Genomic DNA, 72,089 nt, shown 5'->3' on the forward strand with positions numbered 1-72,089 from the left:
GGCCAGAAGGTTGAGGGTTCGCCGACCACCACGGACGAGCTCGTTCTCCCTGCCTGTTTCATTTACACATTTACACAGCCGCTCAGATTGGAGAGGAGGCAGAACAGAGCGCTTATCCGGGATATTTATGTGATATTTAAAAAGCTGCTAAACCTTTAAATTGAATGACTTAGGAATGAGTGTGTATTTTGACTGTATATAGTTCAATCATTTTGGTGACTACATTATGCCAATCAGATGGTGAACAGTGACACAAGCAAAATACATTGCCATCTGGGTCTCACATCGTGTCATACATTTTGTCCTGTTGGGTCTCAGATGAGCCCACAGTGTAACATAGAGCTTGGAATGAGATCCTCAAGGCCCTATCACCAGGGAATTAACGTTTTCATTTTCATTAGGATGCCTCTCAACTGCTCTTTTGAACTGGAAACTTCCTGTTGCGATCACAGTGATTAGGGTGTCATGCAGACTGAGAATCAATCATGTTTATTTGAAGGGACTGGCTCTTGAATAAAACACATTTCCCATTGACATCTGTAGCCAGTGGTTCTCTGTCTCTGTCCCAAATTACCCTATGTTCCCTATATAGTGCACTACTTTTGACCAGGGCCCATAGGGCCCTCTATATAGGTTACCTCTACAGTATATAGGCACTGGGGTGCCATTTGGGACGTAGTCATGGAAACCTGCTGCACTCCTCTCATAGTTCTCGTAAGGAAAAACCGAAGCAATGGTATGTCTTCCAAATGATTTCACAAGGCAGGCCAACACTCCATCCCACCAAAACAGGCGGAAATTTCAGGCAGCCTTTTCAAACACAGGAAAACCACGTTGTTGGCTACACCAGGTCTTTAACTTCCAAATGTTTTCTGCAGAAATCTGAATATGTGAAAATGCTGAGAAAACCATAAAAGGAAACCATTTGTTGATCTGGTGTATCCATAAATAGCAGCAATACAACCATGGTCTGTTTCTGATTATTCAGCCCCCCTTCCATGTTCAGTTCCTGACAAATTACTGTTTCTCCAATCCTGTGATTAATCAAACATCCCTTTCTCCTAGAACATTGGTTCCCAAACTTTTTATAGTCCCGTACCCCTTCAAACATTCAACCTCCAGCTGCGTACCCCCTCCAGCACCAGGGTTAGCCACTCTCAAATGTTGTTTTTTGCCATCATTGTAAGCCTGCCACGATACATTTATTAAACATAAGAATGAGTGTGAGTTTTGTCACAACCCGGCTCGTGGGAAGTGACAAAGATCTCTTATAGGACCAGGCACAAATAATAATATAATAATAATTAATAATTTTGCTCTTTATTTAACCATCTTACATATAAAACCTTATTTGTTGTGAAAATTGTGAATAACTCACCACAGGTTCATGAGAAGGGTGTGCTTGAAAGGATTCACATAACTCTGCAGTGTTGGGTTGTATTGGGGAGAGACTCAGTCTTAAGTCATTTTCCACACGGTTATAGCTTTGTCCCGCACATTGAATATAGTTTCAGAGAGTCCCTGTAATCCTAGATTCAGATTATTCAGGCGAGAAAAAACATCACCCAGATAGGCCAGTTGTGTGAGAAATTCATTATCATGCAAGCAGTCAGACAAATGAAAATGATGGTCAGAAAAGAAAACTTTAAGCTCGTCTCTCAATTTAAAAAAACGTGTCAATACTTTGCCCCTTGGTAACCAGCGCACTTCTGTATGTTGTAAAAGCGCTACATGGTCGCTGCCCATATCATTGCATGGTGCAGAAAATACACGAGAGTTCAGGGGCCTTGCTTTAACAAAGTTAACCATTTTCACTGTAGTGTCCAAAACGACTTTCAAGCTGCCAGGCATTCCCTTGGCAGCAAGAGCCTTTTGGTGGATGCTGCACTGTACACAAGTGGCATCAGGAGCAAATGCTTGCACGCGCGTGACCACTCCAATATGTCTCCCTGTCATGGCTTTTAGGCCATCAGTACAAAAGCTGTCCAGTACTTTAAAAATATCCTCTCCTGTTGTCCTGGTTTCCAGTGGTTTGCAGAAGAGGATTTCTTCCTTAATTGACCCCCCATAAACGTAACGGACATATACCAGGAGCTGTGCCAGGCCCGCCACCTCTGTTGAATCATCCAGCAGTAATGCATAGAATTCACTGGCTTGTATGCGAAGCAGTAATTGTTTCAAAAATGATCCTGCCATGTCACTGATGCATCGTGAAACAGTGTTGTTTGATGAAGGCATTGTCTGTATTGGGCCTTTTCCCCGAGCATTGTCCCAGCCATATCAGCGGCAGCAGGAAGAATTAAGTCCTTCACAATAGTATGGGGCTTGCATGTCCTAGCCACTCGGTAGCTCACCATATAAGATGCTACTAGCTCCTTCTAATTAATGGTATCTGTAGCTTTTATACATGTCTTACTACTCGAAAGTCGTCTTAATTCTCGCTCAAAAAACTCCCGTGGCTTATTTTTCAAATTGGCATATTTTGTTTCTAAATGTTTGCGTAAGAGTGAAGGTTTCATTGAGTTGTGAGATAGTACTTTTGCACATATAACACAATGTGGCTGAGGAAAGGCACTACTCCCAATATACAGTAAGTGAACCCCAAATCAATGTAGTTCTCATCATATTTGTGCCTCTTCGATGGTCCAACGTCCCTGCCTGTTGGTCGGTGCTTTCTCGGTTGAGGGAGCAGTAGCTCCCTCAACAAATGTAGAACAACAAATGTAGAATTACTGATGCTAGCACATCAGTACTACCAGTAGAGCTGGTATGTGTCTCCATGGATGCGGGCCTTACTCAATGGACTGTTGAAAATGTGAAGATTTTAAAAAAGTCAAATTGGCGTACCCCCGACGGCATTGCGTGTTCCCCTGAAGGAATACCTGCGTTAAATAACTTGAGTATTTTCAAACAATTGTATAAGGATGCAAGTAACCTGCAATATCTCCCATGTCACCTGCCAGTGCATTTCAGATGTATATGTTTGTGTCCGGAAGAATTTCATGGTACAGTGCGATGACATATCATGTATCTTTTATTTGCATGCTGCAGCCTGGCTGCTTTTCTGACGTAATGTTTCGTGGTAGTCATTTATCAATGTGGGCACTCTCCTTAGCCCTCATTCCCTTTTTTGACAAGGTTGTGTTTTATGTTTCAAAATCTGGCAGCAAAGGACATCAATCGTTGAAAATGTATCATGTTTCAACTAGTGAAATATCCCACAGTCTACAACTCAAATGGATTCTGAGCAAAACATTCAGGGTGGTGAAAGTGAAGTACTGGGAAATCAGCATTAGTTTATCCTGCAGTATCCTCTGTAAATGTATATGAAATGCAATAAAGTCATGGTTTCTCAGATGAGTGAGCACATAATGTAAACGGATGATACTGCATTTCCAAACATCTCCACAAGCGTAATTTGTAAACTTTTATTAATGAATTTTCAGTCAGAGTGACAAATGTGGTCATTTCAAGATTCCACGTTGCATTGACAAGTGAATATCACAGATAGATACAGTATACAGTCGGAAGCTTACATACACCTTAGTTAAGTACATTTAAACTCAGTTTATCACAATTCCTGACATTTAATCCTAGTAAAAACGCCTTGTCTTAGGTCCGTTAGGATCACCACTGTCACATTCTGACCTTAGTTCTTTTGTTGTCTTTGTTTTAGTTGGTCAGGGCGTGAGTTGGGTGGGTAGTCTATGTTCCTTTTTCTATGTTGTGGTATTGTGTTTGGCCTGGTATGGTTCTCAATCAGAGGCAGGTGTCGTTCGTTGTCTCTGATTGAGAATCATACTTAGGTAGCCTTTTCCCACCTGTGTGGTGTGGGTGATTGTTTTCTGTTGAGTGTTTGTATCTGCACCAGACAGAACTGTTTCGTTCGTTCGTTCGTTTGTTCGTTCGTTCGTTCGTTCGTTCACTTTGTTGTTTTTGTTCAGTGTTCTATTACTTTATAAAAAATATGGACACTTACCACGCTGCGCATTGGTTCTCACCTTCCTTCACCGCCAACGGCCGTTACAACCACTTTATTTTAAGAATGTGAAATGTCAGAATACTAGTAGAGAGAACGATTTGTTTCAGCTTTTATTTCTTTCATCACATTCCCAGTGGGTCAGACGTTTACATACACTCAAATAGTATTTGGTAGCATTGCCTTTAAATTGTTTAACTTGGGTCAAACGTTTTGGGTAGCCTTCCACAAGCTTCCCACAATAAGTTGGGTGAATTTTGGCCCATTCCTCCTGACAGAGCTGGTGTAACGGAGTCAGGTTTGTAGGCCTCCTTGCTCGTACACGCTTTTTCAGTTCTGACCACAAATATTCTGTGGGATTGAGGTCAGGGCTTTGTGATGGTCACTCCAATACCTTGACTTTGTTGTCCTTAAGTCATTTTGCCACAACTTTGGAAGTATGCTTGGGGTCATTGTCCATTTGTAAGACCCATTTGCGACCAAGCTTTAACTGACTGATGTCTTGAGATGCTGCTTCAATATATCCACATAATTTCCGTTCCTCATGATGCCATCTATTTTGTGAAGTGCACCAGACCCTCCTGCAGCAAAGCACCCCCACAACATGATGCTGCCACCCCGTGCTTCACGGTTGAGATGGTGTTCTTTGGCTTGCAAGCTCCCCCTTTTTCCTCCAAACATAACGAACAGTTCTATTTTTGTTTCATCAGACCAGAGGACATTTCTACAAAAAGTATGATCTTCGTCCCCATGTGCAGTTGCAAACCTTAGTCTGGCTTTTATGGCGGTTTTGGAGCAGTGGCTTCTTCCTTACTGAGCGGCCTTTCAGGTTATGTCGATATAGGACTCGTTTACTGTGGATATAGATACTTTTGTACCTGTTTCCTCCAGCATCTTCACAAGGTGCTTTGCTCTTGTTCTGGGATTTATTTGCACTTTTCGCACCAAAGTACGTTCATCTCTAGGAGACAGAATGCGTCTCCTTCCTGAGCGGTATGACGGCTGTGTGGTCCCATGGTGTTTATACTTGCGTACTATTGTTTGTACAGATGAATGTGGTACCTTCAGGCGTTTGGAAATTGCTCCCAAGGATGAACCAGACTTGTGGAGGTCTACAATTATTTTTTTCTGAGGTCTTGGCTGATTTCTTTTGATTTTCCCATGATGTCAAGCAAAGAGGCACTGAGTTTGAAGGTAGTCCTTGAAATAAATCCCCAGCTACACCTCCAATTGACTCAAATTATGTCAAGTAGCCTATCAGAAGCTTCTAAAGCCATGACATAATTTTCTGGAATTTTCCAAGCTGTTTAAAGGCACAGCCAACTTAGTGTATGTAAACTTCTGACCCACTTGAATTGTGATACAGTGAATTATAAGTGAAATAATCTGTCTGTAAACAATTGTTGGAAAAATTACTTGTGCCATGCACAAAGTAGACGTCCTAACCAACTTGCCAAAACTATAGTTTGTTAACAAGAAATTTGTGGAGTGGTTGAAAAATGAGTTTTAATGACTCTAAGCTAAGTGTATGTAAACTTCCGACTTCAACTGTATATTTTAAACCAAAATTCAACACCACAAAAAGCCAAAATTAAGTTATGTCAGTTGTTTACGCAAATGATCTGCCAATATAAAATTCAGCCATTAATGGTTAGATACAGGAAACCAACAAGTAAAAAGTGTCTTTACTTGTACACGTGGATCAACTGATTAGTTTAAAATGCAATGTTGACAGTATAGGTATGAAGATTCATTGCATTCCTCAATCTATGTCCTTTCTTCTCATGCCAGAAATGTCCCACCAGAAGAAGAGAGTATTGCCATATGACTAACAGCAGCAGTGGAGGTGTGGAGATGTCCCAGGCAGACAGAGGCCTAGTCCCAAATGGCATCCTCTTCGCTATATAGTGCACAGTAATGGCACCCTATTTCCTATATAGTGCACTGCTGTGTACTATAAAGGGAATAGAATGGCATTTGGGACGGATCCAGAGAGTGAACCTGCCTGGGCGCAGTGCCTTAGATCTGAACTGAGGAGCTTATATGGACTCATGGCTATGTGAGCTCCCATCTGTCTCCTCAGCCACCACCAAGCAGGAGAGACACTAGTGACAGCCAGCCAGCACACCTTTTCCTTCCTCGCTCCACATGTCCACAACATACACTACGAGTGGAGGCTGCTGAGGGGAGGACGGCTCATCTAATGGCTGGAATGGAGTTAATGGAATGGCATCTAACCATGGGTTTGATGTATTTGATACTATTCCACCTATTCTGCTCCAGACATTACCATGAGCCCGTCCTTCCCAATTAATGTGCCACCAACCTCCTGTGTACACTATATATACAAAAGTATGTGGACACCCCTTCAAATGAGTGAATTCAGCTATTTCAGCCACACCTGTTGCTACGAGGTGTATACAATCAAGCACACTGCCATGCAATCTCCATAGAGAAACATTGGCAGTAGAATGACTCATACTGAAGAGCTCAGTGACTTTCAACGTGGTACCGTCATAGGATGCCACCTTTCCAACAAGTCAGTTAGTCAAATTTCTGCCCTGCTAGAGCTGCTCCAGTCAACTGCAAGTGCTGTTATTTTGAAGTGGAAACGTCTAGGAGCAACAACGGCTCGGCCACGAAGTGGTATATTAATGCTCATGATTTTGGAATGAGATGTTCGACAAGCAGGTGTCCAAATGCTTTTGGTCATGTAGTGTATCTGTGTACACACCAACCACTTCACTCCACAGAGCTTACCCAACCAACTGCCTTGGAAATGTTGTTGGCATGACAACCACAGAGGATTAAAATGACTGGTTACATGACCCACACAAGGATGAAACACATTAAAGAGCTGTATCTTTTTCACAGTGAAGTGCCGAAAACAAGAGAGCCGAAAACAAGACAACCTTATGTCAGAAATCTGAAATACTTCCAAAATGTTCAAGGCAGCCCATCCTCACTTTTAGGTCGAGAGAGTGATTGCGTTCCAAATGGCACCCTATTTCCTATGTAATAAACTACTTTTGACCACTTATTAACAGTGTCGTAGAGCAGAGGAAGACTGATGCACCAAGGCTCCTTCACCAAAGAACATCAACATCCACTGCATGAACTAGACCCATCTCTGGTGTCATGGCAACCCGATCAATACCAATGAGGTGTTGATGTTCTTCCATCACATACAATGATAGAGAGATTCTGGGAAGACATGGGAGAGGAGCAGTGGTCCCAGCTAGACAGGGACAGGAGCGTTCCTCTTCCAGATTTTACACTTATTATGTTGTCTCAGAAATCCCAGACCAAGGGTGTATGCTGGAACGTTGTTAATGTGAGAGGCAACCTGTCTGCCTACGGTGACTACTCGTCATGAGGAGCGTACAGCATAAAGGCTCAGACCCATGAGCTCGATGTGACAGGATTGATGGTGCAGAAGTGATGAGACTCAGAAATCTATGATTGAAATAAAAAATGTCATATGCGGTAAATGTCACACGGCACATAAAGCCCCCTGTAGCAATCTTGAGGAAATGTCTGAATGGCAGTTTACACTGTCATAAAAGCTTAGTCAAAGACATCTTTGATCTATATGAATAGTGGTATTTAGGATGCAGAAATGACAGCCTGTAAGGTTTGTGGTCCGTATATACACTCTTCCAAAAGAGTTTGATGTCCTGAGCTTCGCCATTCCCAGAGAGAAACAACTCTTGTCTGAGCGTATAATAAACATGAAGTAGAGGTCAGGGTTGGTTCTTCAAACAGGAAGTAGCGGTTAGGGTTGGTTCTTCTGCTCTACGTGGTTTGAATGCTTTCCTTGAAATTAGGTGTCTGGAAAGACAAATTGTGAATACTACTTTTACATTATTCTCAGACTGCATTCTCTTCCCCCTTTGCTGATCTTCTTTTAGCTCAAATCCCTAGGTGATAGCATTGTGTTCGCTTAGCCCTCAGAAAACCAACCCCCAATTTCCTTTCATTTCCCCGATCATTTGTTTTTTAGGGAGGTGTTGCTGCTCTCCCATGATAGCCCATGACCAGGGGACATTTATTAGTGCATGGCATTAAATATTAAACCAGCACCACTACAGGGTGCTCTTTGATGTGGCTAGGGGCAATATAGCAGGGCATTTTAGGTCCAATTTCTTATTATAGCATAATGCCGTAACTCAGACCCACAGTGCTTGATACCGCCTCTGCTCAGAATTACACAAAAGCACAGTGCAATGGCTTTACAATGCCTCTTTCTCTCCAAATCCATTTATGTCCTGTGCACCCCAAGAACCTCCTCCCTTCCAATTCAAACACCCCCACACTCAAAGAGGACTGGAAATTCCCCATAGCCTTGAATCTCAATACTTGCTAATTACAAATATGTCAGAGTCAGAGGGCAATTTCCAACATCTCTCCCTGCCTCTGCAATTTCAAAACATATGTTTCTTCACTCTCTCCCTCAGCATTTTATATCTCTTAGACTTACAGTATACTTTACAGATCACTGAGGGCATTACCTGTTCAATATTTATTTCACATGACTATCATTCCCTTTATGCATTGATTCAAAGTTGGATATTGTTCTAATTCTGCCCATGGCCTTTGAAATTCGTGTCGAGATTGCAAAAGGCTTTGAAAACCATACCAGCTTTGAAAAAAAAGGAAAGAAAAACATTGTTGGACAAATGTAACTTGGTGTTGTCTCTCAAAGTGTGTGATCCTTGGGGATCAGATAAACCAACGTCTCGCCACATGAAATGGCTGCTAACAGAAGAGAGGTGGGGGTCCTAGGCTCAGACAAATGGATCTCTATATTAACACTTAGCCGATACTCCCATGGACAGACGATCGTACAGAAAAAACAGATATCTAGTGTCTGACTGTGGGAGGGCTGAGCTCAGTGTAAACATCCCCCAAACCTTCTAAGACAGTGCTCCTATCGTCACCCCATGGGTGTGTTATTGGGTTACAGAGTAACGAGCCTCAGACAACCAGGTTTCACTCACCGAAGGTGGAAAGCCTGTGACAGAGACTGCAGAGTAACCTGAAACCTGGAGAAAATAGATGTCTTATGTAACATCCCCCAGAATGTCAAGGTGGGAATATTTGTACTTCACCTGCTGTTTTGCATGGAGGACATGGGGATTGGCTCACAGTGTAAGTAAGGTTTGTGTACAGAGTCGGCTGTCTCTGCTGTGGAGACAGAGAAAATTGACCCTATCACACCGTATCTGTCACAGTAACAGCATCAGTCTGAGACAGGCAGCTTTTCCTGAACATCATTAAGAAAAGACACAAAGCCAAATGTGAGTCATAGGTTTTGTGTGCTATCACATTCCAATAAATCTACAGTACCAGTCAAAAGTTTGGACACACCTACTCATTCAAGGGTTTTTATTTATTTTTAGTATTTTCTATATTGCAGAATAATAGTGAAGACATCAACACTATGAAATAACACATATGGAATGATGTGGTAACCAAAAAAGTGTTAAACAAATCAAAATAGATTTTAGATTTTGGATTGTTCAAAGTAGCCACCCTTTGCCTTGATGACAGCTTTGCACACTCTTGGCATTCTCTCAGCCAGCTTCACCTGGAATGCTTTTCCAACAGTCTTGAAGGAGTTCCCACATATGCTGAGCACGTGTTGGCTGCTTTTCCTTCACTCTGAGGTCCAACTCATCCCAAACCATCTCAATTGGTTTGAGGTTGGGTGATTGTGGAGGCCACATTGTGCAGCACTCCATCACTCTCCTTCTTGGTCAAATAGCCCTTACACAACCTGGAGGTGTGTTGGGTCATTTTCTGGTTGAAAAACAAATGATAGTCCCACTAAGCGAAAACCAGATGGGATGGCATATCGCTGCAGAATGCTGTGGTAGCCATGCTAGTTAAGTCTGCCTTGAATTCTAAATAAATCACTGACAGTGTCACCAGCAAAGCACCCCCACACCTTCCCACCTCCTCCCCCATGCTTCATGGTGAGAACCACACATGCAGAGATCATCCGTTCACCTATTCTGAGTCTCACAAAGACACAGCGGTTAGAACCAAAAATCTCAAATTTGGACTCATCAGACCAGAGGACAGATTTCCACCTGTCTAATGTCCACTGCTTGTATGTCTTAGCCCAAGCAAGTCTCTTCTTCTTATTTGGGTCCTTTAGTAGTGGTTTGTTTGCAGCAATTCAACCATGAAGGCCTGATTCATGCAGTCTCCTCTGAACAGTTGATGTTGAGATGTGTCTCTTATTTGAACTCTGTAAAGCATTTATTTGGGCTGCAATTTCTGAGGCTGGTAACTGTAATTAACTTATCCTCTGTCTGCAGCAGAGGTAACTCTGGATCTTCCATTCCTGTGGCGGTCCTCATGAGAGCCAGATTCATCATAGCGCTTGATGGTTTTTGCGACTGCACTTGAAGAAGCTTTCAAAGTTCTTGAAATGTTCGTATTGACTGACCTTCATGTCTTGATAATGTAATGATGGACTGTCATTTCTCTTTGCTTATTTGAGCTGTTCTTGCCATAATATGGACTTGGTCTTTTACCAAATAGGGCAATCTTCTGTATACCACCCCTACCTTGTCACAACACAACCATTTGTCTCAAACGCATTTAGGAAAGAAAAAACACAAATTAACTTTTCAGATGGCACACCTGTTAATTTAAATGCATTCCAGGTGACTACCCCATGAAGCTGGTTGAGAGAATGCCAAGAGTGTGCAAAGCTGTCATCAAGGCAAGGGGTGGCTACTTTGAAGAATCTCAAATATAAAATACATTTTGATTTGTTTAACTCTCTTTTTGGTTACAACATGATTCCATATGTGTTATTTCATAGTTTTTATTTCTTCACTATTATTCTACAATGTAGAAAATAGTAAAATAAAGAAAAACTGTTGAATGAGTAGGTGTGTCCAAACTTTTGACTGGTACTATATGAGTTATGCTTGTTTGCTGTAGCCCTCGGCTCAGAGGCCGGAGTGGAGGAGGAGGAGAAGAAGAGATGGGTATGAGTCTGGTCACTATGGCCTCCTGTCGGAGCCTGTGACTTGCATCCCAAATGGCACCCTAATCCCCATATACTGGCCATAGGGCTCTGGTCAAAAGTAGTGCACTATTAGAGGAAATAGGGTGCGATTTGGGATGCACATTTACAGTGCCTTGCAAAAGTATTGGCGTTTTCCTATTTTGTTGCATTACACCCTGTAATTTAAATGGATTTTTAGTTTGATTTCATGTAATGGACATACACAAAATAGTCCAAATTGGTGAAGTGAAATGAAAAAAATTACTTGTTTCAAAAAATACAATTAAAAAACGGAAAAGTGGTGCGTGCATTTGTATTCACCCCCTTTGCTATGAAGCCCCTAAATAACATCTGGTGCAACCAATTACCTCCAGAATTCACATAATTAGTTAAATAAAGTCCATCTGTGTGCAATCTAAATTTCAAATGATCTCAGTATATATACACCTGTTATGAAAGGCCCCAGTGTCTGCAACACCACTAAGCAAGGGGCACCACTAAGCAAGGGGCACCACTAAGCAAGTGGCACCATGAAGACCAAGGAGCTCTCCAAACAGGTCAGGGACAAAGTTGTGGAGAAGTACAGATGAGGGCTGGGTTCTAAAAAAATATTAGAAACTTTGAACATCCCACAGAACACAATTAAATCCTTTATAAAATAAATTGAAAGAATATGGCACCACAACAAACCTACCAAGAGAGGGCCACCCACCAAAATTCACGGACCAGGCAAGGAGGGCATTATTCAGAGAGGCAACAAAGATATCAAAGACAACCCTGAAGGAGCTGCAAAGCTCCACAGCGGAGATTGGAGTATCTGTCCATAGGACCATTTTATGCCGTACACTCCACAGAGCTGGGCTTTACGGAAGAGTGGCCAGAAAAAAGCCATTGCTTAAAGAAAACAATAAGCGAACACGTATGGTGTTAGCCGAAAGGCATGTGGGAGACTCCCCAAACATATGGAAGAAGGTACTCTGGTTAGATGAGACTAAAATGCAGCTTTTTGGCCGTCAAGGAAAATGCTATGTCTGGCGCAAACCAAACACATCTCATCACCCCGAGAACAGCATCCCAGTGAAGCATTGTGGTGGCAGCATCATGCTGTGGGGATGTTTTTCATCGGCAGGGACTGGGAAACTGGTCAGAATTGAAGGAATGATGGATGGCGTTAAATACAGGGAAATTCTTGAGGGAAACATGTTTGTCTTCCAAAGATTTAAGCTGAGATGAAGGTTCACATTCCAGTAGGACAATGACCCTAAGCATACTGCTAAAGTAACACTTGAGTGTTTTAAGGGGAAACATTTAAATGTCTTAGAATGGCCTAGTCAAAGCCCAGACCTCAATCCAATTGAGAATCTGTGTTATGACTTAAAAATAGCTGTACCTGCAGAACCCATCCAACTTGAAGGAACTGGAGCAATTTTGCCTTGAAGAATGGGCAAAAATCACAGTGGCTAGATGTGCCAAGCTTATAGAGACATACCCCAAGAGACTTGCAGCTGTAATTGTTGCAAAAGGTGGCTCTACAAAGTATTGAATTTGGGGGGTGAATAGTTATGCACGCACAAGTTGTTTTTGTTTTTGTGTTATTTATTGTTTGTTTCACAAAAAAAAATATTTTGCTTCATCAAAGGGGTAGGCATGTCGTGTAAATCAAATGATACAAACCCTGCCCCCCAAAAATCTATTTTAATTCCAGGTTGTAAGGCAACAACATAGGAAAAATACCAAGAGGGGTGAATACTTTCGCGAGCCAATGTATCTCTAAGAATGCTTAACAGTGATAAGATAACTATTACTCTGCTTTTGTAGCATCTCATTCATACCCGCTCTCTTCTTACAGAGCAGTAGACAAGCCCTCTAATTAATGATACATGATATTAATAAATAGATTTTCTAAAACTCAAAGCTACAATACAGGACAGGAAAATAAAAAAGCTGATAAAAAAGTACATTATTGATAAACAGATGCAAGTAATAGGTTGATAATTCAAGACACAAATGAAAGTGGTAGAAGATTAGAAAGATAATTTGAATCCATCGGTATTAGCTTCTGGATTGACGAAGTGATGCCCTGTTATAAGTGTATGTTGTCTTCATGCAGGTGAATTTCTCCACCTGATTTCTGGGCCCTATATGCTATTGTGCCAGGCTATAACGTTTTAAATAATTGAATCCTTTCAAATTGGCTGGTCTTTGACATTAGCACACAGATTAGATATCTCTGCAGAGTCCCATTACAGATCTCATCCCCTTTATTATTCCTGCTCTGGAAGCAGTTCCATTGCAACCCCACTGCAATGAGCTCCAATAATGTCAATTTGAAATGGTGCCTTCTGCCTCCCGGGCGCTGTGTACCTTGGCCCAGGTAGAGCTCAGAGAAGGATTTGGCATTTTGAGACTGAACGTGAATTGGGTTGGATTGGAAACACTCTCCTAGTTGATTAGATGACGGAGGGTCAGCTCCAAGCTGAGCTTAACTCTGAATATAAATGACCTCCTACTCAAATGTGGTGTTGAATGGTAAGACCAATGCAAACAGAGTTGGGACTAATCCAATTAATGTTTTTATCGTGAACCACTTTGCCTACTCTCCATTTATATATTTATAGTTTTAAAATATTTTTTGTATTCTTTTTTTATCCCTTTTTTCTCCCCAATTGGTAGTTACAGTCTTGTCTCATCGCTGCAATTCCCGTACGAACTCGGGAGAGGTGAAGGCCAAGAGCCGTGCGTCCTTCAAAACACAACTCAGCCAAGCTGCACTGCTTCTTGACACAATGCCCACTTAACCCAGAAGCCAGCCACACCAATGTGTTGGAGGAAACACCGTACACCTGGTGACCGTGTCAGCGTGCACTGCGCCCGGGCCGCCACAGGAATCGGTAATGCGGATGGGACAAGGACAGTCGTGCGACAGAGCCTGGACTCGAACCCAGAATCTCTATTGGCACAGCAAGCACTGCGATGTTGTGCCTTAGACCACTGCCCCACTCGGGAGGCTCCCTATTCTCCATTTGACGTCTCCTCTGCATTGCTGTCATAGTGTTTAAAACATTGAGGAAACACACATAAGAGAGCAATGACTATCCCAAGGTCACCTCTGAGAGTGATTTTGCCAGGGCATTGATGCTCCAACTGTTTGATAGCCACCCATAAGGTCTGTATAACCACGTTGTCAACACTCTGAGTAAGGCTCATAAATGAGTTTGGGTTTCCCTCTCGACTGCATTAACAGCCGTTTAATGTGTACCATCACATTTGAACCATCACACCTAATTTTTCACAGAAAAGAGATAGACGTAAAAAACTCTGACTGTAGCTTCTGGCGCTTTCGTCAAGAAACACTTCCAGAGAGAAAGGCTTACCGCTCAGTTTAGAATGAGTGAAATGGAGCTATGGAAAACACCTGCTGCTTCTCTCCACTCTATTTTTATGCAAATACATCAATCAGTCTTTCAGCAAACGCAATATCAAAGTACTTTTTGAAACAAAACAGTCTCAACACGTCTCCCACCAAATCCACTCACTATGCAAAAGAGAGTTGCAAGCAAGCCTTGTTTTCATTGCAGCACCCCACCCTTAGCACAACACACCCCACCCCTATCACAACACACCCCACCCCTATCACAACAACACACCCCACCCCTATCACAACAACACACCCCACCCCTATCACAACACACCACACCCTTATCACAACACACCACACCCCTATCACAACAAACACCACCCCTATCACAACACACCACACCCCTATCACAACACACCACACCCCTATCACAACACACCCCACCCCTATCACAACACACCACACCCTTATCACAACACACCCCACCCCACCCTTATCACAACTCACCCCACCCCTATCACAACACACACCCTACCCCTATCACAACACACCCCACCCCTATAACAACACAGCAACAGCAAAATAATAGCATTTCTGCTATTGAACATGGGGAGCTAATGCATAAAAGTTGAGTAATACGTATTGTACATCTTCCTAAAATCTGCCCTGTGCCATTGCAACACATGGTAGGTAACTTATGCAAGTGTTTTTGAAACTGAATACAGATGCACACATAAACAGTCTTCTATCAATAATTTCTTGCCATGCTTACTGGAGGCAAGTCAACAGGAGCCACTGAACAGATTCCAGTGGTAGTCACACTAGAGATCCCAGTGGTAGTCACACTAGAGATCACAGTGGTAGTCACACTAGAGAGATCACACTGGTCCATATCATCCACCATTACAAACCCATTAGGACAGTTGGAACTCCACATCTCAACCCACAACATGGATTGGCTATAACATTATGCTAATGAGACCTACAAAGGCCACATAGCTATAAAGCTATTTACATAAGCACCCAGACAGCAGCTCTGGGCAAATAGAAAATGAGTAAGCAGGGGAGAGAGGTGAGGCTAGTACTCAATTTTTCATCACATATTACATTCTGTAATATTTGCAGTCATATTGTCCTGTGTCTTCAGGTCCATCCATGTCCATGTTTTTCTGGGACTCATCTCCAGACTAAATGACACTGACAGCGGTGGCACCATGTGAGTTCTGGTAGTTGAACAGTTGGTCTAATCAAGGTCTAATCACGTTAACATGCAAATAGGTTCATTAGGGTTTAATTGCATCTGTAAGAACCATGGCTTTTTTTTATGTTGTTGTTGATGAACATAACAAGAGGTATCAGAGTGATACAATAAACATATGTTTCTGTATGAAGCTAGTTGAGAACGTATAGGTGCCATAGGAGGCAGATGGGATACTATGGCTCATCATGTAAGGAAAGATACAAAATACAAATTGTTCTGGAGGACTTTGGTAGCGTGGGCCTAGATGTTTGTGATCTTGCCTACTCCATTGTCTTTGTAAATGCATGACAATTCCATGAGGAGTTGGCAAGATAGTAGAAAGACTGGAAACCAGGCTAGGACCTGGGCACTGGCAGTCCAGACAGACATGCATCAGAGAGTCAGGGAATGGCATGGGCATCTTGGAGCCTTCGAGGTGGACATGTCGTGACAGGAGCAGAAGGGCCCTGCCAAGCCCACGATGAGCTACTCCTCCTGCCTGGCAAGCTGTGCCAGCCGAGCGGCTGTCCTAGTTATCGTGACACTGCAGTCCTTCTGATGACAATGTTGTAGTGTACAGCAGGGTTTACCAAACTCGGTCTGCTGTGTCGTGCTAGGGTACAAACCAAAACATGCACCCTGCGGGGTCCCCAGGACCCAGTTTGGTAAACCCTGCTGTACACCATGTTCAAAATCAGTCTGACTCATTTTTCACATGGCCAACTCTGAGATGGGTTTATGGGAAGAAAAATCCACTAATAATAGGTTTGAGTCTCCACGCCCCGAGAGTTTGGCATTGAAAGATCCATGCAATTAAATTTCTAATTTCAGGAGGGTAATCGGGTCAGACCAGCCTGACTTCAAGCTAGTGCAAACCGCCCAGTTAAATCAATTCTACAAAGACAGATGCATGATCGTGACGTTAGGGAGAAGAGGGGTTGAGGGGTGCATCTCACTCCCCTAATTATATTTACCATTTTAAACCCATGTCGTGGATGGAGTGTATCAAGTGATACATTATTAGGTTGTTATTGTCAGCATTAGCTACCTGCTTGCTCCTCTCGTGTTTGATCAAAGACATGATTTGGGCTACCTTTTGAGATATAAATGATTGTTTTCATACATGCTGATTTGATTTTGACCAGTGTTTTTGAGTTGGAACACACAAAAACACACACACACACACACACACACACACACACACACACACACACACACACACACACACACACACACACACACACACACACACACACACACACACACACACACACACACACAACACACACACACACACACACACACACACACACACACACACACACACACACACACACACACGTACGTCTCCCAGGGCATTTGGGAGTAGTGTCATCTCAGGGGAATCAAACATCTGATCAGAAAAACAGTACGGTCCCCTATTCTCTCTTAGTCTATACTCCAGGACACAAACACCTCCACATCTGAAATATTATGTATGTTTGTATGTATGTGTGTATGTGTGTGGGCCTCCAGCTGCATGTGAATGAATGCATCTCCGAGGCAGCCAGATACAGGACAAAAGGTGAGCGTGGCTTTGATGGAGATGGAGCAGCTTTCATGTGCTGCCAGAGGGTAAAGTGCCTTGGAAGTACAACTCATCTGTTCCCCTGCTGCAAGAAGTGGTAAGACCCTGAGGCACACAGAGACAGACAGACATCCAAAAAACGGTGGAAGAATAGACCGAAAATATATATACAAACACACGCAGTCAGGCAGACACCTGAAGGAATATTCCTTAAATGGTATTGCATTGTAACTTCAAAATCTCGTATCATCCACACATCAGGAAAATAGTGATAATGAAAAAGCTTTGCTCATTGGTTGAAAATACAGTGGTAAGAAAAAGTATGTGAAACCTTTGGAAATACCTGGATTTCTGCATAAATTGGTCATAACATTTGATCTGATCTGCATCTAGGTCACAACAACAGACAAACACAGTCTGCTTAAACTAATAACACACAAACAATTATACTTTTTCATGTCTTTATTGAACACACTGTGTAAACATTCACAGTGCAGGGTGGGGAAAGTATGTGAACCCTTGGATTTAATAACTGGTTTGGCAGCAATAACCTCAACCAAATGTTTTCCGTAGTTGTGGATCAGACCTGCACAACGGTCAGGAGGAATTTTTGACCATTCCTCTTTACAAAACTGTTTCAGTTCAGCAATATTCTTGGGATGTCTGGTGTGAACTGCTCTATTGAGGTTATGCCACAGCATCTCAATCGGGTTGAGGTCAGGACTCTGACTGGACCACTCCAGAAGGCGTACATTTGTCTTTCTGTGGACTGAAGAACATCAAGGCTTTTAGAGATACTTTTGTTTCCCTTTCCAGCTTTATGCAAGTCAACAATTCTTCATCTTAGGTCTCCTGAGATATATCAGGCAATGCTTCTTGTGAATAGCAAACTCAAAATCTCTAACCAACATCTCCAATCTTGTCTCATTGATTGGCCTCCAGGTTAGCTGACTCCTGACTCCAATTAGCTTTTGGAGAAGTCATTAGCCTAGGGGTTCACATACTTTTTGTGTGAATATGAATGTTTAAACTATGTATTCAATATAGACAAGAAAAATACAATAATTTGTGTGTTATTAGTTTAAGCATACTATATTTGTCTATCGTTGTGACTTAGATGAAGATCAGATCAAATTTGATTACCAATTTATGCAGAAATTCCAAATGGTTCACATACTTTTTCTTACCACTGTACCTTCCCTTTCACATGATGTATTGTTTTAATGGATCCAATCAAACAACAAATGCAGGAGTAAACCAGTCTGTTATGAACTAGGGCAGTCCTTAATTGGGGTATCTGTTCAAATAAAGCAAGTGTTGAAATGTTATTATTCTGTACACACATTGAAGAAAAAACAAAGGAGAGGCATGTTTCCATCATGACATTTCCCAAGCGGTTACCGAGTCTATTCTGGGGTCTGACGATATGGTCATGTGACGTCACGTGGAGGCAGAGTGTGTTTGTTGCACACATACTGTGGAGACATCTTGTCATGGTTATTCATGTTGTCAACCCGATATATCACTGTGTGTCAGAAGAATATCTCAGAGGAATAGCTCTCTCTTGCTACTAAACAATACCTTTGAAATACTCCCTAGTGCATTCCTTCACTTCACTGCTGGGAGAGAAAAGATAGAAAGGAAGGGTCAGGTGGTTGTTTCCCATCTGATTACCGCCATCCCAAATACAAATAAACAGCTAGGAAAAACATAGTCAGTTGCTGCCGTAGTTAAAACACCAATTCCTCTGTTGTTGATCAATAGATTAGTTAGGAGACCTTTAAAAAAAGGGAATAAATAAATTAAATTCACCATTATGTATTTTTTCTTTAATAAGAACCACTGAAATGAAAGATAAGGCACTACATGGGGATATCTAACAGGATCTATGAGTTATTCAATCCAATATGTTTTAGTTAAGAGGGCCTGTAAGAGGCTGATAATCAAATGGTCACAGATAAGAGGGGTTTTTCAAATGTCTGTGTCTGAGGGGGAGGAAGGGGGCGGGCTGTAGCCATGAAGGGCCTCGCTCTGCAAGCCACATAGATACACTGCTACACTGGCCCGGCCCACCTCCGCTGTATGGTATGGCCCAGTTGGGTGTCTTTGGAGCAGTACGGGGCATGAGCTCTGTGTCTGGGTCATGGTGGTGTTTCCGGTTCTGTCTGTGGGCCCCCAGGGCACAGCGGTCCAGAAACTCAGAGGTTTTCTTTTGTGACAGGATGCTGGATGCTGTTACACAGAGCTGGAAGAGAAGAGACACACATACAGGAAGTTAGCTCAGACGTGATGATGGACCCTTCCTGGGCTTGGTCCACCTCTAATGCAGGCTGTTTCTGCAGTCACATGAAAAAACGACAATAAATCCAGGCCATGTTCACTTCATAGTGGAGGTAGTATTAAACCCTTTGACCTGCACTGTTGCAGCTGTACCTTGCATTTACATCTAAAACCCTGTGCATGTGACTAATAAACTCTCAAAATCTCTAAACCTTTTCCTTACCTCAGGGCACAAGTGTACTCCACCAACTAAACTACACTATAACTCCTCAAATTCCATTAAAGAAGTTTCAGTAACATAAAAATACATATTTTTTAAATGTTTGGACTCCCTTGACATTTGCAGCTATAAGGTTGGCAGATTTCAAGCATTAAACATAGATTTGGGAAACCGAGAAGATAAAAAGCCTTGAAGCGTAGAAGAAAGAGGACATTGTTCTATTGACTTGAATATGATTTGTGTGTGGCTGGTTTGAGTTTTGGTAGCCGTTTTTTAGTTCAATCAGTGGACATTTCTACAATTAAATAAAAACACAATAATCTCACACACACACACACACACACACACACCATGAGTAATGCAAAAAAAACTGGCATTAAAGTAAGAAGGCATGTGTGAAATATAGATGAACTAAGCCATTAATCTAATAGGCCCAGTGATTGTCTTATTGCAGACAGAGATAAAGAGACTAGATATTAATACAGATTGCTCCAAGGCTGGCCATGGCAGGCAGGTACTCTCACCCAGCTGTGAGCCAAATAGCCGACTACTTACAACAACACTGAACAAAAATATAAACGCAACATGTTGGTCCCATGTTTCATGAGCTGAAATGAATTCCAGAAATTCTCCATGCGCACACATTTCGTGCACAAATTTGTTTACATCCCTGTTGGTGAAAATGTCTCCTTTGCCAATATAATCCATCCATCTGACAGGTGTGGCATATGAAGAAACTGATTAAACAGCATGGTCATTAAACAGGTGCACCTTGTGCTGGGGACAATAAAAGGCCACTTCAAAATGTGCAGTTTTGTCACACAACACAATGCCAAGTTTTAAAAGGAGTTTGTAATTAGAATGCTGACTTGCAGGAATGTCCACCAGAGCGGTTGCCAGAGAATTTAATGTTCATTTTTCTACCATAAGCTGCCTCCAATGTCATTTTAGAGAATTTGGCAGTACGTCCAACTGTGTAACCACGCCAGCTCAGGATCTCCACACCCGGCGATCATCTGAGGGGGTGGGGGGGGGGGGGGGGGGGGGGGGGGGGGGACTCATTCTGGCTGGACCTGGCTCTCAAGTACAGTTGAAGTCAGAAGTTTACATACACTTAGGTTGGAGTCATTAAAACTCGTTTTTCAACCACTCCACACATTTCTTGTTAACAAACTATAGTATTGGCGAGTTGGTTAGGACATCTACCTTGTGCATGACACAAGTAATTCTTCCAACAATTGTTTACAGACAGATTATTTCACTTATAATTCACTGTATCACAATTCCAGTGGGTCAGAAGTTTACATACACTAAATTGACTGTGTCTTTAAACAGCTTGGAAAATTCCAGAAAATGATGTCATGGCTTTAGAAGCTTCTGATTGACTCAAACGATGTCAATTAGCCTATTGGAGGTGTACACGTGGATGTATTTCAAGGCCTACCTTTTAACTCAGTGCCTCTTTGCTTGACATCATGGGAAAATCAAAAGAAATCAGCCAAGGCCACAGAAAAACAATTGTAGACCTCCACTAGTCTGGTTCATTATTGGGAGCAAATTCCAAACGCCTGAAGGTACCACGTTCATCTGTACAAACAATAGTACGCAGGTATAAACACCATGGGACCACGCAGCCGTCATACCGCTCAGGAAGAAGATGCATTCTGTCTCTTAGAGATGAACGCACTTTGGTGCGAAAAGTGCAAATCAATCCCAGAACAACAGCAAAAGACCTTGTGAAGATGCTGGAGGAAACAGGTACAAAAGTATCTATATCTACATAACCTGAAAGGCCGCTCAGCAAGGATGAAGCCACTGCTCCAAAACCGCCATAAAAAAGCCAGACTATGGTTTGCAACTTTTTGGAGAAATGTCCTCTGCTCTGATGAAACAAAAATAGAACTGTTTGGCCATAATGACCATTGTTATGTTTGGAGGAACACGGGGGAGGCTTGCAAGCCGAAGAACACCATCCCAACCGTGAAACATGGGGTGGCAGCATCATGTTGTGGGGGTGCTTTGCTGCAGGAGGGTCTGGTGCACTTCACAATATAGATGGCATAATGAGGGAGGAAAATTATGTGGATATATTGTAGCAACATCTCAAGACATCAGTCAGGAAGTTAAAATTTGGTCGCAAATTTCTTCCAAATGGACAATGACCCCAAGCATAATTTTGCTAAGGTGTATGTAAACTTCCAACTTCAACTGTAGGTGTACCTATGCCCTCCCAAGCCCACCCATGGCTGCACCCCTGCCCAGTCATGTGAAATCCATAGATTAGGGCCTAATTCATTAATGTCAATTGACTGATTTCCTTATATGAATTTAAACTCAGTAAAATCTTTTTTGTGTTTATATTTTTGTTCATTATGTGGCTAGCTACTTAATTGACTTCAAATTGGGGAGAATCAATTGATTTGATTTTGAATGGCCCAAAAAATTGGGAAAACACTGCTCACTCACTGTGTTGTAGGAGTTGGGGAAGCTCTTGTCCACCCTGTGTCACATGAACACCCAGGTGTCGTTGTTAAAGGACCACTCAATTATCTTGTTGTCGTACTGCTTCAGCTCCTTCGAGGACTAGAGAATGAGAAAAAAGTCAAAGTGGTTGGTTTAGAATGTCAACATTTACTGGATATTATATACAGTATATTATACTGTCTACAATCATTCTGGTCCTCCAATCGCAATACTGGGACTTACATTATACAGCAATAACTGTTTGACAATTGAATTAAGAATGTACTGTACACTTTGAATTATGAGTCAGGGAAGACATTTCTGTATCTGTTGCCCATTTGTCATGAGCTTGATTTGCCTAGCCTTACCCTAGCTGCTGTTCTCAAACACTTGTGCTCTAAAGTAGCTGGATTTCATCACACCAAAGACACAGACACATTCTACTGAATGCAAACAGTTGATGGTAATATAGGAACACTTTACTAAGAAGCTCATCATCAACTTGCTCTTTAGCTTCACTGATATTGACTGTTCTGTTCAACGAATCATGAATCATTGAGTATGTATCTACATGGGTGAGGGGGTGCTAAAGGAGATAGAGAGAGGGGAGCAGAGCTGCAATGGACCTCCAGGGCTCAGAGGACTGGCGAGGGCCCACTGCCAGGCTGCCCCTGAGCAGATGAAGGCCAGGCAGACACCAGGGAGTGGGCGGCTCTGCCAGGAACACACCACCGTGCCTGGCAAGAGGACCGAGCGCTCCGTAAAAACCTGTCTGCTCCTGGAGAGAAGGGCATCTGGGTACTCAAGTGGGGAGGGTGTGGATGAAAGAGTGTGGATGACTGTGTGTGAAGAGAGGGAGGCGTCATGCTCAGAACACATCACACCACACCACAGTTTGCATGACCATGAGAAAAGTGGGATGAACCCACAATTTGTTGTCACACTACCCTCATCACCAGTGTCTGTACCAACTGCCGGAGAGGATGGCTGGCGTTTTACTCGCTCCTAATCAACGGTGCTATTAAGGGCTTGTAAGTAAGCATTTCACAGTAAGGTTTACACTCGGTAAGGTCTATTCGGCACATGTGAAAAATAAAGTTTGATTTTAAGTGACAACACTGTGCTATTAAAATGAATGAAAACAAGCACACAATTAGCTGTCAAGATCTGTTGATTCAGTTCCATTTCCAAACCAAACTATTATTTCAGACCTTCCGAATAACAGCTGAGAGACAAAACTCTGGAGAAGAGACAGAATGGGTGATGCTCAGTTTAACACAAAGCCAAGAGAGCTGCCAAATAACAATGCAGGAGGCAACTTTTTGGCAGGCAGGGATGAGTCTGTCCTGTGTGCTGTGGTGTTTTCTGGGATCCTGTCCATAGGGTGTGTGTGTGTGTGTGAGACATGCTGGCTGCCATGTCTCCCCTCCCACCGCTTGGTGTTTAATCCATCCCAATCCACTTAATTATGGTCTCACACCTGCAGCCCGCTAGTAGGTGACTCTGGCGAAGGACCCCCCCCCCCCATCTATTATTATGTGTAATGCTGGTGTATTCAACCTCAAATCATAGTAATAACTACGCCAATCTTTCCTCCATACCCCTCTATTCCAATCATGGCATTTGGGACCAGAAACTAGGCTATTTGGGAAAAATAATATTGTGCTTCATCATACCATTATGCCAAGCGGTTGCCTCCGGTGAGCTTGTGATTAGTTTTCAGAACACAAAAATTATTCGAGAAATATCAAGTTAGACTGATCTTAAAATAAATAAAAATCGTATGCTCATCCAAAGTACCCTACAGCTCACTGTGTTTGATTCTAACAGACAGGTGTCAGTAGTCTAGACTTAGTAGTTTCTACCAGTAGTGCACTACATAGGAAATAGGGTGCCATATAGGATGCATCTAGTGTCTGTCTGTATGCCCACAACTTTCCTCCCGTTGGCGTTCTGAGGGCATACTGATTACAAGCAGAGAGGACAAGTAGAGCCTACTGCTTTATGAGCTGGAGGGGATTTTATGACAAAGCTCCCTGGTCGCTGCGACGTTGTGAAGACTTGTTGTATTACTGAGCCTTTACAAGTCAGATGTTGACAGAGGAAGGCATTCTATTACACGGCCAGGATATTTCTCATTCCCCTCCATCTGGGCGGATCTTTCTTTCACTCTGGACTTAATCAAAGCTGGCCCGGAGTTCTGGGACTCTGTGGTGGCACTTGGGTCCCTTTTAATAACAAAGCAGTGTTCTGTATAGACGGAGGACTGTTATATGATGCAAGGGACGCTGACGCAGGATCTCTGAGACTGTGTAGGTGTCGATAGACAACAATGAAAATTCAAGGTTAACACAGTCCTTTGATATCGACACATAAATAAAAGTCTGCTCTTAGCTATTGACATGATATGAGACTGATAGCCCCTAGCGACCTTTGTGTTGCTATGATGATGTGAGGGTTAGGCGCAGGAAGGACTGTGCCATTAATTTCAGCCTCCCAACCAAACCCATCCCATCTGTAGGGATGTCAACATCATGACTCATTAACGCCTCTACACATCCACCTCATGCGCTATTGAGTAGTCTTATTCTACTAGATGCTTTGTAATTACACAGAATTACTGATAACCCCAGGAACTGTAATAGCCGTGTAGAGGCTGAAACGGTTTTAAATGGGAACAACGTTAACCGTTTCGCACTGTGCCATTACTTGACGTCAATGTCTGGCTACTGGAGGGTCACACCAATCGTTACCCAGTTCTCTCAAAGACAGATAATAATGTATTTGAAATGAGAGGAAGCGGCGTGAGTACACACTAATTGGTAGACTAAAGCAGAAAGCTAAGTTGAGAATTCTGAGGAAAGGTGTGACTGATCAGCTAAAGACAAAGCATCCAAACAAAACTACACTAACAACAAGTCAACACAGACAGAACACAAAAGATACCAATTTGTTTGGTTTGGGAGATAAGACTGTGAAGGGTATATTGAGTTCTGTCTCCATTAAAGAAAGTCAATTATATACTGGAAAATATCCAGGGCCTTAAAAGAACAAACTGGCATCTCCTAAGAGGCGGATTCTGCACTTGACAAAAAATAACTATTGCAATTACCAAACAATTAAAGCATATCAAATTAAAGTGTGTTTGGCAAATTATTCTTCCTGAAATTACTGAGGAGTTGAGTCAGAAATTACCCAAACAATCTCATACAGAAAATGTATCCCATTAACTCAGATATAAGCGTTCAACAGTGAAACCGAGATACGAGAACCCCCCCCCCCCCCCCCCCCCCCCCCCCCGTAAATGCATCGATGAATAAAAAAGATGGATCGCTCTCTGGGAAGGTGACGAACACATTTGCACACTCCCACACTGCCTGCCATCAAAGGGTCCTCTGGTTTCCCTGCTACCGGCTGCTTTCACCAGAAACGGTAATGTCTGACTTCAACAGATCTGTCATGGATGGTGCAGCGGCCTATGTATGATTAATGAGTTAGCTCCTCTTCCACAGGCCTCATATGGCTCTGCTCTGTATAGGGAGCCTAGTACTCTACCAGACCCAGAGACTCTCTACGAATAAAGTTAAATGAGACATAAGTGGGCATTAACTTGAACAGGCTTTTAACGAATTTCATACAGAGAGCTTGTGTGGGGGAGAAAAATCCATGATTGGCTACACAGTAGAGTGCATTGGAAGGAATATCTGTGAAAATCTTTAACTTTAAACAATCTAGAACCTTTTCATGTCTCAAGAAAGTTTGAGTATCCAACTTTGGGTTTATCGATGATGTTTGCATGAGTTGGGTACTGGTGTGTTGGATGCAGACTGTATGTATGACATTTCTGTGGCATATTATATCATTCCTAAATCTTTACCATGGAGTCTTCGTTGTAAATCCCTGTTAAAAACAAAGGCTCACTTGGTGTTGTTAGGCAAACATTGTAAGGGCTTGGGCTTACAGCATTTCCTTTGTGTGTGTAGGTGAGGTTGAATTTAGCAACACATCCAGCTCCTTGTCTCATCGTCTTTGCAAAGGGCATGTCATAGCTGCGGACGTAGAGCAATCTGGGGGAGTCTGGAAGACAAAACATCTTCATTAACACCTCCAGACTCCCTGAGGTCACACCCTAAGCACCAAGCCCCACACAGACAGCATCACCTGCTCCTTAATAAGAGAGGGAACAACGTTTCTCAGAGAGTTAGCTTACTACAACACACCGCTGTTTACCAGCTAGAGACAGCATGCCCTTGTGTTCTTATGTTGACTGTGTGGTGCCAGGACAACAACCTCTCCCTAAACGTGATCAAGACAAAGTAGGTGATTGTGGACTACAGGAAAAAGAGGACCCGAGCACGCCCCCATTCTCATCGACGGGGCTGCAGTAAAGCAGGTTGAGAGCTTTAAGTTCCTTGTCCACAATCACCATGTCCACATCACCAACAAACTAACATGGTCCAAGCACACCAAGACAGTCGTGAAGCGGGCACGACAAAACCTATCCCCCTCAGGAGACTGAAAAGATTTGGCATGGGTCCTCAGATCCTCAAAAGGTTCTACAGCTGCACCATTGAGAACATCCTGGTTGCATCACTGCTCGGCAAGCAGTACCGGAGCACCAAGTCTAGGTCCAAGAGGCATCTAAACAGTCTCTACCCCCAAGCCATAAGACTTCTGAACATCTAGTCAAATGGCCACCCAGACAATTAATTGTGACTTCTGATTGCCAGCTGTGAGCACTCAGCAGTTAATGCACCGTAATGTGGCGTAGAATCAGGGTTTTTGCTGTGTGTGTGTGTGTGTGTGAAGCTTGGTGTGTATGTGAGGCCCCAAACAAGCCCCCCCCCCCATCCGGTGACCATGTGCTTTTCCGTCTCATCCCAGGGTTCACGCCCCACAGCTGGCCTTAATGACACACTGACACACCCCCTGCCTGGCTACTCATGGTTATTTCAGGACGCATTGTCTGCTTTTGTTACGCACCCAAACCCTCCTCCCTAGACCTAAACACTGTCACTGATGATACCGCCAGTGGCTTCCTGTTCCTCGCTCTCCCTACAGCCTCACTTAAATAGTGAGAAGCACAGGCGGAAATGAGGGGGTTCTCTGGGCTGATTTGATGTTCAAACCGCAGTGGCAGGGTCCTACACTAACTTTAAAAAATAGTGTCACTTGTGCTACCAACTTTTTCAGATGGCACAAACACATGACTTGGTCGCACCAATTTATTTAATAAAAAATTATATTGATAATGACCTGACCGGTGTCCCATAACGTGCCTGTATTCCATACAAAATCAGGCTAATAATGACTAGCCATCTTTTACATTAGCATGCCCTTGTGTTCTTATGTTGATTTGGAAAGATTTATTGTAACAGCAAATTAAACAGACTTCAGATTTCAGAGTGCCATGTGTTCTTTTCTGCGAAATCCTCTAGAGGGCAACATTTGAAAAAACAATACTTAATACCAAAACGATACCACGGCAAACAAAAAGAAAGCGAGAAGAAAGACCGATTTCCCCCATTTTTGTTGAAAGGTTTTCGCTCTCAAAATCACACTTTTTTAATAGAAAAACAACTATGCTTAAAACACATGAGGGACCAGTTTTGAGGTCTGTAGATGCCAGACAGTTGTGTTTGGCCAGACACTTGTGATTGATGCAAATAATTCTGATTCTTCCATGTAGCCTTTTAATTGCCTTTCCATCTACCCAAAGAAGGTTAGGCTATCATTAGCACACAGGGCTCGACACAGGGTCGGCCCTAGCCTTAGGGGAAGCTAAGCGAGATTTGGTTGGGGGGCTCCCCTCTTGACAGTAGATAAAAAATCATTCTAAATTGCACCAGATGTATTATACTATTCTAATAGTAATTTGAGACACAGATTGAATTGCGCATCGCAAATACTCAACCAAGACACTGAACTTTCTAAATACATGGTTTGCATACCAATTCTTGCCTTATAATTTACTGACTGCTAGAGATCATAACTTGGAACATCTTTCCTATACAGTTGAAGTCGGAAGTTTACATACACCTTCGCTAAATACATTTAAACTCTATTTTTCACAATTCCTGACATTTAATCCTAGTAAAAAAAAACCTGCTTGAGGTCAGTTAGGATCACCACTTTATTTTATGAATGTGAAATGTCAGAATAATAGTAGAGAGAATTATTTATTTCAGCTTTTATTTCTTTCATCACATTCCCAGTGGGTCAGAAGTTTACATACACTCAATTAGCATTTGGTAGCATTGCCTTTATATTGTTTAACTTGGGTCAAACGTTTCGGGTAGCCTTCCACAAGCTTCCCACAATAAGTTGGGTGAATTTTGGCCCATTCCTCCTGACAGAGCAGATGTAACTGAGTCAGGTTTGTAGGCCTCTGTCACGAGTCCGACCGAGGGTGGCTCCCCTTCCCGGTCGGGTGGCGCTCGTCGTCGCCGGACTATTAGCTGCCACTGATTGTCTTTCCTCCCCCTCCTTGTATGTTTATTGTCAGCACCTGTTAGTGAGTCATTAGTTGGGCTTTATTAGACAGCTGGCCCGCCTGTTTCTTTGTGCGGGATTAATTATTGTGACCTTCGGTTATGTAGTAGAGGAACGTGTTTGTTCCTGGTCGTGTATTCTGCTGTACTGTTTTCGTCCCCCGTGTTTGGGGCATTTGGTTTTGAGCACCCAGTGTTGCGTGAGTGCATTAAAGAGTACAGTATTGCACTCTCTGTTTCCTGCGTCTGACTCCACACCCACGACACCCGGAGCGTTACAGTCTCCTTGCTCGTACACGCTTTTTCAGTTCTGACTACAAATATTTTGTGGGATTGAGGTCAGGGCTTTGTGATGGCCACTCCAATACCTTGACTTTGTTGTCCTTAAGCCATTTTGCCACAACTTTGGAAGTATGCTTGGGGTCATTGTCCATTTGGAAGACCCATTTGCGACCAAGCTTTAATTTCCTGACTGATGTCTTGAGATGTTGCTTCAATATACAGTGCCTTGCGAAAGTATTCGGCCCCCTTGAACTTTGCGACCTTTTGCCACATTTCAGGCTTCAAACATAAAGATATAAAACTGTATTTTTTTGTGAAGAATCAACAACAAGTGGGACACAATCATGAAGTGGAACGACATTTATTGGATATTTCAAACTTTTTTAACAAATCAAAAACTGAAAAATTGGGCGTGCAAAATTATTCAGCCCCCTTAAGTTAATACTTTGTAGCGCCACCTTTTGTTGCGATTACAGCTGGAAGTCGCTTGGGGTATGTCTCTATCAGTTTTGCACATCGAGAGACTGAAATCTTTTCCCATTCCTCCTTGCAAAACAGCTCGAGCTCAGTGAGGTTGGATGGAGAGCATTTGTGAACAGCAGTTTTCAGTTCTTTCCACAGATTCTCGATTGGATTCAGGTCTGGACTTTGACTTGGCCATTCTAACACCTGGATATGTTTATTATTGAACCATTCCATTGTAGATGTTGCTTTATGTTTTGGATCATTGTCTTGTTGGAAGATAAATCTCCGTCCCAGTCTCAGGTCTTTTGCAGACTCCATCATGTTTTCTTCCAGAATGGTCCTGTATTTGGCACCATCCATCTTCCCATCAATTTTAACCATCTTCCCTGTCCCTGCTGAAGAAAAGCAGGCCCAAACCATGATGCTGCCACCACCATGTTTGACAGTGAGGATGGTGTGTTCAGCTGTGTTGCTTTTACGCCAAACATAACATTTTGCATTGTTGCCAAAAAGTTCAATTTTGGTTTCATCTGACCAGAGCACCTTCTTCCACATGTTTGGTGTGTCTCCCAGGTGGCTTGTGGCAAACTTTAAACGACACTTTTTATGGATATCTTTAAGAAATGGCTTTCTTCTTGCCACTCTTCCATAAAGGCCAGATTTGTGCAATATACAACTGATTGTTGTCCTATGGACAGAGTCTCCCACCTCAGCTGTAGATCTCTGCAGTTCATCCAGAGTGATCATGGGCCTCTTGGCTGCATCTCTGATCAGTCTTCTCCTTGTATGAGCTGAAAGTTTAGAGGGACGGCCAGGTCTTGGTAGATTTGCAGTGGTCTGATACTCCTTCCATTTCAATATTATCGCTTGCACAGTGCTCCTTGGGATGTTTAAAGCTTGGGAAATCTTTTTGTATCCAAATCCGGCTTTAAACTTCTTCACAACAGTATCTCGGACCTGCCTGGTGTGTTCCTTGTTCTTCATGATGCTCTCTGCGCTTTTAACGGACCTCTGAGACTATCACAGTGCAGGTGCATTTATACGGAGACTTGATTACACACAGGTGGATTGTATTTATCATCATTAGTCATTTAGGTCAACATTGGATCATTCAGAGATCCTCACTGAACTTCTGGAGAGAGTTTGCTGCACTGAAAGTAAAGGGGCTGAATAATTTTGCACGCCCAATTTTTCAGTTTTTGATTTGTTAAAAAAGTATGAAATATCCAATAAATGTCGTTCCACTTCATGATTGTGTCCCACTTGTTGTTGATTCTACACAAAAAAAATACAGTTTTATATCTTTATGTTTGAAGCCTGAAATGTGGCAAAAGGTCGCAAAGTTCAAGGGGCCGAATACTTTCGCAAGGCACTGTATCCACATACATTTTCCATTCCTCATGAAGCCATCTATTTTGTGAAGTGCACCAGACCCTCCTGCAGCAAAGCACCCCACAACATGATAATGCCACCCTGTGCTTCATATATCTTATGTACATATTATTTATCCCTTTACACTTGTGTGTATAAGGTAGTAGTTTTGGAATTGTTAGCTAGATTACTCGTTGGTTATTACTGCATTGTCGGAACTAGAACCACAAGCATTTCGCTACACTTGCATTAACATCTGCTAACCCTGTGTATGTGACAAATAAAATTTGATTTGATTTGCTTCACGGTTGGGATGGTGTTCTTCGGCTTGCAAGCATCCCCCTTTTTCCTCCAAACATAACTATGGTCATTATGGCCAAACAGTTCTATTTTTGTTTCATCAGACCAGAGGACCAAAAAGTACGATCTTTGTCCCCATGTGCAGTTGCAAACTGTAGTCTGGCTTTTTTATGGTGGTTTTGGAGCAGTGGCTTCTTCCTTGCTGAGCGGCCTTTCAGGTTATGTTGATATAGGACTTGTTTTACTGTGGATATAGATACTTTTGTACCAGTTTCCTCCAGCATCTTCACAAGGTCCTTTGCTGTTGTTCTGGGATTGATTTGCACTTTTCGCACCAAAGTACGTTCATCTCTAGGAGACAGAACGCGTCTCCTTCCTGAGCAGTATGACGGCTGCGTGGTCCCATGGTGTTTATACTTGTGTACTATTGTTTGTACAGGTGAACGTGGTACCTTCAGGTGTTTGTAAATTGCTCCTAAGGATGAACCAGACTTGTGGAGGTCTACTATTACAAGCAAGGAAGCTACAAGCAAGGAAGCACTGAGTTTGAAGGTAGGCTTTGAAATACATCTACAGGTACACCTCCAATTGACTCAAATGATATCAGAAGCTTCTAAAGCCAAGACATAATTCTCTGGATTTTTCTAAGCTGTTTAAAGGCACAGTCAACTTAGTGTATATAAACTTCTGACCCACTGGAATTGTGATACAGTGAATTATAAGTGAAATAATCTGTCTGTAAACAATTGTTGGAAAAATTACTTGTGTCATGAACAATGTAGATGTCCTAACCGACTTGCCAAAACTATAGTTTGTTAACAAGAAATTTGTGGAGTAGTTGAAAAACGAGTTTTAATGACTCCAACCTAAGTGTATGTAAACTTCCGACTTCAACTGTACCTACCCCACCCACTGTCGAGCTGCTCCATGCAACAACCAGTTGTTTAAGAGCTGCGCGCTCTCTGACCGACAGATTATCTATAGGCTATAAGTGTGGAGCTCACGTGATAAATAATTGACATAATGAACAAAAAAGCTTCGTAAATCCATGTTTTTTAAATTAATTACATAGCCTATATTAAAAATAGGATTCTTACAATATTATGTTCACTGACGATTTGTGACTCCCGGCAGAGGATTTCCTGCCGGGAATCACACACAGACGGGGGCATTTCTGTGTCATTGTTGCCTCTTCAGAAATGTGGTTTACTTTTTGTCAGTTGCACATTACTGTTTGAATAAATCATGATAATAACAACAAAAAAAAGCTAATTGTGAACCAAAAACTAACGTAACCAGGTAAAAAAAAACAATAAAAATGGTGTCGTACTGGTGGCAAACGTTTTGGTTGCAGTATCGAACCCTGAGTGGATAGATTTCATCTCACCCACCATGTTGGGTCACCCTGTTGGAGGCCGCCTTTATGGTATGAAGTGGTTTTGGTGAGCAAAGCACTAATTAGTGGGGGGCTGCCTCTCCACTCCCTCTTCCTCTGTAATGACGGTGAGGAGAGGGGAGGCAGGAAGCAGCCGTCAACACCACCATGGAGCCCTCCGGCCATCCATGAACTGAGGCAAACAACTGCAGAGCAAGCCTGAGAGTTCACAACATAACCTTTCACTTCACACCCGCCCGCACTCACACACTTTACCCATCCTCTGTCTGACATCAAACATTCCTAAAATAGCCTACTTTGCCCTCGTTAACTGTATGGGATGTGTATTTACCAAGACCTCTGGTCACTGACAAAAAAGTAAAACCCTGACAAAAAGTTAAATTGTATTGACATGGTGATCCAAAAATAACCTGGATGTTGTCAATTTTTTGTTTGATCAAAGTCATTGAGGCAGATTGCAAGACTGATGTTGTGAAATGATGGACTGCCTGTGGCCTATTGTTTGTCATTTCAATTTCTGAATCTACATTGATGTTCCACTGCAATCTGAATGTGTTACTCTGTGTTATTAAGCATTTCACGCTGCATTTGATGATTGATTCATTGATTTGAATCAGTCCCAGGCAAAAAACGACCTACAATCCACTGAGTAAAGGTGATAATAATGTGCTGATTACATTTATGGCCTACATTACTTAAATCTAATGAAACACATTGGGAACGGGACTTTGTATGAACCCCAAATCACAGAGTGCAATAGTCAACAGGTCAGCTCTTCTATATTCAAATGGCATTTGTCCAACAAGCTCCAAATGGACTGGGGCTGAGCTGTCAGCAAGGGTTGTGGGCCACATGGCCATTCCCGATAACTTGTTATACATGCAGAACAGCCATTTCTCAGAGTGAAAACAGTCCAAATTAACATGTTTTGCCCTGCACATCTCCTTCTGAGTGCTGAGGGTGTTGGAACCAGATGAACCTCTGACTACGTCCCAAATGGCACCCTATTCCCTATACAGTGCACTTCTTTTGACCAGGACCCATAGGGGTCTGGTCAAAAGTAGTGAACTACATAGGGAATAGGGTGCTATTGAAGACTCAGACTCTGTCTCTTCTCAATGCAGCTGGCTGAGAGGCCGGACCGGGTCTGTAAAGCCTCTAACCCATGCCCGCCGACTCTAAGCTGCAAGGCCACCAAGCCCAGCCTATTCTCACTGGGGTCCTGCTCAGCAGCTGGTAAAAGTGGAACATTGAGATTCTACTTTTATCAGCTTGTTTGTGCGATAATTGGAATTTCACTTCAGATGGAATTAATTTTTACACAAGAACAAATTCCTCAAAGCTTTAATCCTGGGAAAAAATCCACAAAGAAGTTTGAGAGACATTGTTTCCCCATGACGTAGAAAATGGTTTGCATTCTCTCCCTACATCGTCTATGTACGTTTTTGACTTGTGACTTCTGATGTCCAGCTGTGAGCACACAGCAGTATTGTGGTGTCGAATCAAATACGTCTGGTCCTTGTGAAGCAGGTCCAGTCCATCTTTACGCCCTGGCTGCCGGTCTTCATATTCTCACAGGTCTTATTCATTTAATGACCAACGATTGGTTGAATTTACAATGGCATATGTAGAAACAGTTTTAATGGACTAATTCGAGGTAGCCAATGTCTCTCCATAATTCAAGTTGCTACGGTAAAAACCTATGTGCTTCTTCCATGCCCCACCTGGGAAAACTCCCTTAATCATTTGCTGTCTCTTTCCCTCACTATCTTGTTCTCTCGCACTCTGTCTTCTTCCTCTCTATCCTCAAACTATCCATCCTTTTCTCTCAGCTTCTCAACCTGTTTTTCAGTCGAGGTGATGAAAGTGGTGAGACTGTAAGCTGCTTCCTCTCTGAAGCACAGAGAGCAGAGAAACGCCGAGGGATGGAGTGCGTGGGCAGATAAAAACAAGCACTTGTTCCTTCTCCGTCTCCTCTAACAAAGACAAAGACAGACTTTATGACCCGGACCACTACCATTGGGCTCTGAGGAGGAGCAGTACACTGCCAGCTAACAGCTCTTTCAGAACTACATCAGAACATTCTCAAACAGGATGGAACAATGATCACTTGTGCTCTCAAAAGTAGAGACCGAGACGGAGACCTGGCAACACTGGCATGCCAGAGTCTGGTGTAGCAGTCTAAGCTCCTTACACACACTACCGTTCAAAAGTTTGGGGTCACGTAAAAATGTACATGTTTTCGAAAGAAAAGCACATTTTTTGTCCATTAAAATAACATAAAATTGATCAGAAATACAGTGGTGTAGACATTGTTAATGTTGTAAATGCCTATTGTAGCTGGAAACAGCTGATTGTTTATGGAATATCTACATAGGCGTACAGAGGCCCCTTATCAGCAACCATCACTCGAGTTTCAGAAGAAAGTTCTTTGTTTCTGGCCATTTTGAGCCTGTAATCGAACCCCAAAAAATGCTGATACTCCAAATCCTCAACTAGTCTAAATAAGGCCCGTTTTATTGCTTCTTTAAATGAGGACAACAGTTTTCAGCTGTGCTAACAGCAAAAGTTTTTTTTAAGCCCCCTCCGAAACACAACCCAACCAAGCAGCACTGCTTCTTAACACAGCGTGCATCCAACCCGGAAGCCAGCTGCACTAATGTGTCGGAGGAAACACCGCGCACCTGGCAACCTTGGTTGGCACGCACTGCGCCCGGACAGCCACAGGAGTCACTGGTGTGCGATGAGACAAGGATATCCCTACCGGCCAAACCCTCTCTAACCCGGACAATGCTAGGCCAATTGTGCGTCGCCCCACGGACCTCCCAGTCGCGGCCGGCTGCGACTGGGATTAGCTAACTTGGATTAGCTAACACAACGTGCCATTGGAACACAGGAGTGATGGTTGCTGATAATGGGCCTCTGTACGCCTATGTAGATATTCCATAAACAATCAGCTGTTTCCAGCTACAATAGTCATTTACAACATGAACAATGTCTACACTGTGTTTCTGATCAATTTGATGTTATTTTAAAATGCTTTGTTTCAAAAACAAGGACATTTCTAAGTGACCCCAAACTTTTGAACGGTAGTGTATATGCCCCCCTGGCGACAGGGTTTGAGCCCCTCTGTGTTCATCTCCCTCTCTAACGTCCTACTGTACTGTCAAATATAAATAAATATGTAAGGTGGTCAGAATTCTGTTTGCATTAACAAAATCACAGAGTGGCTGTGCTCAGATCCTCTTAGTCAGTTGTACGCAACAGTGTATGGTTGGCTGATTGTGAGAATGCTGGGGCGGTTGGTCACAGGGTTCAGCTGCCTCTCAGAGGGCAGGGGCTACATGTACTGTCAGCACCGAGATACTGATCTGTTTACTATCACAGCAGCGAGTCTTACTCAGAGTACCAACTTAGAAACACCTCACCTACAGCAACACACAGCATAAACGTGCCTGGGAAGGTTTTATTCAAAAAATATAAATAAATATTTAACTAGTCAAATCAGTTAAGAACAAATGATTATTTACAAGGATGACCTACCCCAGCCAAACCCATACAACACTGGGCGCATTGTGCACCGCCCAATGGCACTCCCAATCATGGCCGGATGTGATACAGCGTGGATTCAAACCAGGTACTGCAGTGACACCTCTTGCACTGAGATGCAGTGTCTTAGACCACTGTGCCACTCGGGTACAGAAGGCTTGATTAGCAAGCATGCATTTTTTCTCAAATATACTCCCAACATTTTTTATTTAGCATGTTTGATGTATTAGCTGTGCTTACAGCACAGTAAAGCACAGAATAGCAGAGCAGTCCCTGGGTAGATATAGTTGAAGTCGGAAGTTTACATACACCTTAGCCAAATACATCTAAACTCTTTTTTTCACAATTCCTGACATTTAATCCTAGTAAAAATTCCCTGTGTTAGGTCAGTTAGGATCACCACTTTATTTTAAGAATGTGAAATGTCAGAATAATAGTACAGAGAATTATTTATTTCAGGTTTTATTTCTTTCATCACATTCCCAGTGGGTCAGAAGTTTACATACACTCAATTAGTATTTGTTAGCATTGCCTTTAAATTGTTTAACTTGGGTCAAATGTTTCGCGTAGACCCATTTGCGACCAAGCTTTAACTTCCTGATTGATGTCTTGAGATGTTGCTTCAATATATAATTTTCCTCCTCATGATGCCATCTAGTTTGTGAAGTGCACCAGTCCCTCCTGCACCAAAGCACTGCCACAACATGATGCTGCCACCCCCGAGCTTCAAAGTTGGGATGGTGTTCTTCTGCTTGCAAGCGTCCCACTTTTTCCTCTAAACATAACGATGGTCATTATGGCCAAACAGTTCTATTTTTGTTTCATCAAACCAGAGGACATTTCTCAAAAAGTACGATCTTTGTCCCCATGTGCAGTTGCAAACCGTAGTCTGTCTTTTTTATGGCGGTTTTGGAGCAGTGGCTTCTTCCTTGCTGAGCGGCCTTTCAGGTTATGTCAATATAGGACTCGTTTACTGTGGATATAGATATTTTTGTACCAGTTTCCTCCAGCATCTTCACAAGGTCCTTTGCTGTTGTTCTGGGAATGATTTGCACTTTTCGCACCAAAGTACGTTCATCTCTAGGAGATAGAACGCGTCTCCTTCCTGAGCGGTATGACGGCTGCGTGGTCTCATGGTGTTTATACTTGTGTACTATTGTTTGTACAGATGAACGTGGCACCTTCAGACGTTTGGAAATTACTCCCAAGGATGAACCAGACTTGTGAAGGTCTACAATTTTTGGCTAATTTCTTTTGATTTTCCCATGATGTCAAGCAAAGAGGCACTGAGTTTGAAGGTTGGCCTTGAAATACATCCACAGGTACACCTCCAATTGACTCAAATTATGTCAATTAGCCTATCAGAAGCTTCAAAAGCCATGACATAATTTCTGGATTTTTCTAAGCTGTTTAAAGGCACAGTCAACTTAGTGTATGTAAACTTCTGACCCACTGGAATTGTGATACAGTGAATTATAAGTGAAATAATCTCTCTGTAAACAATTGTTGGAAAAATTACTTTTGTCATGGACAAAACTATAGTTTGTTTACAAGACATTTGTGGAGTGGTTGAAAAACAAGTTTTAATGACTCCAACCTAAGTGTATGTAAACTTCAGACTTCAACTGTAGGTAGTAAGTACAGAGGAATTGAGAATGGTACTACCATTTCTTTAGCATGTTTGTAAGATGAGATGTGAATTTGTTGATAATAAATATGGTGTTTTCTAATCTAATACACAGGTCCAGATGAAGAAAGTAAAAGAGAGCTAGAGGAAAAGTGCCTATCAGAGGGAAAACAACCGATTCATCTGTGGAGTGCAAAATGAATAAATAGATCCAATTTAGTTTTTCAGGTAATAACGAGAACAACCATACCGTTATTGAACATAAAACCTTCCTGAGGCTACAATTAAAGTCTGCAGTTTAGGTAATATCCTGACTCATGTATTCCTTCAATATCTGAAAAGTGGCAATAAAAGACAAATGTGTCTGGGACATATATTGCAGTTGAATTCAATAAGGCCCTATGGCAAAGCATAATATCAGTGATTCAAGGTATAGCTCATTTGGAAGAAATGCTTACTATATAAGAATGATGCACAAATCTCTAAAAGTTACAGAACCAATGATTTATATATACACTAGATGACTGTAGTGGACGCTGTGTTGAAGCCATCTTGTCACTCACCCACCATTTAAAAAAAAACATTTTGGAAGCTACAGAAATTAATGTCTACATTTGTTATTGCTACATTTATTCTATTACAGACACCGTAATGCATACTTTAAAATGACATAATTTGAGCTAAACATACATATATATATACATATATGTATATATAGTCACAGTCAAAAGTTTAGACACACTTACTCATTTTTTTTTTTTAATCTATTTTCTACATTGTAGAATAATAGTGAAGACATCAATATTATGAAATAACACACATGGAATCATGTAGTAACCAAAAAAGTGTTAAACAAATCCAAATATATTTTATATTTCAATTATTAGGTGTGCCTTGTTAAAAGTGGAATTCGTGAAATTTCTTTCCTTCTTAATGTGTTTGATCCACTCAGTTGTGCTGTGACAAGGTAGGGGTGGTATACAGAATATAGCCCTATTTGGTAAAAGACCAAGTCCATATTATGGCAAGAACAGCTTAAATAAGCAAAAAGAAATGTCCATCATTACTTTAAGACATGAAGGTCAGTCAATCTGGAAAATAGTCGCAAAAACCATCAAGAGCTATGATGAAACTGGCTCTCATGAGGACCACCACAGGAAAGACCCAGAGTTACCTCTGCTGCAAAGGATAAGTTCAATAGAGTTAACTGCACCTCAAATTGCAGCCCTAATAAATGCTTCAGAGTTCAAGTAACAGACACATCTCAACATCAACTGTTCAGAGGAGACTGCGTGAATCAGGCCTGTGGGAACTCCTTCAAGACTGTTGGAAAAGCATTCCAAGTGAAGCTGGTTGAGAGAATGCCAAGTGTGTGCAAAGCTGTCATCAAGGCAAAGGGTGGCTACTTTGAAGAATCTAAAAATCTAAATTAGATTTTTATTTGTTTAACACTTTTTTGGTTACTACATGATTCCATATGTATTATTTATAGTTTTTTTTTACACCTCACACATATAATCCACATAGGAACACAGCAGGAAATAAACAACAGTAGAAAGTGAAAGATAAATAGTACACCGCTGTCCCACACCTGCACATAAGAGGAAGTTACATGGCATGCCAGTGTGTCAGATCCTTCATTCCAGACACAAAGCACGCTGGCATGCACTCAGACAGTTTTTTAGAACATGACCCAGTCCTGAAACGACAGGCTCATAATGTTTCTGTTACCTTGGTTTGACGACCCTTCAAATGTAAAACTCTGCGCCAGTGAGTTGCTGGGGCACGCTCCGTACACTTTAACAAGCTTATTTCAACCTAATGTCACCTTGGGGATTAATAAAGTACAATGGATCTCATCTCATTGATTTCTCAATCCATAAACATAACGAATAACACATACAGTGTATCTATATTCACACTCTTGAGATAAATTGACTGAAAGTTAAGGTATTTTACACTGCTCTCTTCAGAAAATCAACACGTTTTTCAAAAGGCAGCCAATATGTCTGAAGGTAAGCTCCATTCGTAATCGATTTGGAGAGCAGAAAATAACATATTGTTCAGGGAATGGCTCCAAACCGTGAACATTGACTTTGTTCCACTGAGTTTAGAGGAAAAACGGTAGTCAGGTTATATTGTCTGTAACTTAGCAACCTGCAGTACAGACAAAATACATTATGTTCATAACAGGGATTTTTAAACATTTGTCACATGCAATACAGTGAAATTCTTAACTTGCAAGCCCTTCACAACAATGCAGCATTTAGAAAAAAAATCTATATAAAATCTACATATAGAAGAGAAAGAAAACATTAGCATGTCCAATTGTTGTGCTATCTGAGGTATGACAATGGGGTGGTTGGTGATAGAGATGGTGGCACTATGATGCCAGTGTGTCTGAGTGGTCTTTAGCTCATCTCTGAGGATCGCTTGTAGGGCACTACTCTTTAGGAATCCTGCCTGTTCCCACACCAGAGGTGGTTGGTGGGAGGAGATTTCAGAGGAAGAGCTCAATGTAATGGCTTGAATGGAATGAATGATACGGTATTAAACACATGGAAACCATGTGTTTGATACCTTTCCATTTATTGTCTTCAGCCATAAAAGCCTGTATCTCCTCCCACCAGCCACCACTGCCCACACAGTCCCTGGGAGCATAGTTCTGTTACTGGGCAACCTGATATTTACACCATTGACTCATCTGTTCCAATCCCGCCTCCACTTTACTCTATGGCTTTACATTGTAAATACCACATTCCCACCCTTTAGTCTACAACTAGTTGCATACGAGTTATCTTAAATCCCAGGTATTGTATGTACAGTGCCGTGAAAAAGTATTAGCCCCCTTTCTGATCTTCTCTATTTTGACATATTTTTGATACTGAATGTATCAGATCTTCAACCAAAACCTCATATTAGATGAAGGGAACCTGAGTTTACAAATAACACAAAAAGGCCTGTACTGACTGAGGGACAAGAGTCACGTAGGAGTGACGCCACCTGTCGGAAGCCATCTCAACTACACGGAAGACAATAGATTTCCTGGAAGAATGTATAGTACAATTCCTCAAATTCCAAGAAACCAATTCCTCTGACTTGGGAAAGGATGGAGCAAGGAATTTGGCAAGAATTGAAAGGAGAAGTAGAGGAATATATGATTACAGACAGAAACAAAAATGACAAAACCCATTTCACCATTGAACAAAGAAACTGTCAAAAGGACAAACTCTCAGATCAAAACCTTACATTGCTTTGGATCTGAAATAAATATACCACCCACAGACTGAGTAGAGCAAACCCTATCTATCTATAGACTCATCTCCAACTCATTCCAGCAGAGTCCCGGAGTCCCTTCACACAATACCTGCTTATACACAGCAGCACACCTGAAGCCTGTTGTCTAGGTATGACAGACGGCTCTCCTATAGTCAGATAAGATCAAGGTCTGTGCTCTGACATCTTCGTCTGAGACCCTCTCTCCCAGGGGCTGTTGATTCATTCAGGGTCACGGCCACTTCGATTTGCTGCCTGGGAGGAACAATGTTACGGTTTCCTCCACCTGTACGCTGCCTGTTTCATCCACCTGTACACTGGGCCCTCTCAGGGGAATGTGTGGCTGGAGACCAGTCACAGGAAGACAGGCATCGACCACTGAGCTCTGCTGACTGGATGGAGGATCTCTGGATAGCAACACAGGCTTGCAGAGCAAGATTAAGCAGCCAATCAATATGTAGGAGGTTCAAATGTAAATTATTTAAAAAATTGTTACAAGAAACGTGTCAGCTTCCTAGCATTTCTCATTCTTCAAGTTAGAGTAAAACTAAGAGCTTGAAGTTTCTTGGAGCTAAAGTGGCAATCGATCAATGAGATCCAGCCCACACACTTTTCTGCCGATGCCCCCATCGGTAATTAAATGATCTTATTGATAGCGTAGGTCAGTGAGGTGAACTTTTTTTCAATTTTCTGTTCACTTGAGTGAAAGCCTCACTTTGTGTCATTCAGTCCAAAGAGAGTAGAGCAGAGCACAGTGTCTCCTTTTCCTGTATCCCTGATGTAGCGCTGCATGTAGGTGGAGGCCTTCACCAACCTTCACAATGGCCATTCAGCAGAGGCTGCCAGACAGGGCACTGCGCTCTTCAGGACATCCACGTCGCAAACATATTTTCTTCTGAAAAGGTGGGAGTGGAGGGAACATTCTTCAATAAAGGCAGTTATGTGGTACGGTGGATAAAAAGGTTTAAGGTACAAGCACAAAACAACTCTCAGCAAGATGAATTATTCTGTCTGAAAACTCGGTTCAGTCGTCAGTTGGAGCAAAGTAAAAGCCGATACCTATTATACAAGGCTCTGCAATTCAATTGGAGGGTACATAGTTGACCAAATTGCACATCAACAACTGTGAAACATTTTAGTAATGTTTTTTGTCCCCAAACTTTAGCACTTTAACACTATGCAGTTGCAACTGGACAAAAACATTTGACTACACTACATAAATACAAACGAAGTGGCGACAGCTTGCCTGTGACGTTCTTGACTGCACATCAAGTCACAACCACTTGCATAATACATATGTGACAAAAATGACCCTAAATTGCTCTGCAGAGATCTGTAATATAGACTTCCTACAGTACAGCACCGGAGAACCATCGACGAATTTACAAACAAAGATAAGAAATGAGAACAAACTCCCTTATCAATACACTGAGTGCCAGTCGGGTTGTGCCATCACGCCAACTTCTTGTGTCACTTATTGTCATGACAAACATGTTTTAGGACAACTGACGTAATATTGGACAAACTTGAGCTGTGTCCTGTACAAAGACAGAAACGATAACAACAGGAACAGAAGAAACGCTGGACACAGATAATGAGAAGATCACACACACACTGGATGGGTAAAGGGTTAAATCAATCAATTTCAGGCCTGAGGGAAGGAATTATGCTGTCCTCAATGCAACCATGGCAACTAACTTACCCCTTAAAACTAGACTCGGATAACCTTCGAGTTGATTCTCTGATTGAAAAGTACTTATTTTCATTACTGTTGTTTTGCATGTCAAAAAGCAAGGACAGATACAAAACAATGTCTGAGTTTCTACATTATTAAAGTGCAAAACAGAACCTTCAACTTGAATTCAGGCAAATACTGCTAGCAATTTAATTTCTATGTGATTGCATATGAATTGCCAACTGTCACTGCCAATGAATTCAGTGTCTACCATAGTAAGGCAGACAACGTGAGGGAGTTGCCAGTGGAAAGGTACCACAGAGTGGGTATACTCCATCCTGTTTCTGGCCGGTTCTCTATGCCATCTGGACATACTGAGGAGTAGCACCAGTGAGGCCTACTATACTGCTGTTAGCCTGCTGAGACGTAAAGATCACTCTCCATACTGCCAGTAAAGATCACTCTCCACATATAACTGCCAGGATGACGGAACAGTTAGGGACATCATCAGAGGCCGTTGATGATGTTTCACTCAGGAATGAGGTTTTCCTGGTAGAGTTCTGCTACTCGACCCAAGCCTGAAGGGCCCCGACATTATACATTGGGTTAGGGCCGGGTAGGACCTGTTTTTACATCAATAACTAGGGTACGGGCAGGGGATAACTAAATTGATAGCTAACACTTTGAAGCCAAGTCATTTGCATATCTGACTAAGATAATAACATGGTGTCAGAAGTGCTTCAACTTTGTCAAATATAAGACAGGAAAGACTATTTCACAGAAAATAAATGCTCCTTGAGTTTAGTTTGACGAAAAGTATCTAACAGGTAACTGCTCTCTCATGTCTCTTCAATAAGCAGAACAGCCCAAGCGAAGCTGTTGCTATGGATACTCACAGACTCAGAGCGCCATGAGCAGAGCGAGCTGCGTGCGAAGGAGCGAGTGACAGAGAGGATTTCCCATTTCGGGCAGGGCCTTAAATTTGGCATAAGCAATCGTGCCAGGGTAGGGTAGAGCCTGAACATTGCGGACATGGGTAGGGCTTGGGTTTAGAATGAATGCCCGTGCAGAGCTCTAGTTCCTGGTGCCCATAGAGAACACATGGTAACCATAGAGAACACATGGTAACCATAGAGAACACATGGTGCCCAGTGCCATTTGAGACACCTACACAGTAAACCCCTTTCAGGATTATAATGTGATGAACAGAAACATAGATTATAGTATAATATCAGAATACTGCTCTCTATCATCTGACACAAGTGCAGTAATGGCAAGGCTGAATTGTGAAATAGATTGTGTATTTTCTTGAAGATCTGTCAAATGATGATCCTATGGCTTGGAGATCACTCCACTCCCATCACAGTAATACTCAAAAAGAGTGGTCTCATTTGAACAGCTTTTTGATTGCTCCAGGCTTTGTCAGAGTGTTGCTGAGGATTAAAGACAAAAGGAGGGACCACTCCACTAAATCCCATCCCCTGAGAGGAGCCGTCTCGGTCAACGCTCACACGTGCACACAAACAAGCAGGGCCTAGGGAAACTACATTGCAGCATAAATCATGCAACAAACACCCCGCAGAGATGTGCACACACCCACCCTTCAAAGATACTGAAGTTTACACAGCACAGCGTATGATTTATAAACCACAGAGCTGAAAGGTAAAATGAAAACGATCCATCTAAATTGATGACATCAATTATCTCAGGGACAATTTACCCAAAATGAGAAGAATGTATTAATAGGAAGTGAGGGTTAAAGGAGGCAGTCATTTATAAAACCAAATTAATCTGATATTTACTAAGATCATATTGAAGTAACAATATTTCAGGATAATCACTCCAATCTACCACAGCCCTCCCACCCCGGGACCAGATAAGAAGTCCCTCCAATCTACCACAGCCCTCCCACCCCGGGACCAGATAAGAAGTACCTCCAATCTACCACAGCCCTCCCACCCCGGGACCAGATAAGAAGTCCCTCCAATCTACCACAGCCCTCCCACCCCGGGACCAGATAAGAAGTCCCTCCAATCTACCACAGCCCTCCCACCCCGGGACCAGATAAGAAGTCCCTCCAATCTACCACAGCCCTCCCACCCCGGGACCAGATAAGAAGTCCCTCCAATCTACCACAGCCCTCCCACCCCGGGACCAGATAAGAAGTCCCTCCAATCTACCACAGCCCTCCCACCCCGGGACCAGATAAGAAGTCCCTCCAATCTACCACAGCCCTCCCACCCCGGGACCAGATAAGAAGTCCCTGCAATCTACCACAGCCCTCCCATCCCGGGACCAGATAAGAAGTCCCTGCAATCTACCACAGCCCTCCCACCCCGGGACCAGATAAGAAGTCCCTCCAATCTACCACAGCCCTCCCACCCCGGGACCAGATAAGAAGTCCCTCCAATCTACCACAGCCCTCCCACCCCGGGACCAGATAAGAAGTCCCTGCAATCTACCACAGCCCTCCCATCCCGGGACCAGATAAGAAGTCCCTCCAATCTACCACAGCCCTCCCACCCCGGGACCAGATAAGAAGTACCTCCAATCTACCACAGCCCTCCCACCCCGGGACCAGATAAGAAGTCCCTCCAATCTACCACAGCCCTCCCACCCCGGGACCAGATAAGAAGTCCCTCCAATCTACCACAGCCCTCCCACCCCGGGACCAGATAAGAAGTCCCTCCAATCTACCACAGCCCTCCCACCCCGGGACCAGATAAGAAGTCCCTCCAATCTACCACAGCCCTCCCACCCCGGGACCAGATAAGAAGTCCCTCCAATCTACCACAGCCCTCCCACCCCGGGACCAGATAAGAAGTCCCTCCAATCTACCACAGCCCTGCCACCCTGGGACCAGATAAGAAGTCCCTCCGTGATATTTTGTCTTATTTTTCTTCTTCTTCCTTTAGAAATTAAGCCTTGTTTGAAATGAACACAGTGTGTGGAGCGAAGGGGAGTTGGTGCGGGTTTTAGTACATGCGACAACTCCCCTTCGCTCCATGCACCGTACAAAGATCACCATCTGGAGCGTTGGCCCATTTGCTATTCAGCCATCTGTGGCAATGACACTCTTCTGTTATTACTAATGCTCAATTTCTGTTTTTTTCCTTCTTAGCCCCCCACACAAAGAAACATTTTCCAAGGACGCAATGTGTTGGGCAAGATAACAACCAAAGTGCAGTGATGAAGAACCACTGTGGTGGTTGTGTACCCTGTTTATATTACTGCACGGACATCTGAGCAGTCAGATTCAAGCACTAGCATTAATACCCTGTTAAACTCCACCATGTCTGTGTCCCAAATGCAGGGTCCATAAGGCTCTGGTCAAAGGAAGTGCACCATTTAGTGAATGGGGTGCCACCCAGTTCACTTTAAAACTAGGAGAATATACTGTGGTACTGACAGAAGTTCAGGTGAGAAAAGAAACATCACATTCTTTAAAATGTTTTAAATATTTCTTCATGTCATAAATCCTAACTCAGTCTTTCACATTCCACCCTCCTGCAGAATCGACAAAGCACTGGGCCTAAAGATCAAAAGCCATGTCTTGTCTGTGATAGGCTATTCCTTCTTGCCACCATGGCATGTCTGTGTTCATTGGGTGTAGTATCGACGTTTGGGGTCAGGAGAGAGATGTGTGTGAGCGGCTCTGTTCTGCTGGGCAGAGGTAATACTGCGTGACATTTGTTTGTTTGGAGGGGTTCACCACTCGGGCCACTAATGTCCAGCTTATCATTCTGATGGATTACTCCTATGTGGCTCCCACAGTCAAAGGTGGTATCCCTCTATGCAGATAAAATATATTGAATAAAAATATAAACGCAACATGTAAAGAGGTGGTCCCATTTTTCATGAGCTGAAATAAAAGTTCCCAGAAATGTTCCATACGCACAAAATGCTTATTTCTCTCAAATGTTGTGTACCAATTTGCTTACATTCCTGTTAGTGAGATGTTCTCCTTTGCAAAGATAATCCATCCACCTGACAGGTGTGGCATATCAAGAAGCTGATTAAACAGCAGGATCATTACACAGGTGCACCTTGCGCGGGGGGCAATAAAAGGCCACTCTAAAATGTGCAGTTCTGTCACACAACACAATGCCACAGATGTCTCAAGTTTAAAAAGAGCTTGAAATTGGCATTCTGTCCATTAGAACTGTCCATTAGAGCTGTTGCCAGATAATTGAATGTTAATTTTGCTACCATAAGCCACCTCTAACGTCGTTTTATAGTATTTGGCAGTACGTCCAACCAGGCCTCACAACCACAGATCACGTGTAACCACACCAGCCCAGGACCTCCACATCCGGCTTCAGCCACCCGGACAGCTGATAAACTGAGGAGTATTTCTGTCTGTAATAAAGCCTTTTTTGGGGAAAATATTATTTCTGATTGGCTGGGCCTAGCTTTCCAGTGGGTGGGCCTATGCCCTTCCAGGCCAACCCATGGCTGCTCCCCTGCACAGTCATGTGAAATCCATAGATTAGGGCATAATGAATGTATTTCAATTGACTAATTTCCTTATATGAACTGTAACTTGTTGAAATTGTTTCATGTTGCGTTTACATTTTTGACTTCTGCTCGCTTTAGTATAAGCTAATGGAAAAATCCCACACCTAGGGTTAATCTTCTAACATTAGTTGGTCTTTTTAGGATACTAAATTGTTTGCCATGAAGCAAATTAAAGCAGTTAAACAAAACAAGTACTTTTTAGCTTATTCCAATGCAGTAGCACCTCCAGAGAACTGGATGTTGGACAGGCTGCATGTCATGAGGAGAATGTGCTTTCACACGGACCACTACGTCAAGACACCAGCTAGCTCGAAGACATCACACATGATAAAACACACATCAACGCTATAACCTTACTCACACGATAACCAGTACATTTGAGAAATTGTAAAGAGACTGTTTGTCAATCTACGCTTCATCAAGTTATGGGAGAGAAAAGTATTTGTAAAATGAGAGAGATGTAGCTTCACTATATAGAATCCATCCATCTATACCCATCTCTGAAATGGCATATATCAATAAGGAGGTCAGGCATGATTGTACTTCTTGGAAAGCTCCATTTAATGAATAGCCTGGTCAGACAGGGACAGGCCTAAAAATAGAAGGAATACAATCACAATCCCCCATTTACACAATGGATGGATGGACACATCCTTGCTGGTGGCGACACAGATAAGAGGGAGAGAATAACAGGGGTTCTGGCTTTCCCTGTCACCAGTGCAGAGAGGAGACTATTGATGCACACCCACTGAGGGAGCTGATGGTTCAGCTGGAGGGCAAATAGTGGTGATAGGATAAACAGAGGAGCTCCATGGTTGAACACACCGTGGCTGCATGCCAAATGGCACCCTATTCCTTTTATAGAACACTACTTTTGACCAGGGCCCAAAGGATAGTACACTATATAGGGAACAGGGTGCCATTTGGGACACACACCCTGCGCCCTCCCTGGGCATGTGGCCAGCTCTCTGCAATACATATAACACCTATCTCTCGGCAGGACATATAACATCTCTCTGCAGGACATATAACATCTCTCTGCAGGACATATAACATCTCTCTGAAGGACATATAACATCTCTCTGCAGGACATATAACATCTCTCTGCAGGACATATAACATCTCTCTGCAGGACATATAACATCTCTCTGCTGGAAATGCAAATGGTATCAAGAACATACATATCATTGCTTCAGGTCCTGAACTACAGGCAGTTAGATTTGGTATGTCATTTTAGGCGAAAATTTAAAAAAAGGGTCCAATCCTTAAGCTCTCACTGCAGGACATTTAACACATCTCTCTCTGCAGGACATTTAACACATCTCTCTCTGCAGGACATTTAACACATCTCTCTCTGCAGGACATTTCACACGCATCTCACGGTGAGCAGAGAGGCCTTGATGTAGTAACACATGAAATATGTATAAGCCTCCTGGTGACATAAGTCTGAATTAGAAAAGTAATTTATTTCATGCAGCGATGTGATATAAGTAAAATGTTCAATTTAACTGTGAGAATGAAGTACATTGGCCTACAGAAATGTAGAGACCTGCTTACAAGATGGATGGTATGGACAGCTGTCTGTCTGTTGTCCTGTACTTGTCTTAAACATTTTCACACTGCCCACAGCTTCAAAGCACACTGACAGTTCAATTCACACATGATGAAAAGCAATCACGGCAGGCTGTTCACTGAAGGCTTATCAACACAAACTATGAAGAGTACTTCTTTAATGGAATGTTTGAATGTGAACTTCACTGTTGGTTTGAGCAGGGAAGAAGGTCATTCAGTCTCATTATGCAGGCAACTCGGCCAGGTTGGGTCGCACATCAGACCACCACATAGGCATCCAAACCTCGGAAAAGGCCAGTGTGTATCCAATCCTCCTCTCATTCAGTGCTGAGAACCAGGTACCCTGAAAATATTAATGAGACTCTCAATAGAACTGGACTTTAGTCATAGAGGGCACTCTGACCCTCTGCTAGGCTGCATCAATTGACTATGCAGACGGAGGCTTATTGTGGGGGAGCCAGGCAGGGCTAGGCTATTTCTACAAATGAAAATTCAAATGAAGGCTGACAAACATATTCATTGTGGAACATGTTGTGCCCAAGGGCTAGTGCTGAGTGATTAGTACTTTTTGAAGTTGGCTCAGTAAGATTATAGAAAAAAGAAATAACGGAGTCACAGAATAAAACAACGAATAATAGTCCCATGATGGTAGTGACGGTCCATTGCGGCTTATCACTTATCAACCACCATTTATTCACATGACTTTACTTTAATCAAATATTTCAGTTGTTGTGTACATCACATTTGTTTTATTTGATGACTATCATTTCATTCCAAGTCACCATCTCATCTCTATAGAGCTGCTTCCTATGCTGTCTGACAAAATCACTATTTAGTAGTTCTTCAAAGTAAATAAGGCTTACTTTTATGACTGCTGAATACCAACTATCATTCACTTAGATCATGTACTTTCAGGTAGAGATACCTCATGAAGCAACAGCTGCTCTCTATATCCCCTCCAGATTGTGCATTCTTCTGCCTCTTCCTTAGCAGTCTTAAATAAACAGACCGGACAAGTATTATGCAATAGATTATGGTCATTGTAGTTAATTACCACATTTTATGCGCTAAACTATGTAGAATATTGGCCTTTTGGTAACTACAACACTAACTACATTGCACAGTTCAGTCTGGATCTGATTTATCTCTAGAGAAACTGTGCAATGTGCACATTGAGCTCACAGAAAAAACCCTGAACAAAATGGAATTCAAATAATCAAACCAACGTTGGTCAAGTAGTTGTTCTCTCAACAGTATGTACATATGTCATCTGAATCCAACAAACTCAACAATTCACTTATTTTTTTCTAAATATGTCTATAAATTATCATCACGATGTGCATGTAAGTGCCAAAATAAAGGAAACACCAACATAAAGTGTCTCTATATGGCGTTGGGCCACCACAAAACAGAATAGCTTCAATGCACCTTGGCATAGATTCTATAAGTGTCTGGAACTCTAGTGGAGGGATGCGACACCATTCTTCCATGAGAAATTCCATCATTTGGTGTTTTGTTGATGGTGGTGGAAAACGCCGTCTCAGGCACAACTCCAGAAATTCTCATAAGTATTCAACTGGGTTGGGATCTGGTGACTGAGACAGACACATGCACACCAGGGTTCTAGACTAACTTTTCACCTGGTGGCACTGGTGCTACCAAACTTGATCAGTTGATGGCACCAGCACATGATTTGGTTGCATCATTCTTTGCCGCTGTGGGGAGATAATGGCCTGACCTGTGTCCCATAACGTGCCTGTATTCCATACAGAACCAGGCTAATAATGACTAGCCATCTTTTACATTAGCATGCCCTTGCAGAGCTTGATAATTCAGGTGAATTTGTGCTACTGGCCCGGATGAAAAGAATACTGGGCCGGGAAAGCGGATGACGCAAACATCAATTAAATGTTATCTTTAATTTGTGGCTTCAGCAAGTAGCCTACCTACCCTCCATACACAAATAATTACATTTTAACTTGACAATATCAGATTTACACTGATTGTTTGTAGGAAAAATGTAACCTTTACACAATCTCAAAAGGGTGTTATTGTTAGCGATTTTGTCTAAGTTGTAGAGCCCTATAAAATCAGTTTTGTCTTTTGGTTTAAAAAAATTCCCAGTTTAGTTTTTCCAGGTTTCCCCTATATTTTCCAGGTTTCCCCTATATTTTTCAGGTTTTCACTCTCAAAATCACACTATTTTTATTGAAGACTACAAATAGATGATGTTCTAAGTCCACCGCTTATTAAACCACATCAGGAGACCACTTATTAAACCACATCAGGAGACCACTTATTAAACCACATCAGGAGACCACTTATTAAACCACATCCGGAGACCACTTATTAAACCACATCAGGAGACCACTTATTAAACCACATCCGGAGACCACTTATTAAACCACATCAGGAGACCACTTATTAAACCACATCCGGAGACCACTTATTAAACCACATCAGGAGACCACTTATTAAACCACATCAGGAGACCACTTATTAAACCACATCAGGAGACCACTTATTAAACCACATCAGGAGACCACTTATTAAACCACATCAGGAGACCACTTATTAAACCACATCAGGAGACCACTTATTAAACCACATATAGGAGACCACTTATTAAACCACATCAGGAGACCACTTATTAAACCACATCAGGAGACCACTTATTAAACCACATCCGGAGACCACTTATTAAACCACATCAGGAGACCACTTATTAAACCACATCAGGAGACCACTTATTAAACCACATCAGGAGACCACTTATTAAACCACATCAAGAGACCACTTATTAAACCACATATAGGAGACCACTTATTAAACCACATCAGGAGACCACTTATTAAACCACATCAGGAGACCACTTATTAAACCACATCAGGAGACCACTTATTAAACCACATCAGGAGACCACTTATTAAACCACATCAGGAGACCACTTATTAAACCACATCAGGAGACCACTTATTAAACCACATATAGGAGTCACTTATTAAACCACATCTGGAGACCACTTATTAAACCACATCAGGAGACCACTTTTGAAGTCTGGGAACAATCCCCCGAAAATGTTGGGGAAGCTGTAGTTGCCCTATAATTCAACTGTGCACCTAGCAAGAGACTGTTATGTTTGGCTGTACAATGTACAGTCTACAAGCAGGGCTTGACATTAACTTTTTCATCCACTCATCTTACGGACAAGTAGGACTAATGTCTTACTTCTCCCCCCCACAAAAAAATGTGCTAAGACCATGGGCCAAAAAGGTGACTGAAAAATGTGTTGCATGATACAAGGAACCATTTCACAAAATAACCTAACGTTATTATCACTGGTATTGACAATGGACGGCTGCTGGTCTCTGATCCCATGTATTATATGTCTGGCCATTGTGCCCTTGAGCAAGACACTTAAGCCCCCACAAAGTAAAATACTGCACCAGGCTACTGTATGAAACACATGTGGTCCATCAACCCTCCATCTGGAGAGCTACTGAGCTACAGGCTTTTGATACAACCCTGCTCAAACACAGTTTATCAAGGTCCTGTTGAGTAACTGATTTTAAAAAAATATATATATTTTTAAATGTGGTATGTTCGTGCAGGGCTGGAGCAAAAGCCTGAACACCCAGTATCTCTCCTGGACTCTCCTGGAGGATTCCAGGAATGGCTGGCCACCCTGCAACATTACAATTACAACCAAATACTTTTGTCTTTAAAAAAAAATCCCTTATTCAATGAGCCAGGGATCAAATGGCTAAGGAGGGCGAGGTAGCGAACTAAGATGTTTATCTATTTCTAAGGTTAAAATATTCAGTGTTCAGGGGTGACCTTGACAGCATAGGAGTTACTTGACAATTGGGTACTCTAAGAATATTTCTTTACTTTCTCAGAATTACATGGCCAGTATTGAATAGAGGAGAATTCTAGCCAATTTTGAGCACTTAAGAGATAGTTTTAAAACTGGAGTATGCAGCATTAGTTTCATCAATTGTGCACCCAATCAAATGCGTGTTTGCCATTTGCAGTAACGCACGAGTGGCGGTGGAAAGATATTTTAGTACATGACAATGAAATGAATGCATGCTAATAGCTAAATAGTTAACTAGCGAGATGGCAAATAAAAATAGGTGTAGTTTGGATGGATCTAGTTAGTCTGCCTCTCTTTGTTTTCTTTTCAACATGTATTTAACTAGGCAAGTCAGTTAAGAACAAATTCTTATTTACAATGACGGCCTACCGGGGAACAATGTTCAGGGGCAGAATGACAGATTTTTACATTGTCAGCTTGGGGATTCGATCCAGCAACCTTTCGGTTACTGGCCCAATGCTCTAACCATTTGGCTACCTGCCTTCATTTTGGCAAATACCTGTACAGTCTTCCTGGCTTTAAAGCAACAGCAAAAATATGATCACCGAAAATGGAATGGAATCAGTATTTTCCACACAGCCCTCCTTTACTCCTAAAGTGGAGCTTACGCTCCAAAGCCAACCACAAAATGGCTTTGAGAAAACTGAAAGATTCCCAAGCCGGAACTGTCAAAAAATAGGGAACACACGAGGGGGCAGGACCAAAGCGGAAATAAGGCAAACACGGTGGTTGTGTCACAAGTTGCACTCTATTATTCACCATATAGTGCACTACTTTTGACCAGAGCCCTATGGACTCTGGTCAAAAGTAGTGCACTATAAAGGAAATAGGGTGCCATTTTGGAGCACCCACTGTGACCGGCTATAATGGGAGAACAGGAAATTACCTCTGTGATAATAACGTAAATGACACATCAATTAGTTCCCCTGAAAGAGATGCCTGTTCACATCAGAGAGCCAGCAAATCTGCATTTGTGTTCCGGTGCAGTGTGGGGCTGCTGCCACCCCTCCAAACCTCTAGTTTGCAGCCTAATCTCATTCCCAGCCCAGCACACCCAGGAGACTGCCTCCCACTAACTGATAGGTACTGAGATTTTCATATCCTCCATTATAAAATCTGAAATGAAAGAGCGATGCAAAACCAAAACGGTTTTACAGAGAGGAGGATTCAGACAGAGCGTGCTGTAAAGGCTGGGGGAAAGCTGAATGAATCCCAGGTGGGTGATCTCAGACTGCTGCTGCTTTCAGACAAAATGGACCGACTTAAAAATGGCTGACGCTGTTATCTTGTGGCCAAACTTGATTCCTTGATGCACGGTCACTTGAGTGGCAATCTAATCTGACAACTTGGATAATAAGACAATGCCATGGCCATTGTTTTGCCCATAGGGAAGTGTTTCATCAGGCTTAAACTGGACTGTATGACAACATGATTTGAAAAGCTGCTCTTCTAGCAGGTGCAGGGCTGGACTAGCTCTCCCTCCGGCACAAATATTTCTCTATTATCCATTTACCACATTTCACCTGTGATTGTGTGACAATTGATTAAAGGCACATTCAGCTCAAGGGATATTGGCAAACAGGTTTGATTTTTAGCTTGAGTCCAAATCTACCCTCATTTCCTTGTTTGGGAGAGGTTCTATATAATTTCCTAGTTGGGAATAGGTTCTATATAATTTTGTAGTTGGGGATTTTACATCCCTTCTATACTGAACAAAAATATAAACGTGATACAAACATGATACAATTTCAAAGATTTTACTGAGTTACAGTTCATAGAAGGAAATCAGTCAATTTAAATAAATAAATTAGGCCATAATCTATGGATTTCACATGACTGAGCAGGGGTGCAGCCATGGGTGGGCCTGGGTGGGCAAAGGCCCACCCACTTGGGAGCCAGGCCCCCCCGCCCCCCTTTTGTGGCATTGTATTGTGTGACAAAACTGCACATTTTAGAGTGGCATTTTATTGTCCACAGCACAACACGCACCTTTGTAATGATCATGCTGTTTAATGTAAGTGACTATCAATGACATTGCTGTTGCTACCCTATGATTTGCAGCTGGACGAGGGATATCAATATTGTAACACACCGTCATAAAGAAGACAAGGCTCCCGATAGCAAATAAATGAGAACCCCGAGAGAAGAGAACATAAACTTTCCTGAGGTCAGAGAAAAATAGCACCCAACACCAGAGAGGAGGTAGTCAAATACATAGACACGGTTTGATAGTTTGTTTGACACCTACCGTAGCAGCTGACTAAAGAACAGACTGAGTGGAGTATATTTTTTATGAAAATGATGTCGAACACCTGTGGCACAAACTAGAGAATTCCTGAAGGTAGTACTTCATCAGGATTTGGAAGAGATGGGGTTGACACACAATGTGCATCATCAGAGATAAGATGCTGAGTCAGCAATTTATATGTAAAATACTCTGCCTCCATGCGCCCCATTATTCTGAGTGCCTGCAGGTGTGCACGGCTGCACGCCACCTCTACTTATCGCCATCACGTCTTTCTCTGAATTCCATCACTTCCATTACGCTGTGAAGACACCATCTGTTATGTGCCTGAGGTGATGATGTTGTGCTAATTAATTTACTATGTACAGAGCCATGTTGTATTCCATTTCCATTTGAGTCATTTAGCACAGAGTTTCCCAACTCGGTCATGGGGCCCCCCTGGGTGTTGGTTTTTACCCTACACAGCTGATTTAAATAACCAACTCATCATCAAGCTTTGATTATTTGAAAATCAACAGTGTAGTGCTACGGCAAAAAATAAATGTGCACCCAGGGGGGCCCCAGGACCGAGTTTGGCAAACCCTGGTTTAGCAGAGACTCTTATCCAGAGAAACTTAAAGGAGCAATTAGGCTTAAGTGCCTTGCTCAAGGGCACATTGACATAATTTTCACTTAGTCGGCTCAGCGATTCGAACCAGCAACCTTTCGGTTACTGGCCCAAAACTCCAAGCCGCTAGCCTACCTGCCACAAACACATCCTCTTCAAACAATCCAAATAGGGGATACAGTGTCTCTTTGAGGGAGGGAGATGATCGAAGACCAGGATTATTGCCCCAGATAATAACATCATCATAACATCGTTACAGTGGTGCCAGGCAGAGATGGATATTTCCCTCCAACACAAAGCAGAGATGGTTTATCTATCTTCCACCTTTTATTGTGTAGACAGTGGCTGTTCCACACAGATACTGGACCTGTTGACTGTCAGAGTGCAGGTTTGGGCATCCCTCCCTTCCTTCACAATGACAGGAGGACACGGAGAGGTGACTTTGACACAGAGTGCGCCTGACAAATACATTTCTCCAGAGACCTGAGGGCCGAGTCCTACCCCGCTGTCTTATTATTAGAGGGAGGTCGTTAAAAAGTTGGTGCTGCGGTGCAATCAGCCTGTAGAGACAGGCCAGTGACTCTGACACAAATAACAGTGTTTAAGACAGACTCACCCCGCAAGGCTGAAAGATAAGGTCGTTGACTTCATGGCTGACATGAAGCGGCTTTCCAGGAGCTGAAAAAAACACAACAGGAGATTTCATCAGCAACAGGACAGATACTGTAACACTGTACAGCAAGGAATGAAAATAAGTCTGGGGAATAGAATGACATCTATAGCCTCCTATAAGAACACACAGAAACCCATAGTCTACGTCCCAAATTGCACCCTATTCCCTTTATAGTGCACTAGTTTTGACCAGAGCCCTATAGGCCATAGTAAGGCTTGGGTTAAAAGTAGTGCACTATGTAGGGTAGTGTTGCACAGTATACCGAAACTTTGGTACTTTTTCGATACTAGTACAATCATTTTTGTTACTTTAGATACTTCTGTCAAATGTGTCTCACGCCATACAGATTGAGAGGATCGAGACTGTCTAGTAATTTGTCTGAATATTTTTAAGGAGGCAGTAGTAAGCTAGTCAAGCTACAGCGCAAGACACTTTTGGGGAGCAAGCACAGAGGAGAGAGAGAATGCCAACAGCATAGCTTATAACGAAAATATCTCTACACCCACAGCTTGACAAAACTGGCTCCAGAAGCAAACTATGGGAATAATTTGCTATCAGAGCACATGAGGGCCAGCTCACTGAAACAACTATGCAAAAGGTGTTACAATGCAGTGCAGTGCAAGGGAGGTTTAGTAGAAAAACTAAAAAAAAAACTATTTTACACATGACATCAGGGCTGCCAAATTTTGAAGAATGCATGGAGTGAGATTTGCTATGTGAATTTCATTACCCCCTGGCACAACCTTTGATGGGGCATTGGGGTCCTCCCACAGGAAAATGTTTACTTTTAAAGCTAATTTCCTGTAATTATATGTATTTTGGAATGGCTTAGACATAGATCCAGAGTAAAAAAAAGAAAGAAAATAAACAGGTCAGGTGTATTCAGGATGCTTAGAAAATTAAATGAACTCAAAATTTGACAACTTTATTACCTTAAGAGATTTGGGGGATGAAACTGAGAGTATGCTAATATTTTGGTGAACATATATTTTTTTAGGTGGTTTGACACTTTATTCAGACCGTAATGACATGAAATAGTGATGAGGCAGGCAAATGGTAGAAACAGTGGGAAGGTTGGAAGAAGGGACTGATCCCTGTTGTCAGGTGGAAACGTGTATGTGACACGTGCCAGGAGTGTTACCACTACACCAAGGCTCTGCACAGGACATGTTCATATTAATGGTTGGATGACAGAAGGCAACCAAATCATAGATTGCAGTCTCCTTGTCCATAGGCTGCTTTCAAGGTAAGGACAAACATTTTGTAATTTGGGTGAATTGTCTCTTTAAAACAGGGCTGGAAGAAAATCCTGATCTATGTTTCCCAAGAGCCGGGTGTTTGAAAATGTTCATTTCTCTAAATCACCCAACCTTCAAGACAAATAGAATGAATATCAATATTCAGGTAGTTTATGCCTACTAGTTGAAGATCCTTGACATCATCTTACTCTACATAGACAAAATATGTGTTTATGAGATGCGAGTCCCCCCTACCATCTCTGCCTAGCATGTGCACAATCCTAAAATGTCAAAAACTATATTTGATTCCTGGAGCATTTAATATCCCATGCTTATTTGTATGACTCATTCAACACTGTCCATGAATGGCAGCAAAAATACAAAGCCTCATATAATTAATTTTCAAAGTAGGTATATCAGATTTCAAATATGTGATTACACTGGGAAAATGGGAAGTGGTTCACTGATCAGACTAAATAAAGAAAATAGATCAAATATCCTGAAGACTAGATTACATACGTCTGCCCCTACACCCTAGCCACATTATTAGTCTATTTATTATCCCCCCTCTAGAATCAAATTCACACTTGTGGGTTTGGTATTTTTTGGCATTTATTAGGATCCCCATCAGCTGTTGCAAATCAGCAGCTACTCTTCCTGGGGTCCACACAGAACATGAAACATAATACAGAATTACATAATACAGAACATCAATAGACAAGAACAGCTCAATGACAATACATACATTTTTAAAAAGGCACACGTAGCTTACATATCAATGCATACACACAAACTATGTAGGTCGAATAGGGGAGAGGCGTTGTGCCGTGAGGCGTTGTTTGATCTGTTTTTTTAAAATCAGGTGTCACGTTCTGACCTTTATTTCCTTTGTTTTGTATTTATTTAGTATGGTCAGGGCGTGAGTTGGGTGGGAAGTCTATGTTTGTTTTTCTATGTTTTGAGGTATTTCTATGTTTCGGCCTAGTATGGTTCTCAATCAGAGGCAGGTGTCATTAGTTGTCTCTGATTGAGAATCATACTTAGGTAGCCTGGGTTTCACTGTGTGTTTGTGGGTGATTGTTCCTGTCTTTGTGTTTGCACCAGATAGGGCTGTTTTGAGTTCTCACGTTTATTGTTTTCGTTAGTTTATTCATGTATAGCGTCTTCATTAAAAAAAACATGAATAACCACCACGCTGCGTTTTGGTCCGCCTCTCCTTCACCACAAGAGAATCGTTACATCAGGTTTGCTGTTTATTTGAGCAATATGAGATGGAAGGAAGTTCCATGCAATAAGGGCTCTATATAATACTGTATGCTTTCTTAAATTTGTTCTGGATTTGGGGACTGTGAAAAGACCCCTGGTGGCATGTCTGGTGGGATAAGTGTGTGTGTCAGAGCTGTGTGTAACTTGACTATTCAAACAATTTGGGATTTTCAACACATTAATGTTTCTTATAAAAAGAAGTGATGCAGTCAGACTCTCCTCAACTCTTAGTCAAGAAAGACTGGCATGCATAGTATTTATATCAGTCCTCTGATTACAATGAAGAGCAAAACGTGCCACTCTGTTCTGGGCCAGCTGCAGCTCAACTAGGTCTTTCCTTGCAGCACTGGACCACACAACTGGACAATAATCAAGATTAGACAAAACTAGAGCCTGCAGAACTTGCTTTTTGGAGTGTGGTGTCAAAAAAGCAGAGCATCTCTTTATGGCCAGACCACTCCCCATCTTTACAACCATTGAATCTATATGTTTTGACCATGACCGTTTACAATCTAAGGTAACACCAAGTAATTTAGTCTCAACTTGATCAACAGCCACACCATTCATTACCAGATTCAGATGATGTCTAGAACTTAAGGAATGGTTTGTACCAAATACAATACTCTTAGTTTTAGAGATGTTCAGGCCAAAACAGACTGCAACTCTTTGTTAAGGGTTTCAATGACTTCATTAGCTGTGGTTGCTGATGCGTATATGGTTAAATCATCAGCATACATGGACACACATGCTTTGCTTAATGCCAGTGGCAGGTCACTGATAAAAATAGTAGAGGGCCTAGAGAGCTGCCCTGCAGTACAGCACACTTTACATGTTTGACATTAGAGAAGCTTCCATTAAAGAAAACCCTTAACTTCATATTACATAGATAGCTCTGAATCCACGATATGGCAGAGGTTGAGAAGCCTTAACACATTTGTTTCTTCAATAGGTTATGATAAATAATATCACAGGCTGCGCTGAAATCTAACAGTACAGCTCCCACAATCTTACTATCAAATTATTTCAACCAATCATCAGCCATTTGTGTCAGTGCAGTTCATGTTGAGTGCCCTTCTCTATAGGCCTGAGGACAAAGACATTCCTCTAGGCTCAGATTAAAAATATGACAGGAGTGGCTATAGAGTCAGCTACCATCCTCAGTAGCTTTCCATCTAAGTTTTCAATGCCAGTAGGTTTGTCATTATTGATCAATAACAACAAAAAAATCCAACTCTCCCACACAAACTTTATAAAATTCAAACTTGCAATGCTTTTCTTTCATTATTTGTTTTTTTATGCATGAATAGAATTGCTCACTGTTTGTTGTTGGCATTTCCTGTCTACGTTTGCCCACTTTGCCAATGAAATAATCATTAAAATAATTTGCAACATCAAAGGGTTTTGTGATGAATAAGCCATCTGATTCGATGAAAGATGGAGTTGAATCTGTCTTCCTGCCCATAATTTCATTTTTAGTAAGCCAGTCAGATGTGCAGCCAGACATATTAGCCACTCCTTTTGCCCCATCTCTTTCAACCACCGAGTTTTTCAATTCCTCATCCATCCATGGAGCCTTAACAGTTCCAAACAGTCAGTTTCTTAACAGGTATATGTTTATCGATAATTGGAAGAAGCAACTTCATAAATTCATCAAGTGCAACATCTGGATGCTCCTCATTAATCACATCAGACAAACAAATATTTGTAACATCATCCACATAAGAGTCACAGCAAAATATTTTGTATGATCTCTTATACACTGTTTTAGGCCCAGCTGTTGAAACTTTGGCTTTCCAACTTCAGGGATACCTTCTTGAGCACAAACTTATTTTTGAACTACAATCTGGCTTCAGAACAGCTCATTCCACTGATACTTGCCTTATCCACCTTTTTGACCACATTAAGCAGGAAAGTGAGAAGGGGAACTATACAGGTATGGTCATGGTAGACTTGCTTTTGAAACTGTAGACCATGATGTTCTCCTAATGAAACTGACATGCATGGGTCTAAATTATGTAGAAGTGTATTGGTTTAGGTCTTATCTGACCAACAGAACACAAGTATATAATGTTGGTGATGTTCTGTCAGAGGCCAAAGAAATATCCTGTGGAGTACCGCAGGGATCAATTTTAGGGCCTCTCTTATTTCTTATATATATGTTAATGATATGCCAGATACAGTAAAGTGCAAACTCTTGCTTTAAGCTGATTCAGCCATACTGGTATCTGGGAAGGATACAGTTTACATACAGTGCCTTGCGAAAGTATTCGGCCCCCTTGAACTTTGCAACCTTTTGCCACATTTCAGGCTTCAAACATAAAGATATAAAACTGTATTTTTTTGTGAAGAATCAACAACAAGTGGGACGCAATCATGAAGTGGAACGACATTTATTGGATATTTCAAACTTTTTTAACAAATCAAAAACTGAAAAATTGGGCGTGCAAAATTATTCAGCCCCTTTACTTTCAGTGCAGCAAACTCTCTCCAGAAGTTCAGTGAGGATCTCTGAATGATCCAATGTTGACCTAAATGACTAATGATGATAAATACAACCCACCTGTGTGTAATCAAGTCTCTGTATAAATGCACCTGCACTGTGATAGTCTCAGAGGTCCGTTAAAAGCGCAGAGAGCATCATGAAGAACAAGGAACACACCAGGCAGGTCCGAGATACTGTTGTGAAGAAGTTTAAAGCCGGATTTGGATACAAAAAGATTTCCCAAGCTTTAAACATCCCAAGGAGCACTGTGCAAGTGATAATATTGAAATGGAAGGAGTATCAGACCACTGCAAATCTACCAAGACCTGGCCGTCCCTCTAAACGTTCAGCTCATACAAGGAGAAGACTGATCAGAGATGCAGCCAAGAGGCCCATGATCACTCTGGATGAACTGCAGAGATCTACAGCTGAGGTGGGAGACTCTGTCCACAGGACAACAATCAGTCAAATATTGCACAAATCTGGCCTTTATGGAAGAGTGGCAAGAAGAAAGCCATTTTTTAAAGATATCCATAAAAAGTGTCGTTTAAAGTTTGCCACAAGCCACCTGGGAGACACACCAAACATGTGGAAGAAGGTGCTCTGGTCAGATGAAACCAAAATTGAACTTTTTGGCAACAATGCAAAACGTTATGTTTGGCGTAAAAGCAACACAGCTGAACACACCATCCCCACTGTCAAACATGGTGGTGGCAGCATCATGGTTTGGGCCTGCTTTTCTTCAGCAGGGACAGGGAAGATGGTTAAAATTGATGGGAAGATGGATGGAGCCAAATACAGGACCATTCTGGAAGAAAACCTGATGGAGTGCAAAAGACCTGAGACTGGGACAGAGATTTGTCTTCCAACAAGACAATGATCCAAAACATAAAGCAAAATCTACAATGGAATGGTTCAAAAATAAACATATCCAGGTGTTAGAATGGCCAAGTCAAAGTCCAGACCTGAATCCAATCGAGAATCTGTGGAAAGAACTGAAAACTGCTGTTCACAAATGCTCTCCATCCAACCTCACTGAGCTCGAGCTGTTTTGCAAGGAGGAATGGGAAAAAATGTCAGTCTCTCGATGTGCAAAACTGATAGAGACATACCCCAAGCGACTTACAGCTGTAATCGCAGCAAAAGGTGGCGCTACAAAGTATTAACTTAAGGGGGCTGAATAATTTTGCACGCCCAATTTTTCAGTTTTTGATTTGTTAAAAAAGTTTGAAATATCCAATAAATGTCGTTCCACTTCATGATTGTGTCCCACTTGTTGTTGATTCTTCACAAATAAATACAGTTTTATATCTTTATGTTTGAAGCCTGAAATGTGGCAAAAGGTCGCAAAGTTCAAGGGGGCCGAATACTTTCGCAAGGCACTGTAGAGGAGACCCTGAGTAAGGAGTTGCATTTTGTTAGAGATTGGTTGTCTGACAACAAATTGTCACTACATTTGGGAAAAACTGAATCAATTTTGGTTTAAACAAAATGTAGATTGCTTAGGGCTGACAAAATAACAGTAAACTATGCAGACAAGGAGATTGAATCTAAAACAAGTATCTTATCTTGGTGTGAACCTAAATCAATCCCTTTCTGGAGGCCTGATTGCTGCAAAAACTATTACTAAAATGGCAAACAAATTGAATTATTTATATCGTAACACTAGATAGTTTATCATTAAAAGTTAAGAAACTGCTTGTCTCAACCTTGATTCAGTGTCATTTTGATTATGCCTGCTCTGCTTGGTATAGTGGGCTATCAAAAAAGCTGAAAAAGAGAATGCAGGTCATGCAAAATAATGTTATCGGGTATATGCTGAATGTCCCCCCTAGGACCCACATAGGGGTACAGGAGTTCTGGGATGTGGGCTTGTTGCCTTTGGAGTCCAGAGTGGACCAACTGTTGCCCAAAGTAAATAAAAATACAAAATCCTGGATATAGCCACTATATTGTGATCACTGCATCCAATGCAATACAAATGTGATCGATATATGTGGATGATCTTGTTCCTGTAGTGTTTTTAAACACCCCGGTAGGTTGATTAATAACCTGAACCAGACTACAGGCACTGGTTAAAGTAGGAAGCTTCCTCTTGAGCAGACAGCTTGATGAAAACCAGCCAATATTCAGGTCCCCAAGAAAGTAGACCTCTCTGTTTACATCACATACACTTGAAAAAGAAAAGGAGAGCCGCACACTCAACGAACTCAGATGCAATACTTCAATAACCTAATATCCAACATTTCGACAGACAAGCTGTCTTCATCAGGATATAATAAGCCAGCACCTCGCCTAAACAGGTGTTCATTTCTTTCGCCTCCAGATACATCACATACACTATCAAACATTTCACACGTATTATTTAGATACTGATTGTTGGCACTTGATGGCCTATAGCAACACCCCAATAGAACAACAATGAGCCTGTCATAAGGAGGGTGGATAATGAGTCTGTCATAGCAAATGTAAGCAATGTCTCTACGCGCTCTGGCAGCTTTCATGGTTGGGATCAGTGCTTTCCTCTTCTGGCGCACAGCTTCAGGATAGTCCTCGTTGAGGAAGATATACGTGGTGGGTTTTCCAGTCCTGTGGGCGCGCTCCACCTCAATCTTCCTGTGGTCCATCTTCAATTTCTCAGAGATCATTTCCCTCACTTTGTCCTCAGACTCCGTCCAGGTCTCATGTGGAGATTCTGCAATTCCATCCACAACCACGTTGTTCCGCCTTGATTGTCCCTCGAGATAGTCTGATTTATCTGTCATTGTTATCATGGATTCACACACAGAGCTGATGTCCTCTCTCAATGACTTACAGATTCCTGTCATCTTGCTGTTCTCCTATTTCAACTTATCGAGCTGACCCTGGGAGAACTGCAAACTGTTCTTCAGGTCCTGGACCTCTCTGGTCAGGTCGTCCATTCTTTTATTAGTAGAATCCAAGTATTTGGACAAAACACTTCAAGCTATTTTCTTGTTGTAACAACTGCTTGTAGGTCTCTTTTTGTTTGCTTAAAAGATCCTTCATGTTTGATAGAGAGACACCAGTGTCAACGGTACTACCACCGGCTTTGGTCTTTGTCATGGTAGCTAGCAACGTAGGTTACGCTGTTACTCCTCGCAGTTCCAGACAGGGCAGGTCACAGAGAAGATTGAAAACAACAAACAGCAGGGATCTAGACAGCCACAAACCCGGGACAATCCGCCGTCCCAGCCACAATGGCTAACCGCGTCGCGGGCAGCATTCAGGTCACCACCGCAAGTTTGTTTTTTACCCTTTCTCTCCAATTTTGTGGTATCTAATTAGTAGTTACAGTCTTGTCTCATTGCTGCAACTCCCATACGGACTTTGGAGAGGCGAAGGTCGAGAGACGTGCGTCCCACGAAACACAACCCAACCAAGCCGCACTGCTTCTTGACACAATGTCCACTTAACCCGGAAGCCAGCCGCACCAATATGTCGGAAGAAACACCATACACCTGGCGACCGTGTCAGTGTGCACTGTGCCAGGCCCGCCACAGGAGTCGCTAGCACGTGAAGGGACAAGGACATCCCTGCCGGCCAATCAGGACGACGCTGGGCCAATTGTGTGCCGCCCCATGGGTCTCCCGGTCGCAGCCGGTTGCGACAGAGCCTGGACTCAAACCTATAATCTCTAGTGGCACAACTAGCACTGCGATGCAGTGCCTTAGACCACCGCGCCACTCGGGAGGCCAAACCCCGCTAGCTTGATATATAGCAAGTCCCTCCTAAACATTTTATAGGTCTGTCTGTTACACACTGTATTTGGGGAGCTTCACCCATTCTTCTCTGCAGATCCTCTCAAGCTCCGTAAGGTTGGATGTGGAGCTTCGCTGCATAGCTATTTTCAGGTCTCTCCAGAGATGTTCGATCAGGTTCAAGTCCGGGCTCCGGCCGGGCCACTCAAGGACATTCAGAGACCTGTCCCGATGCCACTCCTGCGTTGTCTTGGCTGTGTGCTTAGGGTTGTTGTCCTGTTGGAAGGTGAACCTTCACCCCAGTCTGAGGTCCCAAACACTCTGGAGCAGGTTTTCATCAAGGATCTCTCTGTACTTTGTTCTGTTCATCTATTCAATCGATCCTGACTAGTCCCTGCCTCTGAAAAACAATCCCACAGCATGATGCTGCCACCACCATGCTTCACCGTAGGGATAGAGCCAGGTTTCCACCAGACGTGACAATTGGCATTCAGGCCAAAGAGTTCAATCCTGGTTTCATCAAACCAGAGAATCTTGTTTCCCATGGTCTTTGGGTGCCTTTTGACAAACTCCAAGCAGGAGTTTGCCTTTTAATGTCATGTGCCTTTTACTGAGGAGTGGCTTCCATCTGGCCACTCTACCACAAAGGCCTGAAAAAGTGCTGCAGAGATGTTTGTCGTTCTGGAAGGTTTTCCCATCTGCACAGAGGAACTCTGGAGCTCTGTCACAGTGACCATCGGGTTCTTGGTCACCTCCATGAACAAGGCCCTTCTCCCCTGATTGCTCAGTTTGGGTGGGCGACCAGCTCAAGGAAAAGTCTTGGTGGTTCCAAACTTCTTCCATTTAAGAATGATGGAGTCCACTGTGTCCTTGGGGACCTTCAATGCTGCAGAAATGTTTTGGTACCCTTCCCCAGATCTGTGCCAACACAATCCTGTCTCGGAGCTCTACGGACAATTCCTTTGACCTCGTGGCTTGGTTTTTGCTCTGACATGCACTGTCAACTGTGGGACCTTATATAGACAGGTGTGTGCCTTTCCAAATCATGTCCAATCAATTCAATTTACCACAGGTGGACTCCAATCAACTTGTAAAAACATCTCAAGGATGGTCAATGGAAACAGCATGCCGCAATTTCGTGTCTCATAGCAAAGGGTGTATGTATGTATTTCTGTTTTTCTTTTTAAATCTAAAAACCTGTTTTTGTTTTGTCATTATGGGGTATTGTGTGTGGGTTGATGAGGATTTTTAAAAATGTAATCCATTTTAGAATAAGGCTGTAATGTAACAAAATGTGGAAAAAGGGGTCTGAATACTTTCTGAATGCACAGTAGCTGTAATGAATCATAGGAATGAAAGGTCGCTGGTTCAAATCCCAGAGCAGATTAGGTGAAAATTCTGTCAATGTGCCCTTGAGCAAGGCACTTAACCCTAATTGCTCTTGTTAAGTGGCTCTGGATAAGAGTGTCTGCTAAACCTGGGTTTGCCAAACTCGGTCCTGGGGCCCCCCTGGGTGCACATGTATTTTTTGCCGTAGCACTACACTGTTGATTTTCAAATAATCAAAGCTTGATGATGAGTTGGTTACTAACATGTAATGTAAATTGACACAATATTATGGCCATAGTTGAGCCAATTAACCCTGATATGTTTCTAATTACATTTTAAAACAGTTGTAATAGATGTAATTGTAAAATAATTTTGTATGCTCCGAGTTTCATATGGGTTTTCATAAGGAACATTTAAGACATTATTCTGTTATTTAATATGGTGTTTTATTTTTGAAAGAAATTGTTGTTTCAACATCAACATATTGTTCAATGTTCAAAAGAATTAAGCCCAGTAGTTATTCTGTGACTTTAGCTAATACGCTTTTTTTTTGTTGCCGTGATATCGTTTCGGGTTGCAAAACTTTTGGAAGACTCCGGAATTCCTGATTATTCCCACCCGATTCCGGGAATCCTCCAACCGGGAAAACAAGGTAATTTATTGAAAGTTCCTGGAATTTTGAAACACTAATCGTCTTACTTTATCAGTTTCAAGCACTAATCACAGTAATTGATAATGCATCAATCAAGTTGCAAACATCAATGCCCAGTTGCACACAATTTTACAGTTTATGCTTAGGTCAAAGACCAAAACAACAAATCATTAGGTACATGGAGGGAGCAGAGAAGTTTGCCCAGAGCCATGTATAGAATGTATTAATATATGACTCTGGGTTTGCCTAACTACTTGATTAACAATGACTGTACGACAGATGTTCAGAGAAAGAATTTACAGTACCATATTGGTGGAGGCAAAGCCAAGAGAGGAGGCAGAGACAGGCTTCCGTAGAAACTCAATTACTCTGAGCTCTAATATTACAATCGGCTAGCTGATCTGAATGAAAATGGTCTTAAAAAAACAAGAGCAGTCAAGAGCAGTACAATCTGAGGCTAATGGAAAAGCTCAGGGCCAGAGAGTTTAGTTTAAGATTATGGTCACTGCAGAATTTGCTTGGCAGCGTTGAAAATCTTTAGTACCTATGTTCACCCAGGAACGAATAGGACTAAAGCTTCGAACACACCGACAGCGTTATTGCGCTAATTAGTACGCAGCATCATCTGGATACGTATGCAACAAAAGTTCAACATTTACCTTCTACTACCATTTCTGTCAAGCCGTCTATGCATACAGTTTGACGCATACGTTCGATAAATCCAACGTATGCACCAAATCCAACGCACTGCAACTGCCTCTGCAACGCAATGCTGCAAGGCAAAAGCAGAGTTTCATTGGAAATTAACGTAATTCTGGTGTACCAAAATACAATGACGCTGTCGGTGTGTTCAAAGAATTTGTAAGAAAGAATTTGCAAAGCACATTCATGACTTAAAGTACTAATATGAACAAGGCGTTAGAGCATAAGAATATAATGTTGTGTTCTGTTCCACTGCGGCAGTGCAGTGAGGAAACAGCACAGATATTCTCAGGCTTTGCGTGTTGATAGAGAGCCACACAATGAGAAGCACCAAGTCAAGGTTGAATCGAACACTGTGAGGATGAAGTACATTAGTGACACTGGCTGACAACAAAGCCCAAGCCTGCACAATGCTGCTAAGTCTCAAGGCAGAAAACTGTGATAACATTTGTAGACCAATTTGTGACCAACCAAAGGTTATCGGAGTATATAAACAAAACATTTTACTTTTAGTTTGTGCGACTTTCTGAGAAATTGGTTATGACTAAGTCTTCTTTATTTTGTCAAGCCTATTTTGTCCTGTGTTATTGAACCAGAACCAACTGGGTGCCAGTCATACATAATACAACATGACTCATTTCTGTTTTCTGGACCGCACCAATACACCTCAGCTAGGCTTAACATTAAAAAGGACAATTTCTCATTATGTTTCACTGTGTGGCTGAATATGAAAGAGTTGAACTGGAGCAGCCTGTGGCTATGAGCAGACTTGCGGTATTATTATTAGTAAATGCTGGCCCTGATGCGAGGAGGTAGCAGCTAGAAGGGGCCCTTCAGGCAGTCTGGGCCCCTTTGGTAAAAAGCCTAGATGATAGAATCTATATCAGGCAGTGTGGAAGTAAGGCCTGGAAAATCCAACTACTCAAGCCATAGTCTTTTCTCTCTGCTTCCGCACGGCAAGCGGTACCGGTGCATCAAGTCTGGTACCAACAGGCTCTTGAACAGCTTCTATCTCCAAGCAATAACACTGATAAATAGCGAACCTTCTATCTTTATTGAACTTTTATTTGCAAACTATTTTTGTCTCTATGCACACTCACAGGGCCCTACACACTCACTCACATATAATATGCACATACATTTACACTGACTCTACACACCCACACACCCACTCACATACAAGCTGCTGCTACTCTGTTTATCTTTTATCCTGTTGCCTATTCACCTTACCCCTATACATATCTGCCTCAATCACTCCAGAATCCTTTGTAAATATGGTATTGGATCTGACTTTTTAAATATTTCCTGTATATATTATGCTTGCCTACTTTGTTTATTTCATATTCTTATTTATATTTCTGTTTTTTCTAGTATTACATTGTTATTGATTACTGCATTGTTGGGTTTTGAGTTTGGAAGAAAGGCATTTCACTGCACTTGTGCATGTGACATCGAAACTTGAAACTCCATAAAGCAGACAAGTTTGGTAGACTGCCAGTCATGTTTAAACAAACTGGCTGTTGAGCCTTGTGAGGCTTGTAGGCACCCTAGAGCAAAATAGCCTACATGTAAGTGCTTGTAAGATACACACATTTCCATAGAGGGTTCATATTATGACTGCCAGCCAGCCAGCCAGCCAGCCAGAGTAGCTTGCATACAAAAGCTACCACTGTATTAAACTAGATTTAATGACTCCAACCTAAGTGTACGTAAACTTCCAACTTCAACTGTATATCCATCCTGCCCTGCCTTTCCAAAGTCTTCGAAAGCCAAGTTAACAAACAGATCACTGACCATTTAGAATCCCACCGTACCTTCTCTGCTGTGCAATCCGGTTTCCGATCTGGTCACGGGTGCACCTCAGCCACGCTCAAGGTACTAAACAATATCATAACCGCTGTCGATAAAAGACAGTACTGTGTAGCCGTCTTCATCGACCTGGCCAAGGCTTTCGACTCCGTCAAACACCATATTCTTATCAGCAGACTCAACAGCCTTGGTTTCTCAAATGACTGCCTCGCCTGGTTCACCAACTACTTCTCAGATAGAGTTCAGTGTGTCAAATCGGAGGGCCTGTTGTCCGGACCTCTGGCAGTCTTTATGGGGATTTCACAGGGTTTAATTCTCTGGCCAACTCTTTTTTCTGTATATATCAACGATGTCGCACTTGCTGCGGGTGATTCCCTGCTCCACCTCTACGCAGACGATACCATTCTGTATACATCTGGCCCTGATTTGGACACTGTGTTAACAAACCTCCAAACGAGCTTCAATGCCATACAACACTACTTACATGGCCTCCAACTGCTCTTAAACGCTAGTAAAACTAAATGCATGCTTTTCAACCGCCTGAAGGCAAGTATAAACACCATGGGACCACGGAACGTCATACCGTTCAAGAAGGAGACGCGTTCTGTCTCCTAGAGATGAATGTATTTTGATGCGAAATGTGCAAATCAATCCCAGAACAACAGCAAAAGACCTTGTGAAGATGTTGTAGGAAACAGGTACAAAAGTATCTATATCCACAGTAAAACAAGTCCTATATCGACATAACCTGAAAGGCAGCTCAGCAAGGAAAAAGCCACTGCTCCAAACTGCCATAAAAAAGCCAGACTACGGTTTGCAACTGCACATGGTGACAAAGATCGTACTTTTTGAGAAATGTCCTCTGGTCTGATGAAACAAAAATAGAACTGTTTGGCCATAATGACCATCGTTATGTTTGTAGGAAAAAGGGGGATGCTTACAAGCCGAAGAACACCATCTCAACCGTGAAGCACGGGGGTGGCATTATCATGTTGTGGGGTTGCTTTGTTGCAGGAGGGACTGGTGCACTTCACAAAATAGATGGCATCATGAGGAATGGAAATTATGTGGATATATTGAAGCAACATCTCAAGACATCAGTCAGGAAGTTTAAAGCTTGGTCGCAAATGGGTCTTACAAATGGACAATGACCCCAAGCATACTTCTAAAGTTGTGGCAAAATGGCTTAAGGACAACAAAGTGAAGGTATTTGAGTGGCCATCACAAAGCCCTGACCTCAATCCTATAGATAATTTGTGGGCAGAACTGAAAAAGCGTGTGCGAGCAAGGAGGCCTACAAACCTGACTCAGTTACACCATCTCTGTCAGGAGGAATGGGCAAAAATTCACCCAACTTATTGTGGGAAGCTTGTGGAAGGCTACCCGAAACATTTGACACAAGTTAAACAATTTAAAGGCAATGCTACCAAATACTAATTGAGTGTATGTAAACTTCTGACCCACTGGGAATGTGATGAAATAAATTAAAGCTGAAATAAATCCTTCTCTCTACTATTATTTTGACATTTCACATTCTTAAAATAAAGTGGTGATCCTAACTGACCTAAAACGGGGAATTGTTACTAGGATTAAATGTCAGGAATTGTGAAAACTGAGTTTAAATATAGTTGGCTAAGGTGTATGTAAACTTCCGACTTCAACTGTAGGTTTTAAATAGTTTGGGTCTGGAGTGTCTCCCCCTTTGAAGAAGGGGATGACCGCGGCAGCTTTCCAATCTTTAGGAATGTCGAACGGTAGGAAAAAGAGGTTGAACAGACTAGTAATAGGGGTTGCAACAATGGCGGTGGATAATTTTAGAAAGAGAGGGTCCAAATTGTCTAGCCCAGCTGATTTGTACGGGTCCAGGTTTTGCAGCTCTTTCAGAACATCTGCTATCTGGATTTGGGTGAAGGAGGAGCTGGGGAGGCTTGGGCAAGTAGCTGCAGGGGTGCGGAGCTGTTGGCCGGGGTTGGGGTAGCCAGGAGGAAAGCATGGCCAGCCATAGAGAAATGATTATTGAAATTCTCGATTATTGTGGATTTATCGCTGAGGAACCATGAGCTGTACAACAAAGGAAGACCACAGAGTCATTTTTGCCCATCTTTCTCATCCATGGTTTTACAATCTCTTCAATGGTTTTCAAAAAATTACCCAGGAGGGATGTTTCTACCTGAGCCATAAGTGCTGTAACATGAATGGTAAATGGGTTAACGTGCAGGAAATGGCATTGCTCCTCTATAATTACAGTCCTGCATTAGCCACAAAGCAGGGTCAGGTATCATATGCACTAAGAGAGAGGAGACTAAGCTGAAACACAAGCAGCAACGCACAACAAGGTAGAAACAACAATCACATTCATACAGCACTATCATCACCACTTATAGCATCATACCAGCTGAGTGACTGGAGTTCAGTGACACTTCTAACAAAAGTCATCATTTGCTAATCGTGGAGAACGAAGACACTCTCTGTGTCGTCAGAATCTGTAATTTCACTTAGAGGATTTGGCTGTGTCACTAGTACTAGAGCCTGTAGCTAAGAGACAGGGGTGCTTCAGCAATCTGAAGTTGTGGGGGGGAGGGTAGAGGAGAGATTCGGAACCTGTCAACAAGCTGCCTCAGCCAACACTCAGGAACTGTGAGGTATCATCTGCCCGCTGATTACATAGAAACAACGCTTCATCACAATGGAGCTCAACACACAACAGACTTGCAGAAGCCAGATTTAATTATTGTGACGGCATGCAATTGATTTGGGAATTCATTCTTTAATGTCAAACACTGCATGCACAGACTGAGTCAGGGGGAAATAATGAAATGAGCCCCCAAACAGAA

At 42.3% G+C, this 72,089-nt stretch overlaps 1 long non-coding RNA gene across 1 annotated transcript; it reads right to left on the reverse strand.

Moving 5' to 3' along the window:
* Positions 1-17,833: 17,833 nt before the first annotated feature.
* LOC118965497 lies at positions 17,834-56,176 on the reverse strand. The gene is made up of 3 exons (XR_005052818.1): positions 56,002-56,176; positions 22,138-22,254; positions 17,834-19,416 (listed from the first exon to the last, which is right to left on the reverse strand). It is a non-coding gene; the product is annotated as an uncharacterized LOC118965497 (long non-coding RNA).
* Positions 56,177-72,089: the final 15,913 nt, after the last annotated feature.

This window comes from Oncorhynchus mykiss, chromosome 8 (assembly GCF_013265735.2).
Source record: "Oncorhynchus mykiss isolate Arlee chromosome 8, USDA_OmykA_1.1, whole genome shotgun sequence".
NCBI lineage: Eukaryota > Metazoa > Chordata > Actinopteri > Salmoniformes > Salmonidae > Oncorhynchus > Oncorhynchus mykiss.